This window comes from Tetrao urogallus (assembly GCF_951394365.1).
Source record: "Tetrao urogallus genome assembly, chromosome: 15".
NCBI classification, from domain to species: Eukaryota; Metazoa; Chordata; class Aves; order Galliformes; family Phasianidae; genus Tetrao; species Tetrao urogallus.
In genome coordinates this window covers 10,783,163-10,849,965 of record NC_136828.1, presented here as the reverse complement: position 1 = coordinate 10,849,965, position 66,803 = coordinate 10,783,163, and the positions used below count along the sequence as shown (strand labels likewise).

The 66,803-nt window shown below is 51.9% G+C and overlaps 2 protein-coding genes across 2 annotated transcripts; one reads left to right on the top strand and one right to left on the bottom strand.

Annotated features, from left to right (window-relative positions):
- Positions 1-1,182: 1,182 nt before the first annotated feature.
- FSCN1 (fascin actin-bundling protein 1) lies at positions 1,183-6,974 on the top strand (the record flags this gene model as incomplete). The annotated part of the gene is made up of 5 exons (XM_079542947.1): positions 1,183-2,005; positions 5,643-5,799; positions 6,284-6,405; positions 6,494-6,661; positions 6,772-6,974. The coding sequence occupies 5 exons, from the start codon at positions 1,183-1,185 to the stop codon at positions 6,972-6,974; spliced, it is 1,473 nt and encodes a 490-aa protein (XP_079399073.1).
- Positions 6,975-11,428: 4,454 nt separating this feature from the next.
- Positions 11,429-63,981, bottom strand: RNF216 (ring finger protein 216; the record flags this gene model as incomplete). Its single annotated transcript, XM_079542812.1, has 16 exons — positions 11,429-11,748; positions 12,167-12,236; positions 18,503-18,725; positions 21,176-21,273; positions 50,003-50,081; positions 50,520-50,668; positions 51,672-51,809; positions 52,838-52,888; positions 53,570-53,709; positions 53,987-54,101; positions 55,159-55,323; positions 55,947-56,049; positions 59,559-59,635; positions 60,936-61,790; positions 62,718-62,851; positions 63,915-63,981. The coding sequence occupies 16 exons, from the start codon at positions 63,979-63,981 to the stop codon at positions 11,429-11,431; spliced, it is 2,784 nt and encodes a 927-aa protein (XP_079398938.1).
- Between the last annotated feature and the right edge of the window lie 2,822 nt (positions 63,982-66,803).

Here is a 66,803-nt window from a genome sequence, read left to right as displayed (position 1 = left end):
CACAACCCATGGGTGCAGCCGGGGGGGGCAGCTGGAAGCAGTGCTCCTGGGGCAGAACCAGTGCTCCCAGTGCAGAACCAGTGTGGGCTGAGGAGGCTGGGAGGTGGCTGGGGGTGTGCCCCCCTGCAGCCCATCCCCTGTTCCCCTTCAGGCAGCTCAGCTCCCTGATCCAACCTTTGGTTTTCCATTGCCGGTGCTGCCCCACTCGCCCTGCAATACCCCCATGCTTTGCTTCAGCATGGATGCTGGGGATCTGGGGACCAGCTAGCACGTGGCTGACTGTGGAGGGGGTTGATTTGGGTCCCCCCACTCCAGTGGTGCCTGGCACGGGGCATTGGGGTGGCTCTGGGTGTTCAGAGCTCACGCTTCTCTGCTTCAGCCCTGTGGCATGGCTGGGGGGTGCAGAGATGTGGAAGGGGGGCTTGCAATGTAGCAGGAGTCCTGCAAGGGGAGGAGGGCTTGCAATTCAACAGGGAGTCTTGCACTGCAGGGTTCTGTGTTAATAGAGTGGAGCTTGCAATATGCTGTGGGCTGGTCCCACAATTCAAGGAGAGCCTTGCTTTGCAAGGAGGGGTCTCACAATGCCAGGGGGTCCTTGCAGTGCAGAGAGGGCCTTGCTTTGCAAAAAGGGGGTCACACACTGCAGGACAGGGGGCAGGGGGGCCTTGAAAGTACTGTGGCCATAGGATGCCGAGGGGTCCTTGTGATGCTGAGGGGTCCTTGCAGCATAGAAATGAGTCTGGAGATGAGCAGAGGGTCACACACCGCAGGAGAGGGCAACCTTAAAATGCACGGGGAGGGGATGCAGTGCCGAGGAATCCTTGCCACGCAGGGTGGGCACTGCCGCGCAGGGGGGAGTCCGCCAGCGTGGGGGTGTACTGCGATCTGAGCGGGCTCCTGCTCTAACAGCGGGGGGGCCGCTGCGAGGAAGGGGGTAACGCAGCAAAAGGCCGTCGCAGTCGGGGGGCGTCGCGACGGAGGCACTGCGGGGGGTGTATCGCGGTGCGGGGCTATCGCGGCGACGGGTATCGCGACGGGGTACCGCGGGGGGGCTCCGGCGGCGCCGGGGACCGCGCGGGGCGGGGAGGGGTCGCGGGGGGCGGCGCCGCGCGGTGCTATAAAGGCGGCGGAGGGGGCGGGCGCGGCGGCGGCGGCAGCGCGGAGCGGAGCCGAAGTGCCACGATGACGGCGAACGGAACGGCGGAGCCGGTGCAGATCCAGTTCGGACTGATCAACTGCGGCAACAAGTACCTGACGGCGGAGGCGTTCGGCTTCAAGGTGAACGCGTCGGCCGCCAGCATGAAGAAGAAGCAGATCTGGACCCTGGAGCAGGACGGGGAGGATTCCAGCGCGGTGCTGCTCAAGAGCCACCTGGGCCGCTACCTGGCAGCCGACAAAGACGGCCGCGTGAGCTGCGACAGCGAGGAGCCGGGCCCCGACTGCCGCTTCCTGGTGGTGGCCCACGGCGACGGGCGGTGGTCGCTGCAGTCCGAACCGCACCGCCGCTTCTTCGGCGGCACCGAGGACCGCCTGTCGTGCTTCGCCCCGTCCGTGTCCCCCGCCGAGAAGTGGAGCGTGCACCTGGCCATGCACCCGCAGGCCAACCTCTACAGCCTGGCCCGCAAGCGCTACGCGCACCTGGGGCCGCGCCGCGACGAGCTGGCCGTGGACCGCGACGTGCCGTGGGGAGTGGACGCGCTCATCACGCTGCTCTTCGTGGAGCAGCGCTACAGCCTGCAGAGCTGCGACCACCGCCTTCTGCGGGCCGACGGCCGCCTGGTGCCCTCCGCCGAGCCCGGCACCGCCTTCACGCTGGAGTTCCGCTGCGGGAAAGTGGCGTTCCGCGACGGGGAGGGCCGCTACCTGGCGCCGTCGGGGCCCAGCGGGACGCTGAAGGCGGGGAAGAGCAGTAAGGTGGGGAAGGATGAGCTGTTCGCGCTGGAGCAGAGCTGCCCGCAGGTCGTGCTGCGCGCTGGGAACGACCGGAACGTGTCCACCCGGCAAGGTGAGGGCCGTGGGGGGAGCGGGACGCGCGCGGGTGACCCGGGGACGAGGAGCGTCGCGGCTCCGCGGTGCTCTCGGCTGCGCCCGCATCCGTCGGGCATCGCCGCCCCGCGGACATCGCTGCTCCCGGTGCCCCCCCGCATCCCCGCGGCACGGCGGCCTCCCCCGCTCCTCTCCCGCAGGATCCCCGCTTCTCTCCACAGACACCTCCTTTGGATCTCTGCTCCCTCCGAAGCCCCCGTCTCTCCATGACTCCCCCCCTTTCCCCATTCACTTCCAGTATGGCTCTCTGGTTTTCACCCTCCCCCCGCCCCCCGCATTTCGCGGCCCCCATCCTTACAGCACAGCACCTCGGACGGGTCGAGAGGCGCGGGGAGGGCGCTCCTGAGGGTATGGGGGGGTCTCTGTGGAGTCTCCCATCGTCGTGGCGGAGGCAGAGCCGCTCATTGTTCATTCACTAACAAAGCCTCTCCCAAGCCGCCGCTCCCCCCCCCCCCCCGAGCATCGTTCGTCCCGTAGAGCTGCAGGGGGCTGAGCTCCCCCATAAATGCGGGCCGCAGTGCCATCCCCATCCCCAGCGCTGGCGTCGTTACACGGGGGAAGGAAAGGCTCTGCCCGAGCGCCAGCGCTGAGCTGGGAGCGCCGCGTAGGAACCCCCGCACAAAGGCGCGGTGCCACCGCTGTCACCTCCGTCCCCTCGAGGCCACCGCCATGTGCTCAGCGCCCCACGGCCGCGTGGCAGCACCGCTCCCCGGGCACTGAGCCACAAGCATGGAGTTGGGGGGTGGGGGGGGGGGACAGCGCCGGGAGCCGCGGGGCACAGCGGGCTGGGATGGGTGCGGGCACGCTGCTGCTGCACAGCCTGCGCCTGAGCAGAGCGGGAATTTTCTTATATATATCCTTAATTATGTAATATTTCGAGCTTGCAGCTTAACCCTTGTCTGCACGCGGGGAGCTCGGCGCTTTGCTGCGGGAGAGCGAATGCTGAGTGCAGAGCAGCCCCTGAGATAAAGGGGTTTGGCTGCGGGGAGACCGATCCCGGGATTGGGGGTTAGAGGATGGGGGATGGGGGGTGGAAATGGCGGGAGGTTGAGGGGGGAGGGGGTATAGAGGAAGGAGGTGAAGGACGGGGGGAGGATGGAGGCAGGATGGGGAGGGGGAGGATGGGGAGGATGGAGGGAGGATGGCGGTGATGGGAGGCTGAGCTGGAGGAGGTTGGAGGAAGGAGGGGGGATGGAGGCAGGAGGAGGATGGCGGTGACCGGAGGAAGAGGAGGGTGGAAGGAGAGGAGGATGGTGGAAGGCTGAGCGGGAGGAGGAGGATGGATGGAGGAGGTTGAGGATGGCGGCGGTGGGGGGCTGAGCTGGATGGATGGATGGATGGAGGACGGGGGAGATGATGGAGGCAGGCGGGCGCTGCCGCAGCGCAGGGGGAAGGGCCGCCGCAGCCCTTTGTCACGGAGATGGGAAAACCAGATGTGGGGCGAGGTGTGGGCTGGGGGCCCCGCGCTGGGATGCAGGGAGGGGGGGGGGAGCAACCCGGCCCCATGGCTTTGTGCTGGGCGATGGGGGCGGGGAGGAGAAGGGGGGTGCAGATCTCCCCAGCAACGGGGGGGGGGGGTGGGGGGGGGTCCCTGCAGCGCGAGGGGAAAGTGCTGAGAAAAATACTGCAGGGAGGGATCTGTGACAGAATGGGGCTCAGCGTGCCCGGCCACGGAGCTGCAGCCATCCCTTATGGGGTCCTGCTCGGCGCTGGGGCCGGGGGCTGCTGGGGGTCTCTCCCTGTGTCCGGATTGATGCAGAACCCCTGGCCGTGCCCAGAGTGGTGCTGAGCTCCACACCGGCCCCACTGCCTTCATAAAAGCAGCGGAGCAGCGTGCGGCTTCCTTCCCTGCTGAATGGCTGCTGGTGGCTGCGGCAACAAAGAGCCCTTTGTGGGATGGAGGGTCCCCGAGGGCAGAGCTCTGCCATCCTCCTGCCCTGCCCCCCTCCCCCACCCCAGAGGTGTGCATAGGGTTGGGGAGGGGATGGAATGTTTCCCTGGCTGCTTTCCCATCACCCCTCACAGGGCTGCATCCCCCCCCAGTGCTGCTTTCTCCTGGATGAACATTGGTTGGGTTTTGGGATTTGTTTCCTGGTGCTGTGTATTTCTGCTGAAAGGATGGGGAGGGGACGCGCAGGGCTCTGCAGGGGGATCTGAGTCATCCCACCAGTATCCCAGGGCATCCCCTAAGCAAATGTAGCTTCATCCAGAAGGGAGAACCCTGTGTGTGCTGCCCTTCCTTGCAGCGTGGGGTGCCATGCTGTGCTGTTCTTCCCATGGGGCAGCACTGGGATTTGGGTTGCTTTGGGAGATGCCAGGAAGGTGGTTGGGTGAGGGCTTGGGCATCAGTCCTGAGGTGCTGGAACCATCCAGGCCCTTCCCAGCTGCCTTTGCTGGGGACTTAACAGAACGCGCTCTGCCTTTGCCTCCAGCCTGGCTCCATCCATGGTCATACACGCAGGGGCCCTGCAGCCACCCCTCGGGTTCCTCCCCAGCCATCGGGTGCCCACGCAGGGAATTTTTCGGGGCCCGCCCCCCTCTTTGCCTCCAGCTGTAATTAGCAGCTTCGTCAAGGTCAGGGAGCGTCGTGCTGGCTCCAGACTCTGCATTTACCAACAGCAGTAATTAAAGGACGCCCGCAGCGGGGAGCAGAGCAGTTCTGCTGGGGGGCAGCAAATGGGGACACGTGGCTGGGGCGGAGGGGGGGGAAACAGAGGGACACGGCCGGGTGGCCTCCAACCCCTGCAGCCCCGACCCCAGCCCTCCTGCTCCCTCTCAGCCCTTTGAAGCCTCCCTCCCTGCAGCCCTAATTGCATTCCTTTCCGCTGACGCGCAGTAACCCAACCCCACGGTTGGGCTGGGGGTGGTGGGAGATACCCCCCCCCCAAAGCTTCTCTGCGGGCCCTGCGGCTGCTCCCCCGCCTGGCAGCGGATAAAGCAAAAACCCTCCCCAAACCCAGCCCAGGTGGGAGCTCGGGGGCACCTCCTGCTCCTCCCTTGCAGTGCAAAGCAGCTCCGGGCTGTGCACTGCGTCTGCAGGCCCAGGAGCCAGCAAAATGCACGGCACGGATGGAGCACGGAGGTGTGCAGAGCAGAGGGTTGTGCAGGGGGATGGCGCTGTCCCAGCGTCCTGCTGTGGGCTGGGGGGGCAGCGAGGTTTTGCTCTCGGTGCAGAACAAAGGCAGTGGGTTTGGCGCTGTTTTCCCAGCACGGAAAGCAAATGTTCCCTTCCAACAGGCAGCTCCTGCACGCAGTGTCCGCAAGGCACAAGGCCCGTCCTGCGGCAGACACGCAGAGCAGCTGTTCCATCTCCTGCCCCAGTCTGAAGGATTTGGTGGAAAAAATTGTCCTTAAACACAGCCCTGGGATGGGGATTCATGGGTGGCACTGCGTTAATGGATTGAGTCACCCCGCTGTCGCCTCCCACAAAAAAAAAACACGGCCCATTTGCATTGTGAGATAGCCAAGTTTGTCTCCATTGGATGGGTGATGGAGCCCTGAGCTGGGGGCTGGCCCTGTGCTTGAGCATCTGAATGGAAAGTTGGGGTTGGACCCAAATGCCAGAGGGAGACCAACCTGTGTGCGTGTGCCTGCAGGGATGGACCTGTCGGCCAACCAGGACGAGGAGGGCGACCAGGAGACCTACCAGCTGGAGATCAACAAGGACACCAAGAAATGCGCCTTCCGCACCTACACGGGCAAGTACTGGACCCTCACCTCCAACGGGGGCATCCAGTCCACCGCCTCTACGAAGTGAGTCCTCACCTCTTCCCCCCCCCCCGCTGCTTTGGGACCCCTTTGCCTTCTCCATGGGTGCAGAGATTCGGGCAGCAGGGAGGAACCCAGGCGCTCAGCCCAAAATGAGAATTCCCAGCTCCCTGGGAAGACAGGCGCTGCCAAAAACATAAAATCATTCAGGTTGGAAAAGGGCTCTAAGATCATCAAGTCCAACCCCAACCCACCCCCACCATGACACCATTTGTCTCCATGTCCCTGGAGCTGTCAGGGCATGCAGTGCCAGCTCCCGACTGCTCTTTGGGAGAACAAACCTTGCCTAATACCCCACCTGAGCCTCCCCTGGTGCAGCTGAAGGCCATCGCGTCTCATATTGCTGTTATTACCTGTGGTCCTTGGGGGGGGGGTCTTTACCCTTATGGCTTCCTTCATCCACCAAAATCCCAGCCAACCTGGGCTGTCCCCAGCCCCTGGGGGTCACAGAGCCGCGCTCTGCCCATAGGAACGCCAGCTGCTACTTCGACATCGAGTGGTGTGACAAGCGCATCACCCTGCGGGCTGCCAACGGCAAATACGTGACAGCAAAGAAGAACGGGCAGCTGGCAGCCTCCATGGAGACGGCAGGTAAGGGATCCGGGGCTGTGAGGCGCCCTGGGGGCAGGCGGGTGCCAAACGGGGTCCCCACGCTCACGGCCGCCGTCCCCTGGTGCAGGTGAGACGGAGCACTTTGTGATGAAGCTGATCAACAGACCCATCATCGTGCTGCGCGGCGAGCACGGCTTCATCGGCTGCCGGAAGGTGACCGGCACCCTGGACTCCAACCGCTCCTCCTATGACGTCTTCCAGTTGGAGTTCAACGACGGAGCCTACAACATCAAGGGTGAGCCTGCGGCTTGGGGTGATGCGTGTGACCTGCTTTGGGGGGGGTTTGAGGGGTCGGATGTCCCATCTGGGCCCTCGTGGCGGCTCACGGGTCCCCTGTGCCCACAGATACCACTGGGAAGTACTGGATGGTGGGCAGCGAGTCGTCCGTCACCAGCAGCAGCGATACGCCCGTGGACTTCTTTTTTGAGTTCTGCGACTATAACAAAGTGGCCATCAAAATCAATGGCAAATACCTGAAGGGTGACCACGCCGGGGTCCTCAAGGCATCCGCCGACACCATCGACGCCTCCACCCTCTGGGAATATTGATGCACTTTAGCGAGCCTCCCATTGCCAACCTCTCTTTCCCCTGTCCGTGTTTGGTTTTTTTTTTTCTTTTGTTTTTTGTTTTTTTTTTCGGTTTAATTTCTCCTCTCTGTACAAGGATTTCCAGCCTGGCTTGCCTTCCCCTTAGAGCCCAGTGCGTGGTGTTGGAGGTGGTCTCCCTTCATCTCATTAGAAACTGGATCAGTCGCCCAGCGGTGCGGTGCAGCCTATCATTCCAAAGGGGTTTTTTTCCCCCCCATCTCTGCTCGGGGGCTGCCGTGCCCACCCTGGCCCCGAGCATCACCTCAGCCCTTCTATTTTCCCTTCCCCCCCAAAAGAAACAAAAAAAAAGAAGGAATAGGGTCGCCTCTGAGCTCCCCTCTGCCATACCCTCACTCTGTGCCCCGAGGTCCCCGTGGGGCTGTGCCCCTGTTCCTGTCCCCAGCAGCAGGTCTGTGCCCCACATTGGTGACAGGAGGACAGGGTGGGGGCACGCAGCCCCCCTTCCTCCCCCATTGCTGGGCGTGGGCACCAGCTGGCAGCAAACCTGCAGCCGTGGGTTTGCAGAGCGGACAAATTCCTTCGCAAACTTTGCACAGTGAGATTTGCTCAGTACTTTTTTGTTTTTGTTTTTGTTTTTTTGGGATTTTGGTGGTTTGGTTTATTTTTTCTTTCCTCATTGAATACTGGAACGGTGATGCCAATCACTGAGCGCCCATTGCTGGGCTGGGGGGGCTCCTGTGGGCTCCTCCTGAGCTGCGGCCGCGTGCCACCTCCTGACTGGAAACAGAAAACAAATAATGACCAAAACAGTATTTTTGTGAGCCTCTATTTATGTATGCTGTGGGCAGCACTGTGTTCTGTACTCGGTGCAACGATGCTGGTGATGCCCGGCTGTTCCTCGTGGCGTTGGGCCGCTTTATCCTTCGGCCTCCCTGCGGACACCGCAGCGCCTTTCACCCCCCAGCCCCAACCTGAGGCTGCTGGCGGTGCCACCGCCGTGCCATAAGCCGGGGCTCCGCAGCCTTAAAGCTCTGCCATCCCTCCAGCAGGGCTCGGTGCTACGCTCCCACCGCCCCGTCCCCAGCACCCGCTGCCTCCCAAGGAAGAAGTGTCCTGGTGGAGCCCCAGTGGCCCCGTGCCCTGGCGCACACTGCTGCCTTCGCACCCGCCGTGTCTCCTTCGTGTCCCCCCGCCCCCCTCCGGCTCTGTGTGACTTTAGGTCCTCGCCTCCTGTCTCCTCTCCTCGGGTGTTGTGACCCTCCGTAAGCATCTCACTCTGAAATTTAAGTCTGGGGGGGTTTTGTTCGTTTCGGGGTGTTGGTTTTAGTACCTTTTTTTTTTTTTTTTTTTTTCCTAATTATTATTATTATTATTTTTTTTTGTAAGTGCCATTTGTATAACTTAAACAACGACAGAAATAGCTTCAAACTGGAGAAAGATGAATAATAAAAAAAAAAACCAAGACCTGCATTCGGATACGAGTGGCGACGCGTGGTCTGTTGGGGCTCAGGGGGTCCTCGCCCCGTTGGCATCCATGGGGCACAGCCTGGCAGCTGCAGCTGTGGGTTTGGGGTCAGGCAGCGCAGCCCAGGGCTCTGGGGGGAGAACGGCACCCATTGGCTCCTTCCTCCCACCTCAAAGCCATCGCTGGATGGAGGCTGGGGCTCGTTCTGCGATGCCCAGCAGCCCCCAGGATGCTCCAGAGCCAGCGTGGCTCAGAGCTGCTCCTCCTGGCTGATGGGGAGATAAAAAAGGGGGGGGAAAAAAAAGCAGATCTCTGTGCGCAGCACATCGCAGAGCGGGGGTGGGACCCCATCCTGCAAACAAGGGCCGAGCAGAGGAAGGATGCCATTCCGCTGCTATAAACAAAGCAAAAATTAAAGCTGTGCAGGAAACGTCAGCACTTGTCGCCTTCGGCCCCGCGCCCCACCGAGCCGCGCTCACACCTCCTGGTTTCCATTTACAGGAGCGACTGGAAACCATTTTCTATTCCATTTCTCCCGGCGGCGTTTGGAGAGCGTAAAGCTGGGGGAGGACGCGTCTGCTGCCCCCATCCCATAAGCACAGCCTGGAGCTGGAAGCCAGAGTGCACAGATTTATTTACAAAAACGACACCGAAAAAGAAAAAAGAATTCAAAAATTACAATATGATACAGGGAAACTCTGTACACACGGAATAGGAGAACGGTTTTACTACCGGAAGGTAAAGAAAAATATTTATTTATTTTATTTCAATAAACCAACCTATTTCTTTTCGGCTATCGTTATACAAAGTTGCAGAACATGCACATCTTTACAGGGTTTCTTTCTTTTAATAGGACGTTTTTGCTAAGTGCAAATACTAAGTTTTCTCTCCCCACCTTTAAGGCAAGTTAAACGGGACACCGCAATTAACCGTAATGAGTACCTGGTAGAGGATGCAGCCACGGCTCCTCCAGGACATGAGGGGACACAGCCAGTGGCTCTGCTGGCTGTGCAGAGCTTTGCTTTTGTAACAGAACGACCCAAACCAGCAATGGACTCAAACATGACCAGGAACCACTGCTGGGCATCTCCCAGGCCAGAGGGAAGGAGCAGCCCAGGCACACAGCAAACCACGGTTGTGAGGGAGAACAGCCCTATCCCTGCCCCTCTCTTGAATCCTCCAGGCCTCCTCTGCAGTGTGACGTGGCTGTGGGGCAGCAGGATGAGCCCCGTGCCCCAGGGAGGTGCTGGTGCTGACCCACAGACACGGGGTCAGACCCCCGGCACCACCCACCCCATGCCATCTCCAATGCCACCTCACCACTTCTGTCCCTTTTTCTCCATCCCCAAACTTCTCTCTGCCCACGCTGAGATCCCAATACGGCCGAGCATCTTTGCAAAGCATCAAAAGAGGGAACGGGAGCCCGACTTCTGCTATCACAGCACTGCCTGTGCCGAGCACACGGCTGCTGCAGGAGGGCAGCAAAGGGTGCAGCTGTGCCTGCGAGAGATCCTGCACTGCTGCACCAAGGCAGAGCAAATGCAGCCAGATGAGAGCTGCAGCACAGCACTGAGTGCCACCTCCATCCCCAGGACGGGCCCTGAGCACCCATCACCCACCTGTCAGAGAGGTGGGCAGATCTCAGCAACTCAAGCACATTGGCCCCGGGGCTGTCTTCAGGTACAGACTAAGGAGGAAAAATAATAATTAAAAAAAAAAACAGCATTAAAAAGAAAAAATAATGAGTAATAGCAGCAAGTGAATGCCACTGGGTTATTAATGCTAGAGACCACGGCACTGAGGGGTGGGAACGCTTGGTAGGATGCATCCAACCCACAGGAAATGTCTGAGAGCAGAGAATGGACTCTGAAAGGCAAGGAAGTGCTACCTGAAAAACAAACACGGCCCAAGGACACCTGGATGCTGGAACATGGGGGAAAGCAGGATGCAGCACAGCCCAAACAACCTGGGATCCACTGCACAGGGGGTGGGTAAGAGCCAGCCCAGAGCTCCTGCTGGGTTTGCCCCTCCAAATGCTTTGCTGCTTTTGGGGAGGCTGTCCCAGACACAAAGCACAGCCCCTGAGTGCAGAACTCGCTGGTGGTAACCAGCACTGACACCACAGCACCCAGCACACACAGCTGCCCATTACCTACCCCTGACTGCTGGTGGGGATTTGGGAGGCCCGCATGAGAACAGCAAAAGAAAGGCCATGTGCTGGAAGCTGGAGGGCAGCTTCCTGCTGGGAATGAACACCTGAGCCTGTAGAAGGGGCAAACTGTGCTCTCAAGGATCGAGATGGCCGAGTTTTCTGCTTCCTGGAGCCCTGAGATGGGATGTGGCTCTGGGCTGCTGAACAAGAACTGAGCAATGAGGTGGCTGCTGCATCCCCTCACTCCGTGCAGAGCGAGAAATGCTAAATACACTACATTAACTTGGTTTGGAACAATTTATTTCTGCTGGGAGGTGTTAGCAGGTTACAGGGATGCTGGAGAACATGGGAACCCCAAACCTTGGGCTTAGGGCAGCCGAGTCCCATTACCTTGTTCCTGAAGGTCTTACTCAGGTGCCAAGTCCCTCCTCCCTTCCCACAGGACTCAGGCTGTTGCAGCTGCTCTGGCCAGCAGGAAGGTTGGAGTTTTGGAAGACTCCCAAGGATCTTTTGCATCCCCTGCGCTCCACAAGTCTCATTTTCCCTCTCAGCAGCTGTCTGAATAGTCTTTGCCAAATAAAAATTAAAAAAAAAAAAACAACAAAAAAAGGACTCCCAACATAGGAAGAGACCTTGGAAATGCAGCACCAAGCCCTGTTGCAGCACAGGTTGAAATGTTTGATTGTAAAGGTCCGGAGAAGCTATAGATAAGGGTGTAGTGCAGGCGTGTGCCAGGCACAGCAGCTCCCCTGCAGCTGGCTGTGTGGGGGCTGCAGCAGGACGGGGTGATGCTACCAGGGGCTTCGTCCTGCAGGGACCGACGCCATCCGAACGGCGTCAGAAGCGGTGCCGAGGCTGAGGGCCGAAGTGCATAGGCAAGTTGTGCTCCAGCTGAACGTTGATCTGGGGAAAATCATAGTTCACCCTCATGTTAGGCAGCGGGGGCACGTAGGGGGCGGGGATGGGGCCGATGTTGAGGGGGATGTTATTGTAGATGGGGCGGACGGGGGGCAGCGGGAAGGGAGGGTGCACGAAGGGGTAAGGAGGCATCCGTGGCTGATGGAGGTTCTGAGGAACGGGTCTGGGGATGACTTCAATTCTCTGCATTTTCTCCATGGGCTTTTCCACCGGAGGGCCGATCCGCTTGAAGCTGTTCTCTGCAGAGGGAGGAAGGGGAGGAACCAGTCATGCCGCTCACCAAGCTTGGTCTGCAATGTGGCACCCACCATCCCCAGCACGCTCCTTAAGCGCCCTTGCCCCTTCTCCTCCCAGAACCTCCTTGCTCCCACTCCCTGCTTGGAGCACAGGCACGAGGTTGGAAGGTTGGCTCCTTCCATCAGCAGCGCAGCACAAGCACACTCTGCTTGCAGATGTGTGGGGCTGCCCCTTGCATGCCTCTGTTCCCTTTCCTCCCCACTGTCCCACCAACAGCTGCAGCCAACACCGCTTCAAAGCTAGGCAGGTTCCCAGCAGGAACAGCATGATGGCAGCATGGAAAGAAGGCAGCAAACCCAGAGCTGGGAGCTCTACGCTCTGCAGTCATTCCTGGTCTGACCTCAAAGCACAGAAACTTACCTCCGTTTTTCTTCCTCTGCTCCTCTTCAGCCTCCTTCTGAATCTCCTGAATTATCTTCTCGTCATCTTCCTAGGAATCAGAGCATAAAGAATCAGAATAATTCCTGCTGCAGCTGCTTTCTATTCTCTCAGCACAACTTTTGGCATAAGTGTGTACAGGAAAAGAGACGAATTCAGCTGTCTTGTCTTCGTCCAGGATGTCCCACGGTCAACCAAAAGCAAGGCTGTGACGGGGGATCGCCGTATGAGCAATGAGCACAGAGCCAAGCTGGTTCTATGGAGTACACCTAAGAGGCTTAGATCAGCTTTCCAGGGAGATGAGTGCTAAAATTCATTGCCTTGATGGAAACCAGAGAGCTGCAACCCAGCTCCGCCCATCCAAAGAGTTGCTGGAGAGCTGTTAATCTTCTCAATGGCAATTGCCTATTAAATATTTACACTGTGCGAGCACTTCTTGAGTTTTTGGCCCAACAGCTGGAATTAACACAACTTAAATCCTGGCTCTGGTAGCTAAACGGTGCCGTAACGAGGCCATTTAGATCTTATCTGTAACTGTGAGGAGGACATAAATCACAGTGCGTTGCTGTAATATCTATCCAGACGTCACAGCTGGAATATTCAGACCCGCTGCTCAGTGAGAAACTGGAAGCATCCCTCTGCCCCTCACCTTCCTCCCTTTATCTCAACCCAACGTTGCAGCAGTCAGACCCAGTGTCACATTCAAAACACGCTGCGGGTCCCTTTGGCACAGCCAGCTTCTCAGCCCACCCCACAGCCCCACACACGTCCAGCAGCACCAGAACCTTGCTGCCCGTGCTCTGCTCCCACCACAGACAAGGTTTCCCCAGGAGACAGAAGTTATCTTCATCTGCACAAAGCCACCCAGCTCGGCACCTCCCAGCCTTGGATTGCTCCTTGAGTCAGTGGTTAAAATGAAGCCTTTCCAGCACGTGGTATTTCATCTGAGCGGGATGCTTCCACGGCCCGTTAATTACAGCCTATCCATCTCCATAAAAAGTGCTCAAGAATGGCTCTCGTGAGCCTGCACGGAGCTTCTGATAGCCCTGAGAGCATCAGATTGCAGCTGGGAAGCAGCTGAGCTGGACAGCACAGCTCCTCGCTGTCTGGGCAGTGCAGGGGTGGCCCCAAAGCTTCAGGATCCACTCATTTTTGTCTCAAGAATATTGCTTTTCAATGCCATTGGAAACCAGATAGCTGCCTCTCCCATCCCACTGCCCTCACTGCAAACGTGCACCTGTGGGTTTGTTTGTTTCTTTAGCTATATGGTAAGAAGGTAACAAACCCAACGGAACACTATTCTCCAACTCCCTTCCCTCACACAAAGGTAAAATCTCACCTTAAAGCCTAGAAATGTTCAGGTTCCCTTCTGCTTAAAGTTTGTTAGAGTCCAGAATTAGCTTCCTAAAGTACTGCTTTCCAGATGCTGCCATCCTACTGCCATCGGACTGCTACCAGCCACGGATCCATCCCATCCCATCCCATCCCATCCCATCCCATCCCATCCCATCCCATCCCATCCCATCCCATCCCATCCCATCCCATCCCATCCCATCCCATCTCATCCCATCCCATGGCTGCTGGCCCCATCGATGCTGCAGAAATCTGGGCTCTCCCAGCAACAGCACAGCTCCCTAGGATCCTCCTGCAGCAGGGGCCACTTGACCCCGGGTTACCCTGCAGCTGACCCCTGCACTACCTCCAGCCCCACAGAGCCATCTGCCCTCCGGCTTCACGCACCCCTGGGATGCTGCTCCAATCACTGCAGCTCCCAGAGAGGAGCAAAGGCACAAAGCAGCAAACCCCCATCTGCCAGAGCTGCAAAGCGAGGCCAGTCCGCAGGGATGACATAAACCACATCACCCTAAGTGCAGAGCCCATCTGCAGAAAGGAGCAGACCTCACAGGCTGGTACCCATTAATATCAGGGGAAGAGAAATACACCGCACAACATGCACCTTCCTGCTTGAAAACAGAAGCTGACATCGGGTTTGGCACAACGCATTGGGTTCGGTAGCTGCGGTATTTTGGGAAGACCCACATTCCAGCTGGAACAAAACAGAGAGGGGGGGGCATGCAGTGAGGAAATTGGGGGCTATTTGGAAGGATTGCTGACGCCATGAGACCTGGCTGTTGCATGCTGCACTGTCAGGAGCAAGAAATCAGCCTGAGCCCACTGCAATTGCAGGGATTCATTTAGGGGCAAAGCATCCACACCAAAAATAAGGTTTTCTTTGCCACGCTCAGGCTGGTTTGGTGCTGATGTCACATGGCTTGGAGGCACTGTTTCAAAAGCCTCTTGTGTCTGTTTGCTGAGCGGGTTCCCAACCCTTCATAAGGGCTGGATTATGATTTTCATCGCCCGCTCGCAGGCTGTATGCAAGGAGGCATTGATCCCATCGAGTCAGCAGTCATCTTCCCGTCAGCTGCCTCGCCTACAGCAAAAAGAAATGGGAAAGGGAAAAAAAGCAGAGCCCCAAGCACTGAGGGGGCTGGGGTACGGTGTTGGAGCAAGGAGGGACCCCTTGGCTGTGAGGGACAACGTGCAGAGCAATGCTGCAGCATGGGAGGAGGGGAAAGGCGAGAGCTGGGAGCTGCAACTCCCTTCCTATCTGCGAGTGCTGCAGAAAGCAAGTGAGGTTATTTGCAGCACCTGCCACAGGGCTGGCAGACACAACAGGGTGAGATGTGCCCACATTGTGTGCAGCATCACACGGCAGTGAGCCGGGCACGGCCCCGTGCTGGGGCTGCACCCAGTGCAGAGCTGGGCACGGCCACAGAGCTGCTGGGAAACACGGGAGGAAGGAAATGCAGCGGTGAGAGATACTGAGAGCACTGCCAGCCATGCAGGGCCAAGCCTCAAACAGAACCGAGCCCCAAGCAGAACCCCCTGCCCAGAACAACAGCACACCTACAGAGCTTTGGAGAGCTCTGGTTTCAGCTGCCTTCTTTAGTTATTAACTGCTGGGAGAAAAGGGCTGCTGCCTCATGAGGGGAGAGACCAGGACTGGGGCTGCTGTGAGCTGCACTCCCTGCCCAGCCTTCAGCAAGGGGCTGGGGGTGTGTTTGCCACCATTACCTCCCCCTCCTTTTTGCCCTTCCACCGCTTTCTTTTTCCACATACGTGTGGCCACAGCCGTTCCCAATCAACTCGCAGTGATTTTCAGGCCAAAGGACTGCAGGGTTTTGTTTCAAATCATTCCCAGATCAGCTGCAGGACGGTGGGGGGCTGCTGGGGGCTGCTCCTGCAGTGCAGAGCAGGGATGGGAGCAGTGCTGCAGGGGAGGGGGAGCACAGAAACCTTTTAGCAACAGCCATTGCTATTGGTGTGCCTTGATGGCTTTATGGGGATGCCATGAGTTCACCATATGCTTCTGATTAAGGCATTACAGAGCATGCTGGAAAGAAACTGAGTTTGAGGGGATGTTCCCCCAACGTTGCAGACTTCCCTTCAGACACTGAACTCAGTGCATTTCATGCATTTTCTCGACACAGCTGAATTTTTGCAGTCTTTGCTCAGCAGCTCCTGGTAGCAGTGCTAGAAAGAGGGATAACTGCAAACAGCTCACAGCAATCAGCCTTCTACTTCCAACTTCAACGATGGCTGTTCAGGAGTGTTTTAAGGGTTACTGAGAAGTATATGATCAACTTTAAAGCCAAGAAAAGCTGCAACGCGGTTTTATCACGAGTTTAAGGGCAGCCTGGTCTGGTATTAAATGGGGAGGTTGGTGGCCCTGCACGTGGCAGGGGCTTTGGACATTCACGATCCTTGAGATCCCTTCCAACCTTCACCATTCCGTGAGTCTGTGATTTAAAAACGGGCATTGAATTAAAGGTGATGCACAGGAGAGCAGAACCCAGCTTACCCAAAGCAGCCAAACTGCAGCACGGGATCAGAGCACACCACCTCCAGCGGGTCATCAGCCTCGGCTTTGCTGCAGACGCTCAGCAGCCAACGCTCAGCCCTGAGCCCCAGATCTGCCGTTTGCCTGCAGAATCAGCTCTCCCTGCTTTGTCCTGCTGCACATCAGACTTCACGCAGCCTCAAGGAGCAGCCGAGCCAGGGCAGCACGTGCCGGTACCCTGCAGAGCTGCACGGCTGCAGCAGAACCCCGGTCTGGTGCGATGGAGGAGCGCTGGCCGCAGCCCGGCTGCAGCTCATCTCTGAGCCGGCAGGCATCGCCCCATGCTTGTGAACTACAGCACTGGCAGCAGCCTCTCCTCAGGAGCAGTCAGAAGGGTCTGCTTTATTCTCCCAAGATCACCGCAGACAAAGACGCACAGATGCTGCCTCTACCGAGCCTTTCATCCCGAAGCCGAGCCGTGAATAGGTCGATTTACCCTTTCTCAAGAATCGTTTCAGACTCGGAGAACGTTAAACGCCCGCTGAAGAACAAAGCTTCCCTACTTGAAAGAAACCCCAAATCTGCCTTAAATAACGAGGGATTAACCCAAGGCAGATTTTTCACCAAAGTGTGAAGCTCCCCAGGTCTAACAAAGCTGCAGTCTGTGGCCGTGAAATAAAAACAGACAGTGGCCCTATGGCTGCACCACCGGGTCTGCTGTGAGCACAGCCCTGCAGAACAAACACGTCCCATCAACCCCTAAAAGCCATATTTTGGTGGCACACGTGTGCCCTCCCCATTTTGCAGCAGTCTGTCCCAAGGACTCCTGGGCAATGGGCTGCAAAGCCCACCAGAGACAGACCTGTCTTCTCTGCTCTTGAGTGCACACAGAACAGGGCTGCAGCTACAGCAGATGCTCTCTTCCCATATGGACAGCAGTAGGCACCCACTGACCACTACAGAATGAAAGGAGTGGAAGAAAAAGAGGAAATGGAAGCAAGAAAGGCCCAAGAAGATGCCATGCCAACAGGGCTGGGGTGGAACAGCATCACCCCTGACAAAGGACAGGACACTGCAATGGCATTTTGCAGGTTCACATCTAACGTGCAGATCCACACTCACTCCCCACTGCTCAAATTTCCCACATCACCTCCTGCTCACAGAAAGCAGATCAGCAGGAAGGACCGCACTGCTGTCTCTAACAGCATCACTCGCACAGGGGGGCAATGCAAACTGGTACTCATCATTCACCCTGAGAAGCCAGCAGCGGAGTTTCACGTTATTTTCTGCACTGCAGCAAGGACAGTCACCCTGCTTCAACTCCCCACAACACCAAAAACAAAGCAGGCGGTGCCAGCTCTCTGCTGACGGTGGGAAATCTTTCTCTGCCACAGTATTGGTTAATTAGAGAGCTGGAAAGGGCCCGGTGACAGTGCTTTCTTTGTGCTGCCTGCTTATTTATTTATTTTAAAGTACAGTATGAGCTTTTTTGAGAGGCCCCGTGTTTTCTCTGGCTCGGAACAAATGCCATTACTGAGCACAATCAGCATCCTGATGGGAACAAAGGACTCAGCACCACCAGTTGTGTCCCAGTGGGAAACAGGGAGGAGGTGCAGGGCTGTGGGATGGCACAGCCATGTGTCCGAAACGGGAGAGCCTGGAAGCAAGTGCCTGTGTTTAGTGTAACATCTCTTGCTGCAGATAACAGAATACAGGCAGGCAAGCAAAGCACTAGGAAGCTTACTCTGGTAGAAGGGAGAGATGCAGTGGCTCTGCTTTTTGCACCATGTCTGTGCAGCACTGTGCACGTTCCCAGCAAGAGATGCTGGGAGCAGGCTGACAAGCTGCAGCATCCTGAGACAAAGAAGCATTGGAACAACCGAAGCTCAAAGAAGCTCTGAGAAGGCAGATCCACATTCACACCACTCTGCTACTCTGCTGAAATCAGGAAACTCAGCTCCTGCCGCTGGATCTGTGGTACGGGCAACCTCTACTCATAGAGCTGCTGCATGAAATCACTCCATCCCACAGCTACAAGAGTATAACAGAGCAAAGTTTCAAGTTACTTACTACAGCTTCCCTCACAGCACAGTGGTATTTCAGTTCTTCCTTTGCAGCTGTTGACAACAGCCGTGAGAACGGACACAACTGCAGCTTTGGCTCACAGGGATTGGCAGAGTGAGCCGAGCAGATAAGCAGAGCTGTGGGGCACCAGGAAGACAGCAGGTGCAGAGCCACAGCAAACAGCAACCTGGATGCAAAGCTAGGAACAAGCTGTGGTCAGACGGGACTCCGTGCTGATGTGGGCTTGCTTGACACTTGCTAGAGTGTTTTCTAGCTGCTTTGGGAGAGGAAAAATGTTGTACTGCCTAAAAACGCTCATTTCCCTCTATTGCAAAGCATGCATTTCAACGGCACTGAATGACAACTGAAACGAGAGTGCAAACTGCTCCCCAGCATCCTCCCTCACTTACTGTGGGATCCGTCCAGAGGGAGCACTTGGCGCAGTCCTGGCAGGGAGCGCCAGGTGAGCGGGGGTGCTGGCAGAAGTGGTCGTAGCCGTTGATGGCGGCCCGGCACAGGTAGCACATCTGCGCTCCGCAGCGGCACGACATGCGGTTGCAGCCCTCCGATTTGATCAGGCCGGTCCCACACTTGTGGCATTTTCTGATTCGGGCCGCTGTCATTTTCTCTTCTCTGCGACACGAGGGGAGAGGGAGGAGGATCAGAGAAGGGGTGTCTGCAGTACCGTCCCCGCCACACCATCCCGGCAGCCCCGCTCCCATTTCTTCCCTCCTACACCATCTCCACGGTCGGCTGCTGTTCCAAGGAGGTCTGGGCTCAGTTCCACTTGGAGCCAGCCCACGACAACTCGAGAACAAATTAAGTGAAAGAAAGTCAATGGCAGCCTGCGTGCTACAGCCCTGATTCTGGTTTCCATGCGAGCCAAAACACAGCAGTGCCGGGCTCCGGATCGGGAGGAATTCACACCATAAGTCAGGAGACCAAAGGGCACACAGATTCCTGACTCGGCTGCAAAGAAATACAGCCGAGGAGATAAAGCTGGGGAAAAGCAAACAGCTGTGGTCATCTGCTAGCTAGTTTTGTGTCCGGCTGTTGCTGCGGCTACAAAGATGCCATGACCACGTAGACTGCTTTCAGTCCTGGCTGCTGTGCTACAGATTTATTTGGCTTTTATTAAATTTCAATCAGTCGCTGAAAAATAATCACAATTTTCCCCAAAGAAACTCAGCCTTTTCAGGAAGATTCTCTGCATAAGTCTTCCAGAGGTTATTGCTTTAGGTATGGAAGACAGGGAGAAGTGGGAAGGCAAGGCAGGGCACAGTCTCTGTCCCCAGCAGGCAGCCTGGCAGGGACGTGCTCTGAGCAAAGGTTTGGCTCATGGCAATGCTGTTTTGGCACAGAAATGGAGGAAAGCACCGGTCACTTAATTAAAAGACTTAAGAATACAAGTTGTCAGCCTGAGGGCCAATTTTATGATTGCTGGGGATCACGTTACAATTTAATTCACAGTTGAGAAGTGAAATTTGATGACAGCAGAAGGAAGGGACTGCATTTGGACGGAGGGAGGCACGGCCCCTTGGCTGCACTGACCCTGCAGCACAGAACCAGCAGCCAGCATCTCCACCCAGCTGCTCCAGGGGATCTGCAAAGCCAACATGTGTTTGGGAGATGACAGGGAAGGATTTTTAAGGAGGATCCCAGCAACAGAGCAGGCCACAACACAGCCCCTCAAACTGCTCCATCTGCAAAGCCAGAGGAGCGGTGAACAGCCAAGTGGAAAAAAAGGCAGCCAGAAGTGGGAATTTCAGCTGCCTTGCAGCTACACCAAGCTCCCCTGCAGCTATATCCAGCACGATGCGTGCCCAGGCTGTTGGAAATGGGCTAAGAATAGACAGGAAGGAAAAAAATCAACTTGAGGCTCACTGCTCCGAACGGCAGCTGCTCTTCCCTCCTCTGCTCAACAGGATGCTGCTGATTCAGACTTTTTTTGGAAACTCTGAGCGAGGCAGGAAGCTCGGCCCGAGCTCCAGCTGTGCTTCCCTTTCCTTACGCAGGGCTTCAAAAGGAAGCTTTCATTGTATCATGCACTGCGACTCACCTATCTGCTGCAGTGACCTGCCAAAGGTTTTGAAACTGATATTTTTCCATATTAGGGACACGACAACTTGTTTCTCCTCCTTCTCACCCCTCTTTCCTACAGGGAAAGGAGTGGCAAGAGAAAGAAGCCATATAAAATCTGTAACATCTTGCTCTTGAGTACAGGCTGCGGGATGAGCAAGTAACAGTCATTCAGCTTCCCAGCGGTGGAGCTTTCCAAGCTCTGCTCATACCAGACAGACTGAATCAGAGAGGAAAGGATTGGGCAACACAGGCAGTTCCCCTCAGACTGCGCCAAGCATGCAGCCCCAAGGCTCAGCCCTCACTTGTTTCCTAAAGCCAGTGGATTTTGTCATGTACTGCAGCAAGGAGAGAAACAAGGCTTCCAAAGACGTTAGGGAAACATTTGAGTATTTCAGAAAGCGAGTCTATTTGGTAGAGATTCCTACCAACCAGTTAGAAACACACGAGCAAGTCCGTTTCCATAAGGCCAGAAAGCAGTGGCTGAGTAAGCCACATTTCAGCATGTTGTCACCAGTTGAGATTTTCAAATGGTCCTGAGCTACTCTGACTCAATACACATCTCTGCCTCTCACAACACCTCCCTTCTGCCCCAGGTGAATGGAAGCAAGACTCAGCAGGCTTTCTCACCTCTGTGAGGCTCTCCAGGTGCTGGCCTGTGAGACACCAGGCCAGCCAGAGCAACAGGCCAGGCTGCCAACAAGTCTCCCACATTCCCAGGTTACCACCTGGATCCGCTGCCAATTACCTTCCACAGAATGAAATCCCCTCCCAGGGGCTGCCTGCATCCTCCAGCTTGAAGTCTTCAGGACACAATGGAAGGCACAGACACCCAGCAAAGCTTCAGGGCTTCCAACATTTACAAGAACAGCTGATAAGGGTAGGATTTATCCTACCTTCCTACGTACCAGTTATCCCTTCCTACGTACCAGTTCTGTGCCTGGCATGCTGCTGTTACAATTTTATCCGCTCCTCGTTTGTGCCAGCTCGTGGGGCTTACTTACATGGATGTCCTATACTTGATGTCATCCTTCTCAGCCAGCTGCTCGCAGGTGAGGTTCATGTGCTCCTTCCACAGCCCCTGGCACTTCCGACATGTTTCCTGAAGAAGAAAGAAGAGAACAAGCATTAAAGGATGAGAAGACCCAGCACACTACTGAGAGCATTAGGGATTGGAAGAATTCCCATCTCTTTCCCCAGTACATTGCAGATTCTTGCTCGAGGATGGGGTTGGCAATTCTGTGTAGAAATATGAGGCCTCAGAGGGTCTGTCCTCCACTAGAGACCACAGTGAGCCATCAATAACAGGAGCAATGGGGTCTCCAAGGCACGAGAATCCAGGCACAAAACACAGCTGGAGCTATCTACAACATTTTAAAGAGTCCATCCATAGCAGCCCACCTAAGACTCATGGAACAGCCAACAGGTCAGCTGCAAACTTCCAGCAACAGGCTACAGAAACAAAAACACGATGCTAAAGGTCAGCAGTGGGTTTCCTGTGGGTTTCCTGACCCAAACCTTTCACCTTCACGGAGGCGGCTTTCAGTTCAGCACACTGCAAAGCTTGCCGGTGTTTCGTGGCTGCATCGAAAACTCCTTCACCTCACAGGCATGAGGGTCTATACTCAGCTTTGTGAAACCTCACTAAATAAAGTTAGAATGGCTTACGTGAGTAAACAGCTTAAAAGCAGGATGTGGACACACATCCACAGAACAGAGTGGCATATGAACAAATATTTACAAATTTAACCAGAACAGCTGAATTAAATTTAAAGCAAGTGACCAAACTCTCTTCTTCTTATAAACCTTCAGCTAGAAGGCTCAGCCCGGCTGGCAGAGCTGCACGGCGCAGGAGCTGTGGAGGCACTGCTGGCAACAGAGCTTGGACTAACACTGGGAGACAGTTGATTTTTTTCATTGGCCATCCAAAGAAAACATAATTTTGTTTTGGGTCAAACAAGAGATTTTCCTTTAATTTGAGGAAGATTAAAAAACATCCAAATCAAACTTGGAAGAAGCACATGTTTTGCGATCCAACCGTTTCATCTTCAGGATGGCTGGGACCCAGCCTTTAAATCCAACCTTCTCCCCTGGCAGGAAAACCATCTAGCTGCACAGCATCCTCCCTCCCTCTGCCACACAGCCCCACCAGCCTTGCCCTGCTCCAGTTGCACAACCAGAGCACTGAGACATCCTTTAGGGTGCATTACCTTCTTTTAACAAAGAAATGGACAATCAATGAATATACACCACAATTAGCCGCTGTCTGACTGAGTTCTCCTCAGCTCTCGGCCTTTTCTCTGCTCAGAGACACACGTAGGCAGCAGAGTGCTTTTGATCACCTATCAGACAAACAGGATGGAGACCAAAGCTTCCAAGGAAGCTGCCCCTAGGAGGGTGCCAAATGTTGACTTGTTTGTGTTTTGCTCACCGGGAGATGCCCCACAGCTTGTGCTTTCATCTCAGGAATTAAGGGCCTCTCGTGCAGCTTACCAGACAGGATACTTTTGCACGTTGCAGGGCACGGGGCTGTAGGAAGGGGAGAGCCAAGCACCCCAAAGTGTCACAGTCCCTCCCTCCCTTTTCATTCACCGCTCAGGTTGTTCCAAGATCAAAAATGCTGGATGGCTGTGCACACCAAGGGTTAAAAGCAGCTGCTGCAGCCCTGCTACAGAGCCACTTTCACATGCCAGCAACAAAGATTTAACAGCTTTTTGCCAGAAGGGTTGGCAGGCTCTCCAGCCAGGAGCCTGCAATTCTCAACTACTTAACTCCAGGAGCCTCTTTCGCTGCCGAATTAGATGTCTGCCCACAGCAGATGGTGCTGCTCGGGGTTTGGTACCAAGCCCTCCCCTTTGCCTTTTGCCATTACCACCGCTCTCCCTTCCAATGCCGTGGTTATTTAAAAACAACGCCTTCCCTCGAGCTGCTGCTGTTTGCCCAACAGTCGTCTCCTACACCTGGGAAAAAGGATTCCTTGACAGACAAGGAGGAAGGGAACAGGCACAGCACTTTGAGTCCCGACCCCAGCCGGGCACCCCCATGCCAGGTACAGCTCCCGACCCTGCTGTCTCCTCCCAGGTTGAGATGGGACAGATGTGAGGATGCACGAGTTGCTACCGGAGCTCCACACAACTCCCCTCCCTGCTGCCCAGCACAATGGCCCATTGTTTGTGGTACAGCAGATCCCATTGGATCCCTGTGCACAAAAGCCCGTGGTTCAGGCAGAGGGAGCTGCTCCAACGCCATAACCACAGTCACAGCCACAGCCGTCGCCTGAGAGCAGCAGAACAACCTCCTGCATTTTTATGCTTCCTTGAATCAAACCTGCTTGGCCGATGGAAGGTTTTGCACCTCTCACGCAATAACAATTCCGATCTCGACAGAACTTGCACAGAGGGTTCTTTTATTTCAGAAGCAGCTTTTTGCTCGATAAGGAAACGTACTCCGCCATTTCCATATTAATGAACCTAAACACACAGTAGGATGGCTGATTTTCTGCAGCCGCCCTACGTTACCTCTATTGTATAACCTTGGCACCAAGACAGGCTACCACACAACAAGACAGCTCTAAGCCTGCACAGAGGGGGAATGCATCCTTCCCAGCCCCTGCAGCTTCCACACCCACCCCAAACCCAAGAGGCCGCCCTGCTTCTCCTTCAGTGCATGGAGAGCAGCATGCAATGCTGGAAAGCCTATTTTACTTGGGTTTTAGCAGTGTTTCAGTTCAATTCCTCGTGAATCCACTGCATTTCTCCTGCAGTTCCCAGGTACAGATACACAGCCCATGCTTCAGGTTTGGAGGAGCCTTGGCACTGGGAACCATGCACGGATGCAGGAGATTAAGCATCTCCTGCCTGCTGCATCTGCCCCAGCCTGGCAGGCAGCCTGGGACGGCCCACAGGGCACTGGGCCGGGACAGCAAAGGGGGGGATGTGATGGAGAGGGTGTTCCGTGGCTCTGTAATCTCCTCACTGTGCAGCTGTTAGAGGCAGAGCTCCATTTCCTCTCGCCGGCCGCCAGGAAGCAGCCGGGATTAACACAAACACGTTTGGGTTCAGGAGCATCCTTTGTTCTCTGGGTCAGCAGCTTTCTGTGCTCGGGGCAGCACGAGCTTGGGGCATTGCAACCTTTGAAGGCCCTTCTTAATTCCCCCTGCACCTCATGAAGGCGGAAGGAAGCGCCTTGTAGGAATGGACCTTCCTCAGCACTTCCACTGCTCCTCGCACCGCAGACGCTGCAGTTTTAAAACACAGCCCAAACTTATTTTCTTTATGACTCCACTCTCCGCTAAAAATAACCCCGTGAGCTCCAGCCCACGTATGGGGGAAGAAAGCCCTGAGCCCTCAGCATCCCCCCAAACCCCAGGCTGCTGCCAACCTGGCTGTGCTGCATGGATGGAAACAGAGGATGCAAACAGATCAGGGGCTGTTTGCACGGCCCACAGCATTCCTGAGTGCCTGCTGCTCCTGGAGGAGTTCACACGAAACCATTTACTGACTGAGCAAAATGCAAAGAGGGGTGGCTAAGAAATAAAAACACGAGAACATCTCAGTGTAACCAACAGGCAGCACACGGGGCTGTCATCGCCGCCCTGCAGCTCGCAGCGGTGTCTCTGAGCAGAGCCCAGTACTTCCTTAACTCTCCATATGCTGCTAATTAAATCCTCCTGCTGCTGCCCTGCAGGGTCCCTCCCAGCCCCCATGGATGGACACAGGGGATGCTGCTGGCTGGGCTCCCTGCTGCGAGCCAAGGGGAGGCAAAGTGCATCGCAGCCCCTCGACGCTCGCTGAGACCCAGATCGATTCCCCGCTCCTTCCTTCTCTTAGAGACACAATGGAGCAGGGCTAACCTCAAACCAGCCAAGTTTTACTCCAAACCAGATGTGAATGCAATAGGCTCAGAATAGCAACTCCATACTGCGCTGGTTTAATTAAAGGGCAGCAGCTCCCAACCAGACAAGCTAATGGGAAAGCATGGAGAAGCACACAGCCTTCCTCCCCACTGAGTGCCCACTGCACTGCCCTCATCTGAAAACGGGTGCAGAAGTGGCTAAATGAGAGCACAGCAGGCACTAATAAGCTGTTGTGAGCAAGCTCCTGCAGGGCTCTTCCAAGGATTTCCTATACATTAAGCTGGGATAGAGAGGATACAACCCAGCCCAAGATGATCCATTGAGGAGAGAGCCAGCTTTATGGGTGTACAAAGAGAAGGGACCGCAGCTCTGCAGGCAGTGCTGGCACTGCTCCCAAGTGTACAAAAGCCGTGCGGTGTGGCAGGATGGGCGAGCAGTGATGAAGCAGTTGTTAGAGGAAATCAATGCGGGGTGGTTTCCTTCTCCTCCTCCTCCCCCCAAAGCACCGTTCCTCGGGCAGCGCTGCCGCTCAGCGGCTGCTGCTCACACGGCAGCACTGGGAGAAGCGCGGGGACGCAGGTCTGCCTGCCTTGCACAGCCCTGGTTTATTGCAGCATGAGAAATACAGCAGAGATGCAAGCCTTGCACTAGTCTACTAGTCTCTACGAATGTGCCAGAGGGCAGACATAAATGGAGCGCTGTGGGTGATGGGGAGTCCAAAGCTGGATAAGGAAAATCCACATTTATACCCTACACACGTCAGCTGCGTTGCATAAAGCTCTTACAGCCACATATCAAACGACGCTACCAGAAGTGACAGATCCAGCCAATATTCTTGTTAAACTGAGCATGTCAAACCCCCACCTTCGAGACACTGCAGACACGTGGTGCCTTCCTGCTTCCAGCAATGCACACGGAGGGTGAGGATGGCTGTAAGACACAGGCAGCTTCTGAGGTCGGTGCCATCCAAGTCAGTGCTTGGCAACTCCTGCCCTGCACCTGCCTGAGGCGGCGGCACAGTCACATCTGCGTTAACTACAATTTAGAATCATGATGGTTGGAAAAGATCTACCCAAGATGGCCAACCCCAACCCATCCCACGACACCAAACCAGTTCCCTTTGGAACACCTCTGGTGTGCCCCACCACTCCCTGGGCAGCAACGCCAGTGCCTGAACACTCATCCAGAAAAGAAACGTGTCCCTAACATCCAACCTGAACCTTTGTCGGTGCAACTCAAGGCCATTCCCTCTCATCCTACATTTCCCAAAACATCTATCGGAAACCCAAGCAAGCTGCAAGCTTTGTCTCCCCCAGAGCTCAGCTTCAAAGGCCAGATTAGCAGCGGTTTAGCTGTGGTGGTCAGGCACTCAGAACAGAAATATCTGCAGCTTCACACAGGACGTGCTGTTCTGCACCAGCATCACAGTGCTGGTCACAGGGGAAACTGCTACACGAGAACCTGCTTGCCTACCAGAACACACTCAGGATAAGAGGAACAGCCCTTCTGTTGGTGTTTTCATTTCATCTTTAAAAAATCTGGAAGAATTCTGTCAGTGCAGGTAGGGGAGCCAAGCCCTCGGTCGCTTTATGAAGGTGGGTTAAACACAAACCTCATGCTGAAGACGGTGTTGAAATCAGCATACCTGAACGCACATCGCTCTGTTGTAGGGCAGGAAGGTAGAGAAACTCAGCACATGTGATTGGAGCCCTGTGTGGAGCTGTTCACCACAGGTTGCAGACCTGCAGGAGTGACTGCAGATAACAGCCATACCCCCTTCCTGGCCACAGTCAATAATTAAATACCAGCGGATGGGTTCAAAGCTCTCAGTGCTGACCCTCCTGCATCGCCCCCTGCTGCAGATTGCCTCTCTCCACTTGGCAGAGGAGATCTCAGAGGTTATCTGTTTAATCCTATACACGGCCTTGCACATAATGGGATGCTGCTTCCAACAGCTTGTGCTCTAAATCACGAAATCTAGCAGGGCTAAGTAATAGCAGGGAGAGTAGCTGTGGGGTTGGTGGAACAATGGGACAGGGATGCATTCAGCTGTGCAGACAAACAGCTGGCTGAAAAGGACAACTCCAGGGGTTGCACCCAAAGATAATACCACGGTTAAGGCGTTAGGATGGTAGCACCTTATCTTACTTGCAGTGATATCTGCTAACGAAGCATTGTAATGCTGCAAGGAGGAACAATCACTGAAGTTAATTTTGAAACTTCCCTTTTCCAGCACCCCATGACAAAGCAATCCCCCACCTCGCCCCATGCACATCCCCACCCAGCGCTGCACAGACCACCTCTCCCAGCCCTGCTGCCCGTCTTCCTCGCTGCTCTCCCCCACCATGTTTCAAAATGGAGCCTCAAGAACTGCAAGGCCAGCTCGTTTTACCAGGGAAATTAACCTTGAAGGAGAGAAAGCCCCACCAGTACGGCGCTCCTAGCTTTAAGTTAGTCATAATAATAATAAGAAAAATAATAAGACGATACAGAGAACCAGCAAGGATAAAGAACTACAGGAAAACAAGAGCAAAATGCTCCCTGATGTCTCAGAAGTTTGGGTGACTTTTTTTTTTTTGCTTTCATGTCTGCATGGCACAGAGCTCTCTCTGATCCATTCCTTTCCATACAAGCTGCATGCTGGCACTAACAGAGGAGGACACACAGGCCCTGAATTTAGGCTGTACGACACACAGGGCATAACAGACAGTCCTGCAGCACTGGCAGCCATAGCACTCACAGCAGTGAAGCAGAGCAGCCTTCTGACCTGCACAACTCCATCTCCCAACTTCTTCACCATGGCAGCGAATCACCCGCAGCCCATCTGCCACGCTACAATAAGTTGGTGGTAAAAGCAAAGGCTGAACCCAGCACAGCCTGCAAGGCTTCGTAAAACCCAAAGCACAGAGCAGAGCAGCACAGGGACAGGCCATACCAGGCTGCCTCCACAGCACTATGCAAATGCCTGCTAAATGAGAAAAACAGACGTCAAGCAAATGAGCATGCACCACAACAAAGCTCAGCAAAGCATTAAGGTCTAATCAGGGAAATGGATGTGCAAGCAGCTGACCAGTTCCTCTTTCAGAGCCTTCAGATGTCATTTTCACTTGCCCTTGTGCCTAAAGCACCCACCCCAACAGCTGGGCTTGTTCCCCATTGGTGCAGAGGTGGTAAGGAAGCCCCAGAACTAAAGCCTCAGCATGGCTTTCCAGTCTCTGTGACAGCCATGTGCTGCTCCAGGGCTTTGGGAGATGCAGCATGCCTCACCTGCGGGAGCAGGGCACTGGACAGGAGCTGCTGCCAGGGATATTTAAATCTGATCATCTCTTTGGACTCACATTTTTTAATAGTCGGAGAAAAATCCCTGGGTCTGGAATAAGAGGGGGACTGCCTCGGGCCTGCATAAAGTAACGCTAAGCTGAGTTAGCTAAAACAAAAGCTGGTAATGCTTCCCCACAGCCATGTGAGACCAGGGAAGAGTTGGGAAAATGAGCCCAAGACTGAACTCTGCAACCCCGACACGTGCAGAGTTCAGTGTCACTCCGAGGAAGGCTCAGCTGAACAGAAGTGAGAAGGGAAGAGAGAGCTGCAGTGCTCCTTGTTGTGAAATCCAAAGTAAAGCACTTCCCTTTCTGTATGCTTACAAACACTGATCAGAAACACCGGTTCCCCTCTTCTCCCCTGCTTCACTGCACCACTGCAGCAGTTTAATTAAATGCACTGATTGATTATTTGCACGGCCCGACTGCTCCATGAAGCAGAGATGTTGCAAGCCTGCTTTCTGTTAAAGACAAAAAAAATGTGCAAGCTGCCTCATCTCCAGGGATCTGCTTGAGAAACAGCAGTAAATCCCGAGCAGCAGCAGTGGCAATTTCTGCCACAACCCAACCACACCAGCAAAATCAACCAGCATATTTCACATTGCTCCATCACTCTAGGTCAGGTTTCCACGGAAGGGTCCTGGCTTGTTCAGCAGGAAAGCAGCTCCCAATGCCCTGCAGATGGACTGAGCACCACTGCTGCTGCTGCTGGGATGGGCTCTGCTGTGCTGTGCCCTCAGAGGGTAACCCAGCACCGACACAACCACAGCGTGGGACACTGAGAGATGAAATCAATGCATTTGGCAGCACAAATGAAGTATTTAGAAACAGGACTGGTTGCGTCCATCTCCCTACAGCCCCAGAGCAGTTTACAGATTCTGTTCTCTTTTTCCTTGGATCCCTATTGTATAGTTAAGGGGAAAAAAAAAATGCACTCACAAACACACTATTGTTAAAGCAGAGCCAAAGAATGTACATTTGCTACTGAAAACCATTTCCAAGTTGCTTCACCATCACAGGGGGAAGCATTTAGCTCCTACAGACCAGCTGGCAACCACAAGGATGAGGTTTTCCATGTGAACAACCCTTCCTGCAGCCAGCTGGGAAGGCATCCAGCCCCGAGACACCTTCCTGGGAGCTGTTATCTGCCATTCAACGTGGGACCTGCAATGTGCTGAGATATGTGAGCCCACATCCACTGCTGCTGCCTTGGATACTCACCTCACTTGCTCAGAGATGCACACAGGGATGACACAACCTGTTGGGCCAGGTGAGAACAGCCCTCCTGCTGCCTGCTGGGGGAATGAGTTCACTTACCAGGTTCCATCTTGCTTAGGTCTGCAGCCACTGGAAGAGAAGGAGCTCATCAACAGCCCTGGGAACTGGCTCTCCCAGCCAGGTAGCCTTTTGTCTCCCGGCTTCAGAGTTCAGGGGTTGAATAAGAACTGAAACTACAGCAGCAGCCAAGGTGTTTCACTGAGAAGAAACAAGAGCTGCACCACTTTAAAATGGAGCAGTTGAAACAACTGCCAAATAAACCATTTGCATTTGAGTCGTGAAATGGGATACGAGGCACTTTGTAGCGAGAAACAGGAGATTCACTTCATTAGAGAAATACTTTCAAGGCTCAAATTTATCAAACCGTTCGTGGCCACAGATGATTTGTAAAAGACATTATTGGCTGAGAAAGTTGGCTTTTGGCTCACCAGCACCATCTGCAATTACCACCCAGAGGGACATCACCTCTCAGCTAAGGAGTGAAGCCAATGCCCACGGCCTGCACAAAGACCACATTAAATTCGGTATGAAACAGCTCCTCAGAGGCCAGGAATAAAACTATTGAGATGTCCATAGAAGGCCAAGACACCTCATTTGGTGCAAAACACTGCTTGTAACTGTCACAAAGAGGGTATTGTCTTCATATCTAGATTCAATCAGAGTTACCTAGGCTCAATCAGACCACTGTGGCTGGGCAGATAAACTTTACCCCACGAAATTGAGGGTAGTCAGGATTCCTAATTGCTGTCTTGAGCAACCAGGCCAAAGCTTAAGTGCATTCCTCAAGCAAACAAACCCAGCACCTCTGGGTAGATGTCGTAACTGGGTTTATTTTAGCCCAGAATGTGCTGTGTTGCAAATCCCATCTCCACCCAGCAGGAGCGGGCAAAGCCATCCCCTTCCCTGCCCGTATCCCCCTCTGACCCAGGATTGTACAGGGAGGGGAAACCAGCACTGCTGGCCATAAAAGGAAAAGACCCAATCTGTCACATATCTACAGAGGAGAGTCAGCGAGGAGGAACTTCAGCCACTTCCTTAAAACAACAGAAACACCACAGGCCACCGCCGTCACTGCAAGGATTGAAGGGTTTTCCCCACTTCCCACAGGGATGCACACAGACAAGGACACCTGAGAAGCACAGCTGGCTGTTGAAGGGAGACAAAAGAGAAGGAAAACAAAAGGAACAGCAGCAAAGAGGCAGTGAGGACACCTGGGATGCACAACAAGGACACTTAGGATGCACATCAGGAGGGGACTGAACACCTCCTTCCATACAGCCCTGATTGTGCATCTCTGGAAAACAACGTTGAACAAGCTGAGAATTTCATCCAAATCAGGAACGTGTTTGCCCTTTTGGTTAGGGCATGTTTGTGTTTGCTTTGCAAGCCCATGTTTCTTCCACCTGATATCAGTCTGAATTCCTGAGCTTAAAGGGGATTTGATTTAGAAATAGTTTGGGTTTTTTTTTTTTTTTTTTTTTTTTAAATAAGAAGGCAAAACAGCATCTTCTTACCTTTACGCCATGCAAGACAAGCACGTGTTATCCTGCCTACACAAAATGAAGGCTACACGGCTGGGCTTTGCACTGCATTTCAGACATACCCAGAAGCTGACGGCACAATTCCACGTTTTGTTCAGCACTGGTTTCACTTTCAGAATCGTCTCAAACAATGCAGCAGGAGTTGGGTGAAAGCCAAAAAACTGATTCTGAATCCAGAAGAAAAAAGGAGCCCAAGCTTCAGTTTGTCAAGTCCTATTAGCTGAGCTAATATAAACATGATGGCATTCGGGGAGAAAAAGCAGTGAGAAGACTCCAAGACATCCACACTTTGCGGGGGAGGCTGCCACCATCGCAAGAACAACACAGCTGAAGCTTTGTATGAGAAAGGCATTTGGAGAGAAAGGGAAAGCAGCACTGCTTCATTCTCAGTGTCTCAGAGCTTCTTCCCTACCGTGGTTCCCATGACTGAGGGGCAGCACAGCCTCCCACAGCAGGTGCTGCATCTCCTCTCATCGTCTTCTGCCCCAAAACTCCACAAAACTTTTGTCACCTAGGCCTGCTAAAAATAAGCCCTTAAAAAGCCCTGTTATTTTTACACAGTCACAAGAATCACTGGATTGCTTCTAATTATCCCATCCTTCCTCGGAATTTCTATTTGTGCTTAACAAGACACAACAGGCTGCCTCACCAGTGCAATCAGCTTCTTGATTACAGGCAGCTGGATAACTTTAGTCTCTCCTCATGAACAATCTGGGGAGAACAACAGCTACAAGCAGCCAGTGCTAACGTGTTCCTTGGGGTCCATGTTACAGAGGGACAAGCTTACAGCCAGGTGCCAAAGCTAAGTGGAAACATGCCTTATAGCAGCCATGATAAAAAATACAGCTGGAGCTGGACTCAGTGATCCTCACGGGTCCCTTCCAACTCAGGATATTCTATGATTCTTAATAAGAATGCACTCCACCTACACAGGATCAACGAGGAGATTCCTAAAGAGCCCCCAGAGCAGAACTGGGTCCGTTGGTGTTGCCTGTCCTTCCCATACATAACAGCCCAGCAGCTTCCCGCAGACACTGACTTTCCCTCCAGACAGTGGCAACATGGAGGAGCAACATGCTCCAGGCACAACAGCAGTATAAATAGCAAACCATCTGCACTGTGCTGGTGTACCAGCCTGGCAGCTGGAGCCTTGCTGGTAAACACGCTATCAGAATGTGCACATACTCACAGTATCACTGATGTTGTAAGTCAGCAGAGAATTATTACTGCAACTCATTACTACATGTCCAGAAATTTGCATGGAAAACTTGCTGGATGCTTACTCATATGATGGGTGGTTCCTGCACAATATCCCTAATGCTCCCAATGCCCCAAAGGGAAGAACATTTCCAGAACTGATCCCTGCAGCCCCACATCCTTCTCCTAAGCCTGCAGATGGAACTCACCCTATTTCCAATGCTGCCATTTCACACCACCCTTCTCCTTTGAAAACCCCGATGCTGCACTCAGGGAGCCACCCCTTGTGATGGGTGTTGTGGCAATACACACATCTGGGTGCTGGGATGATGCTGCCTCGCACCTCTCCTGGGCACCACCTGCCTGTGGCCATGCATACAGCCAGATCCCCTCCTTTCTACCATTGCAATTATGTCAAGTTTCTCCATTCAGGCAAACAAGAGAGCTTACAAAGCATTTTTGTACTATTTTCAGTGATACCTGTTGAAATAAAGAGACTGGTTTGCAACAAGTCTGAGCAATGCAAGAAAGATTACAGCAGGTGTAGGGTTATTGTTGGTGGCTAGGGTTTTTTTTGTTTTTATTTTGTTTTTTGGAAAGACAGCTTAAGAAAAAGGAAGATTTCTTGAGGAAGAGCAGATGGAAGAGCAGGGCTCTGGAGCCCTCTAATGGCAGCTTGCTGTCAGCTTCTCTGACAGAACCCCATGCACACACCCATAGCAGCCCTTTGTAGACGAGGGTGTAGTGCTGTTAGGATAGGCTGGGAAAGGATATAATCTAGCTGTGGCTGAATTTTGATAACACAAGTGTTTAAAGGAGAGCCAGAGCACGCTCCCAGCTGCCTCACTGCTCCTGATGCGTGCATGAAGGCAATCCTCGTGTCTAAGAGAGGTACAGAAAGCAAAAAAGCTACACATGAGCAGCACTGAGGCAATTCCAACACCTCCTGCTGCAGTGCTGACCACCTCGGGCTGCTTAATAGACTGGTTTTGCACCAACTCCATCTCAGCAGAGCCACAGAGCTGCCAGCAGTGGCTGGAAGCTGAGCACAGCACTGAAAGGGTTACAGCAATTCAACAGCAAGGAAATATTTATGGAGGGAAGATGCTGAGCTGTGCATGTTTCCAGGCAGGAGATGGTTTTAATTTACCTCTTGCAAAGGCTGTGATTATTCGCTGCTGCTTTTTCTTGACAGCAACGCCTGGAGGCTCACTTGCTCCCTCTGCTGTCACAGCTCAGCAGCCCATTCAGAACAAAACCAAACACAGAGCTACAAGGAACCCTCCCTTTGGGCACCCCAGCCTTGTTACCAGCTGTGCTGTCCTGGGAGAAGAAAGCCCCACCTCGTTGGTCCACTTGCATCGCTCCCTGAGGTCCAGAAACCCACAGAGCCCCAGAGAAATAAAGGAACCAGTCTTCACTACAACTAAAACCATCGCCTCCCAGCTCACGCTGCCTCCCCAGGCATTTAATGCTAAAAAGACACCTCATACATTCCTCTCCAGCCTTTCAGCCTCGACTTCTTTGCTTTGCCTTTGTATTTATTCCCCAGGTAACAATGACTGGATGATAGAATGGCCTTAAGTTGCATCGGGGAGGTTGAGGTTGGCTATCAGGAAACATTTCTTCTCAGAGAGAGCAGAGATGCACTGGCACTGCTGCCCAGGGAGCGGTGGGGTCACCGTCCCTGGAGGCGTTTGAGAGAAGTGAGGATGTGACCAGTGGGCACGGTGGGGTGGGGTGGGATTGGATCTGAGAGGGCTTTTCCAACCTCCATGATTCTATGATCCCTTTACTCACAACCAAGCTGCAGTTGGATGCTGGCACAGCACCGAAACCAACCGGCCTGGCAAGATCCCTCTGGGCCCACACGAGCCAGGTCTGCAGGCTTCACGCTCCTGGATGAACAAAGTACCTTGAAAGGAACCACAAATATCTGCCACGATTTCCTGTTAATCACGCTGTGACACAGCTATTAGGTTCACTGAAGCGCTGGTTGATAAGCAGTGGAGCGTGGTGCTGGCGTGGAGCAGGGGATGATGGTGACATTTCACTGATGTGGATGCCTTGGTGACCCCCACTAATCCGCTTGGAAAAGTTACTGGGAGGGAAAAAAGAGATTCTGAAAATACGAAGCAGAAGGTGGAGTGCTGCTACATGCACAGGCATCTGTAGGTGATGCTAAGTGGAAAGCAGCAAACAAAAGTACAGAGCAGAACCCAGCACAGGACCTCCCTGCACCAGCTCATAGCAGGAAAACAACAGACCCCAGCTAAAGCCATAACCTTTTCCCCCACGTACATACATGCAGAAATGACTACCCATGGCATGTAACAACAGCTGCTTAAAGCAACACGCTCAAAAGAAGGCTGTTCTGCAGAGTTCAAGCCCGAAGTGGAGGCACAGCCATTATCTACAGCCCTTTTCATAGAGATCTCTGATTTCTGAGCATCAACACGCTGCTGGCTTTTTAGCAGCAAAATGACTGTGACTGAGAGCACAGTGTCTTCTGCTAGGAAGCTGCTGAGACTGTATTGTTTCCAGCACAGCAAAGGACACAAGCAAGCCCCCCATGGACAGGGCAGGCATTCTGCACCACTGGTGGCACTTGGTCTCAGAGCTCCCCACACACCTTCTCCCTGAGTTTGTCCCGAAGCTCTTCCATCACACAGGTTCCAAGACCTCTCCTGTGGCAGCACTAATTAACATGCTGTAAGGTCCCCAGGAGAGCACTGCCTATGGAATCCAGGCTCCCACCTTCTGCAGTCCTTGGCTGTCACCCAGCCTCATCTGTTCACACCTAGGCTGCCTCAGCCTGGACAACCTGAGAAGCAGCTAGAAGGAGTGAGGCCACAGATTTTAATGGTGCTAAAGCCATTGGTTTCAATCCAGAACAAAACCAAGAGTGAGCATCAAACCAGGGCATCATATAACACCATTTTCTCCCTTATCAAAAGTTCCATTTACAGCTAAGTTTAACATTTCCCTTTTTCCTCCCTAACCAAGGTATCCAGCTCGATCCAAAGACAACTGGCGGGCTCCAAGCACAGGTTCACCCCAACTCAGTGCTGCCTCACTGCTACCTGCTGTGTACATCTCTGATGGTGCTCATCACACTCACCAGTGACCTCACAGTATTTCTCTTGAAACACTTGGCTTCAGCAACTTACTGGCAGGCAGGACTTCTACATCTCACAGAATACTTTCTATAGTTTAAGAGTCTTCTAGCTTCCTGTCATTCTTAACTAAGAATCTGAACAAAGAGGTGTAATTAATGCCACTACACAAAGAAAGAAAGATCTGCTTCCTCTGGCTCCATAACCCCAGCATGCAAGACCAAGGGCTCCAGCAGCTTTCCTGCTAATTAAGCTGCTTTCTTCCACTTCTCCATGGTGATGTGCTGTGCTTCAGTGTGGCTGCCCAGCTAGATTTTAAGGACAGCACCTTAAAGAGACCTTAGAAGGCAGAGCACAGGGCCTGAGGTACTCCAGGCATAACCAGGCAGGCGCTCTGAACAAAAAGCAGCCTGGAGGAAAGCAGACACACAGATCGTGGGAATTCTGCATCTTCCCAACAAATATTTGTAATGAGCCCATGTGGGAGACAAGTGAGAGAATGCGGGTCTGTTCTGGTGCATTGCACAACTTGCTGCATTCAAGCACCTCCAACCAGAGCATTGAATAAATACCTTTCAGTTCTGCATACCCAGACCAGTGAAGCCAGCCTTCCCCCCACACCCTGCAGCTCCCCAGTGCCTTTGGACTCTGTGGCACAGGGGCTGCATATCCAGCCTGAAAAACAACCAGAACATGAGGAACGGTGCAGAGCAGCAGGGCAGCACGTGGTATGGGCACACTGATAGCCACAGTCCTTGCACTGATAGTTTCTGGGCACCAACAGATACCACTGCTACAACAAAGCACAGTGAAGAATAACACTCGGTATCACAGTAACAACATCTGAACCGTGTCTGGCCACGGCAACTCCCCACGTATGACAGGATCCAGGTGAAGGACAACATCCCCTATCCAACAGCCACATCATTCAGCTTTCAGGGCTCACAGGAGGGAATGGCAGAGCTCAGAGCCCCAACTAATGCACAGCAGCTTCTGCAGCTCTGGCCATCCCACTGCTCACCCCAGCCCTATCCCAGCAGGATGCTCCAGCTGCCCTCAAGATGGATCTGAGCCAGCTGCAATTGCAAAGCACGTGTGTGCACTCACACATGGCAATGCACAGCTACTGCTGCCCAGTCGTGTTCCTCCTTTTTGAGTTGCACACACTGGGAGTGAGATATCTGATTTCACACAGCACCTTTTAATTTATCTACTTACAGAGGTAATGCATAACGAAGGCAACTCAAGTGTCACTGTGATAAGAGCTCCAAATGCAGATGAAGATGATGAACCCAATTCACACATCTGGGGAGCACCTGGGGCTCCCACCCAGCCCCAAGAGCATCACCTGCATTTCCCCATGTAATCAGTGATTGGAGCAGGAAAGGCCACCTTGAGAGCAGTTTCTGAGTGCCAGTTTCTGAGCTCTGGGTCAGTTGTGCCTCTGTGAGCAGAGCTTTGCTTTCAGAGGAGCGGCTCAGACAGCTGCACTCGGTCTCCAGCGCAGAGCAGGGTTTAGTCTGGCAGATGGAGATGCTCAGCAAAACTCATTAATCTGTTATCACTTTCACCCACCCACAAAAATCCCAGTGGTCTGAAGTCATGGTTTTCTGACACAGATCTCCAAATCTATAGCTCGTACAACAGCTGCAACCAGAACCAAGTTCCAGGAAGGAAAAAAAATAAAGCTTCATTTAATTACACAGGTCAGAGTTGATCGAGATGGGGATCTCACAGAAAGACAAAGTTACCTCTGGGAGCATCTGAACGGGTTGGCTGTGGTACTCTTTGCTCCTCACACATAAACCACACCGCAGAGGGCCCAGCAAAACACTCTCCAGGAGCCTTCCTTGAAAAACAGCCCAGGTCTCGAGTGCAGGCACAGCACAAAAACAAGTCCCATTCACATAACCTCATCTCACCGCCCTCTGCACAGCCCCAAACACGGGAAGGGTGAAAGCCAGGGCTCAAAACAACAGCAGAGCTGCAGAAGTTGGCAAGCTGCTGCTCCGAGCGAGTTGGTGTGGTGCCTATCTCCATATCTAGAAAGGTTCTATGTGCTCATTCCGGGAGGCCAAGGGAAACTAAATATAGCAGCAGGAGCCAACTGCTGGCAAACAAAGGGGCACGGGATGCAGCTACCTGAACTCCGTCCTGCTCCGACCGCAGCAACCCGTTCCCTTGTTTGGGGAGAGCTCTGGGACTGCACTCTGAGGGATAACTGCACACACAAACTTCAGGATGGAGCTATCACAGTAACACCAAAGGCTCACCAGGGGATCAGCTCTTTCAGGCCGTTTGTATTTTTTCCCCCCACTTTGACATCTGCTCGCATATAGGTGGAAGCATCCTCACTTCACATGCTGGGAGCCAAGGACAGCCTCCAGTATTCTCAGCAGAAGAGCAAAGACATGTCCAAGAGCATCTGCTTTGCTTTAACCTCCGCCCTTCGAGGAGGGCCCAGAAAGGGAACAGCTTCCAGCTGCAGCAGGATCTGCTGGTTTGTGTGGGGCTGGGCATCGCGGGGAGGCTTTCAGTACAGAAGAGGCCTTGGGGAGAGATGCTCACCTCCATGTCTGAATGGCACCTCTGCCACTAGCGGCTCACAGCGCTGCGTTTTCAGCAGCAGCCCCAAAGACAGACCCCAATTTCAACAGGGCTTTGAGATGTAGCTTCAAGACATGCACACTTCCAACAGAAAAAGGAAGTCAAAGCAGCCCCTTTTGAATAAAAATAAATAGAGCAATAAAAGCATTATCTTGTTGGCAAAAAACAGGTTACAGCATTCGGCTTTACGGGAAGTCAGTCAGTGGAGCTGGAAGGCAAACTGACTTCTCACTGTCTAGAAAAATGCTGCTCTTTACTTTCTTGGTTTTTTCTTTTTTTTTTTTTAATACAAGATTTGTTTTTAAAAGCTGTAGGATCTCAAAACGCTGCCAAGTGTGCTTTGCTTCTGACCTCTCACTGCTTCCCTGTGTGCCCTGGGAGGTCCCAGCAGCTGAAACCTGACTGATGCCATCTCCCCATTTATATCTCATCCGCCCTCCTGCCACATCCCAATGGTCAGACCCACAGACCTGTGGGGATGGCAGAGGCAGTGCCCTCCCAGCACTCAGATGAAAACCCTCCCTAAGCCTCCCACCTCCTATTTGCCCCTTTTAAAGCTGCTGTGAGGCAGCTGAGCAGCTAATGGGTGGTTGCAGGCGCAGGGCTGGCTGCAGGATGCAGCTCCCCCCACCTCGTATTTCAGCACTGATTTATGACAAGTGGACTCACGTTTCCATTAACTGCAGCTCTCTTGTTTGACCCCTCTGCTTCGAGAGGCGGACTCGGCATTAAACTCCCATCAGCTTTCAGTCCTGCTGACTTCAGCCCCAAAACACGCAGTGATGTTTTACATCAGCCCAGCACATTCCATTAATGCTCCCCCAGCTCAGGACCAGCAGCTGCTCTGCTCGCACCGGCAGGGGCACAGACACCATTAAGCATCACCTCTGCTCCAAAACCCAGCCTGCAGTTACTGGCTGTGGCTGGAGGTGTCCAAGGCCAGGCTGGATGGGCTCTGGGTAAGCCTGATCTGGTTGGGGGCATTCAGCCCACAGCAGGGGTTGGGGGCAAATGATCTTTGAGGTCCCTTCCAACCATTCTAGCATCCCAGGATTCTTACTGGGGAAGCCCAAAAGCTCTTAAATACCTCTTCATGTAGGGGCTGCTCTCTTGGCACTGCTATGTACCAGCTGCTCACAGTGAGTTCCCACCACCTCAAGGAGGTGCTGCTATAAAAATCCCAAATGTTTTTAAAGAATCACAGCATCATTAAGGTTGGAAAGCACCACTGAAATCACCGAGTCCAACTGTCAACCCATCCCCACCATGACACCAAACCACGTCCCTCAGTGCCACGTCTGGAACACCTCCAGGGAACCCCCACTCCCCAGGCAGCAGTGCCAGTGCCTGAACACCCTTTCTGAGAAGACATCTTTCCTAGCAGCCAACCTTTGGCAGCTTACACCTCCAAAAGGAGCTAAGCTGTGGCAGAACTCCCATTACACGTTACTCCCTTTGTTCCAGCATTAGATGTGCATTAAATTAACCCCAACTCAACCCCACTGGTGGTGACTGCAGCGGCAGCTATTAGGGTGGGAAGAGAAAACACTTGTATGCACTCAGCCTTCTGTAACACGCTGGGGATGAGTGACACAATTTGCAGAAACCCTCCAAGGTGGCAGCAGCTCTCAGATCAGCCAATTCCATCACCAAGTTCAAACACTGACTTAAAGCGTTTTCTCATCTAATCCCCTTTCAACCAAAGATGAGAAAAATGAGCAGAAGAGGAAGAAGCTGGCACAGAGTGAGATGATTCAAATCGCTCCTTTCCAGTTCCTCAATTCACCTGTTAGGGGGCTGCCATAGCTGGGAATTTCAGTCTCTGGAGCAATTAAAGGAAATTAAATTCAAGGAATGAGGCTTTATGCACTCAAAGCTTCATTAACCCCATCACCTTTTAATTAAATACGTGAGCATGAAATTTTGGGTAGAGGAAGCATCTGCCTTCCTGACACTGCTCAATTTTAAAGGCAAGTCAGTACTCACCTCCTACAGAAGAACACTGGGGTCGCAAACTTTGGACCTCTCCAGCTCCACAACAGTTATATTAAAAACGTGCTAGGAATTACTGGAACGGAGCGCAGCCCCACCACCTGAACCACGAACCAGGATCCAGCCCTACGTGTCGGTTCATCTGGGAGAAAAATAAAGTTGGCCAGCCCCATCAAGGGAGATGCTTCAGGTTGGGAGGGACCTTAAAGATCATCCAGCTCCAACCGTGGGCTGGCTGCCCCCCACCAGGCTGCCTACAGCCCACCCGTGGCCTCGGGCAGCTCCAGGGATGGGCATCCACTGCGCTGGGAGCAGAGCCAGCGCCTCACCGCCCTCTGAGCGAAGGATTTCTTCCTAACATCCAACCTAAATTTTCCCTCTTCCAGTCTACAGCCATGTCCAGCAGGCTGCCATGCTGGACCAGAGCCATGGAGAAGGAAGCAATATGAAATCCCCTCCCTGGTCTCCAAGTGGCTCTGAAAGGAGCTTGCCACCTTACGCTGGCTGCCTTGCCAAGCCACACACCTCATGCCCATCACCGGGTGAGCTTATACACTCCCCCCACATGTGAGCAGAGGCAACAGTAATAGATCAGACTTCAACTGTTTGTCTTTTTCCCCCTTCTCTTTTTTTTTAAAGCATCTTTTGGGGAAGAGGAACTGCCTTCTTTTGCCAGCACACACTGCTTGTATCTGCATTTTAGTGCTGACCTTCATATTTCAGCTCTTTTAACTGTTTCAGAGAGGACAGCAATGAAAGCAAGCATTTGAAGAGATTGCTTTCTTCAAAACCATCACATTCCATAACAGCCAGACATCGTGCAGCCTGTGACACTTCCCCTTCCACGTGCACCCCATGACACACAAACATTTGCAGCAATGCCTCCAAGGGATGCCACAGCCCTGAGCCGACGCTCTGCCCAATGGAGTGAAAAAGCACAGCCCCATTAACCAGCAGCAGGACGGACAGGCAATTCCTTATGCTTACAGCAGCCCGTTATTTGCAGGTTAATTGCTGCACATCCAAAATAATGTTCTCGTTCTGATTTCATAGCAGCCATATTCTTTTATATGGAGCATGGAGAGCTGCTTGCTGCTGTAGGATGCCCTTGGTACTACCAAGGACAATTTCAATGCATCGAGCGTGACAGGCTCTTGCTGAATGTGAAAATAAAACATCACTTATGCTTCCTCAGCCTTTGACACCAACAGAAGGGGCTTCATACTGCAGCCCTGCCAACAAAGAGCACACGGATGCTGTGGTGCTTGAAGCGTTCCCAGCACAACACAGCCCTGGAAATCTCAGCTCTGCAAACCCTTTGCTGTGTGCAAGATGGTCACCTCAAGTGCATGTAGCAGAGGAGTGAGGAGGATACATGGTGAGCACACACGGGTGTGCTGCAGCCAAGGGAGGCTGTTTCCAATGCAAACCTGCACACACATGGAGTTCTGCTCTGCACTCCTGATACTATCATTTTACAGTGACAGTATTTCCTAACCCAGTTTCTATCTTGTTCCACATTCCTCTGCTCCATGTAGTAATTAGTAATGCCAGCGTTCTGGCTGGATTGCTACAGCTCCATTAATAATGCAGGAGTAGTAAGGGAGAGAGAAGAAGAAAAGAGGCTTGAAGGTTAAAAGCAATAAGAGAATGCATTCTGGGGGGCAGCAGAAGGGAGGGAGGAGGAAGAAGAGGAGTGACAGCCTCCTGAGATTATCAGCTGCATACCTCCAAATCTACCATTCCTTTCAGGTGGAAACACTGGGTGAGTCAGTCATGCCTAACTAGGAGATAACATGTGAAATGCCAAATGACACACCGAGGAGATTTCTACTAAAGGAGAAGAAACCTTGTGTTTCACCTTCCCTTTCCCCTGGCAGCTATGCTGCCTCACCACTTGCTGTCTGCATTTCTCCGTTACTCACCATTCCAAAGCCAGAGGCTCTGGGCAGCCACAGATGACACGCACTGACGTTTCACCTCTCTGAGGGCGTTCTGCAGACATCAGCCCATATCTGCCCACTCACTGCCAGACCTTTAGTGCCCACAGTCGCACTGCTCGCGGTGCACCTTCACTCTGTGGCTCTGCTGAAGCTTTTTATCTCATGTGCTCCGGACCTGAAATAGGTGCTGGATAGTGGTAGACAAGCCAGCATCCCCTCCTGCTTCTAAAGCCAGGGACTCTCTTGCAACACAGGGGGCAACTCCCCCAACAGCAATGGCTCCGTCCCCGTAAGGCACCAAATGAAGCTGTCTTCCACTGGCTCAGCTGGAAGCTGCTCCCCACCTACACACAGCACAGAAATACAAGAAAGCTCTGTATCTGGTATTGATTCCTCAGCTGTTCATGCTGAGTGGAAGCGGGCCGCAGAGGCTGCATTGCCTACTGCATGCCAGGCATCCTGCAGCTCATCTGGGGCTCGTTCTGCTCCAGCTCAGAACAGCAGCCTCTTCTGCAGGGCAGTGCAAGCTGCAGTTTTCTTGAGGATTTGCACACTAACTTAAAGGTCATTCAGCACGACTGACCAGCCATGCCATTTCTCCCCCAGTGTTTGGCATTTCCACTTCCCTTTGTGCCAGGCCTCTTGTTAGTATGTCTGAAACAAAACAACAGGTGCTGCTCCCATTAGCTGAGGCTGGAATCACATCGTTCTTCCCATGCATCCACGTATATCAGTTATTGCTTCTCATCAGTACAGCTCTCTCTTTCAGCTCAGAGAATTATCTGCCAGCCCTCCAGCTCAAAGGACTGCCCAGGAGGATGGAATGCCAGCAGGCTTATTGGGATGAGCTCATGAAAGAGGGGCAAAGAAGGAAAAGGCTGAAAAGATCAGCTTCAGAGCTGCATGGCTTTGTCAAAGAGCCCATTCAAGTATCACTTCCTCTGCAGGGAGGAAGTGAGAAGGGCTGGAGGTCCTTCGACACAGCCAGCTTCCCCTCCACGACAATGATATAAAAGGGACCAGTGTTTGAAAAAAGAGGAAAGCAGGCCAGCCCTGAGCATGCTGTGACCAAATTAGGAAACAAACTCAATTGACAGCCTCCAAAATGGACATCAGCTGCAGCAGCACTGAGCTAGCCCAGGAAGTCTGATGACTGTGTCATCTGCTGAAACCTGTTTATGTGCAAACAGAAAGGAGAAGCAAAACATTTCCTCATGCTGCATAGCTCAGGCTATGGCATCTGGGTGCTCTGGCCCCAAGGAAGAGGCAATCATTCAGCCACCCTGCCACGGAGCTATGCAAAACCTCTGCTGCTGACTCATGGCCCTCCAAAGATTACTCTGCCCTGGAAGCACTACAGTACAGGACAAGGTGTGTGCAGAAAGTCTTGTTTCTGTTGGATTGGTATTTTCTTTTTTTTGTTGTTGTTTTTAGTGGTTAGCTGAAGCAGATGAAGCTGAGGTTAGAGATCAGTGATTACTATGAGAGGAATGTGAGGGGGAGGAAAGAGAGACGAAAGATGCAGCATTTCGAGTAAGGTCAGAACAATGTTTTTAAATTGGCTTTGAGAACAGCCTTTTTCCATCCCCTCCAACCTCCATTTCACCACAGCAGCAAAATGCTGACCCCACTGCGATGCTCTGCAAACACAGGTAGCACCACGCAGGTTCTCACCCCAAACTCACCCCTGCTTTTGTAAGTGGCACTGGGGAGGGCACCTCCCCAGGAGATGGACTCGATGAGCTTTGTGAGCCCCTTCCAACTCCGGATATTCTATGCCCTGTCCTAAGCTGACCCCGCAGACCCAGGGCAGCTCAGCACCACTGCTACCTGCTGTGACACAAGAGGCCAGGTTACTTCATGCTTAAAAATCAAACCAACCGAGCAACCCGAGCGCTCTGCTCCGTACAGAGGTTTAGGGTTTCTCCCTGTTAGCGATCATCTTACACTACTCCCTCTCTTCTTGTTGTTCCGCTTCGTGCCGACCTCCCTTTCTCTTTCAAAGGAACCAGGGGACAAAGGCCAAGTTCACAGCTCTGGCAGCGGGTCCCTGGGCCCTGCTCTGCCCCCAGCACAGTCTGCAGGTGGGGGCAGCCATGGGGCAGCTTGACATCTGCCATATTCTCACCTAAACGAGGGGCAAACAGGGCTGTGGGAGAGGGGTGAGATGCTGCCAGGTGCCATTATACAGCCAAGCTGAAGTTCCTAACCTACACAAAGCCAAGTCCAGCCTGTTACCTCTAGCCCTTTCCTTGGAGAAGGAATAAGGCTGTGAAGGAGAACAGCAGTGCCTCTTACGGACCTGGACGAGGTACTCACTGGCCAGGAAACAGCAGCAGAATTGTCTTTTCCCTGAATGGATATTGCTATATAAGGCAGAAATGAAGCACAGGAGTAAGCTTTGTTGCTTGAAATTGCACTGACTTACGCAGTCTATTTTTAAGAGACCACTTTGAGTTCTTGCTTTCAGCAGCTCTTTTCTTTGTCTCCTTTAAGAAATAGATATCCATTTACACTGACCTCTTTCTCAGGTCCACTTTCAAGTAGGGTTTCGCCCTCTCCTCTGTCAGACCCATTTATCACATGAAGCATTTCCAGATATTGCTGCATAAACAGACCTGACCTTGTAAAAGCAGCAGCACCTGAGCTCCCATGGTGGAACCTTCCAGGTGAACTGCTGGCACAGCACCTGCAGCCCACTGGCACGCATCCCAAAGGATGGTAGCAGGGATACAGACAAGGCAAGGACTGTCTCGGGTTCAGGAGACAACTTGGGTGCTGTTTCTTTCCCTAGAGGCTCCCTTTAGGGCAGGGGACAGCTGCTAATGCAGCAAGCAGGCATGCACCATGATGTTGGAAAGCAGCAAGAGCCCTCTGCACACAGCTTCCCCTGCGGCCCCCTACAAGGGAAGGGCACGGCCCAGCACAAGGCTTGGGATGAGGAGATCTCCTGATTCTCAGCACTCCCCATGCAACTTTGACCCTGCACACCCCGATGGGACGAAACACGTGGTCGGGCACGCGCACGCTTCCTGAGCGGGACTGTACTTTTAAGGCTTTGCTGCATCAGGAGCAGCCTCCTGTTATCTACCTTCCTTTAGGACTTGGCAACGAGGTCTGACAGGGCGTTACCTGCCGCCTGCAATCACCTCAGCACCCTCAATCACCTTCGGCCTCGGTCTCTCCCTCTTGCCCATCCCTTTGGGAAGAGATACGGAGATGACGGGCGCTCCCACCGCAGCACTGCCTCCGATAGCATCGCCGCTCGCCCTGCAGGGCTCCTGCTGATGGCTTTCAATGTCCTTTTATGGAAGAAAAATGAATCGCCTGCCCAGCCACGAGTGCCTCCGAGCCGAGATGACAGACGGAAAGTTGCCATTTGTTGTGGTTTTGGCAGTGAGCGAGCAGAGCGCGTTCCCATGCGCGGCGCTCATTTAAAAAGGGCGCAGCAGAGGCACCGAGCTGGAGGAGAAAGCTGGGAGCTGCAGAGCTGTGGGTTTCCAGGCATGCGGAGCTGAGGGGGAGGATGGAAGAGTCCTGAAAAGAGCCCTGAGCTTTCTGCTGGATCACACAAGCTGGGGATGGGCTTCCAAGCAAAGGCACACGCAGGCGTGAGCGCTCCATTCCCAAATCCCGCCAGTAAAAGCAGCAGCAACACCATGCTTCCATTTCTCCCCCATCCCCACAAATTCTGCTGAACCACATTCACACAGACAGGGGAGGAGGGGAAGTTAAACACAGGAGATGAGCCCTAAGGTCACTGCCACCAGGAAGAAGTGACAGGAGTTTGCCATAAACAAATGCCATCGTCAGCTCTGCTCTGCACTAAAGCTGCAGGGCTAAGCCATCAGCAACAAGCAAATCCAACCAACCAGGCTTCAACCAGGCACTACAGACAGTACTGATCAAAATGGCTGAACGGAGAGTGAGACAGGACCAGGGGGCCTCTGAAATGTTTGCAGCACCGTCAGGAAGCAGAATGAGACAGCAGACTCCTAACAGCAGGGAAAACATGTTGCAAAGCAAGGAGAACCAAGTAATTCTCCACATGCAAATCCTACTCTGAGGCATTTGGGACAAGCTCAGTTGCCCCATAACACACCTGTAGCTGGATCCTAGGTGGCAGGGGTTGCCTTGTTTTGTGCCTCTGGATGAGGCACAGCTGCGTGCCTCGTTATTGCAACAGGTAGAGAGATCACAGAGCCTACAGCACACCCCATTAGCTGCTTTTGTAACCTTAGATCTGTTTTGCCATGATTTCTTATTTCAGCAAGAAATGCTGCTCTCACTGAAGTCACTGAGAACCATACAATGTGACTTATTAGCATGGGCTGTGGATGCAGCGTTAGCACCCTGCTAAGAAAAGCCATGTTCAGACACAGCTTGCTAGGCAGAGCTCCATACAAGCTTAAACCTGCCTCACTCCCAGCAGAAAATGAAGGTGAAGAGCAGCTGGATGCATCTGCTCCTAGCCAGCACCTTGCACTCAATCCTGAGAAACACCAGCAGCTTGAAAATAAGTCCTTAAAACATCACTCCTCTGTTCTGCAAATTAAAAGCGCACACAAAGACTGCTGTGCTCAGAGAGCCCAAGCCAGAGACACAGAGCTGATGGCAGGGATCCATCCCACATCTCCACTGACACCCACATCTCCAGCACAGCAGTTGGGACACCCAGCAGGCAAACTCATTCCCTAAGCACTGCCTCATTAGCAGGATGCAATGCAGAGCCCTGAGAACAGGAGAGGCAGCTGCCCCATCCCAGAGCAATGCAATTTAACACTCTGCAGCCATGTGTAATCGCCTCTTTGCATCCAGTCAGCAGACAACTCGGTTCAAATTAGCAAAAATCCTAAGGCACACAAAGGAGTTTTAAGGGAAAGTGCTGGAAATGCAAGTCCTTGTGATGCAGCTGTAGGTTTCAGCTTCGGGTTTTGAGCTCTCCAGCACCCAGAGGGCCAGCACTGCTTCATGCACACACAATTTCCATGGCAACAGCAGCTCTCACCTCTCCATCTAGGCTGGCTGAAAGCCCTGCAGTGCTTTGTGCTGAGACTGCAAAGAGGGGAGAGCCCTTCCCAGGCCACAGCACTGCACTGGGATGGCAGCGAGCAGCTGGGAACAAAAGCTTTGTCTTCCTGGACAATACAGGACGTTGGGAGGAGGGAGGCAGAGCAGAAGTGAAGGGTTTCCTTTCCTGGTGGGAAACAGAACTTTTCCCATTGTGCAGAAGTGCACGCTCACTTCCCAGCGCTTCGGAAGTCAGCAAGCAACTCGTGTCCTCCGTGGTTTTACCCAACTGCCAGCTTTGCTATGTCGGAATGCAGGGAGGAGAAACACGCATGGTTAGCAATGAGAAATTCAGGGTAAGATGGAGGCTGACCAAGCTGGCCAGCAAGCCTGCTGCTGCCGGGAACCTGCTCAGCGCACAAAGCCCTTCTGGGAACAGAGGGGCACTGAGCAAAACCTCAAAGCTCCAACAGGCCCTCGTGTCAGCTTGCTGAGTGACAGCTGCCTCCCTCCCTCCCACCCCAGCTCAGACAAACACACGGTAAGTTTTATTCTCGGGTAGCTGGGGCAACAGCTCTCCTTGACTAATTAAGCTTCTCCTGCAGCCTGCAGTTAGCAATATTAAGATTCAAGCCCTGGCCACCTCAGATAGAGCCCAACTTCCCCTGGCACAGCTGGAGCCTCAGTGGCCCCAGCAGATGGCATGGGCTCATCTGCATGCATCCATGGGCACCCACTGAGCTACAGACAGCGACCAGCAGCTCTGCCCATGGCTGAGGTTCTAACAGCTGATTTCTGGTTCCTGCAAGGTGCCAGCGGGTCAGACTACAGGAGATGTAGGTGTGATGCACAACCTCTGTATGCCTACAGATCTTCCTCTGTTAAGCCCAACCCACATTCAGCCAGGAGTGCTTCCAGCTGGTTTCCATCACTTATTTTACAGTGCATCCATATCTGGCCCAAATACCCCATGCAAGATGTAAAGGAAAGCCAGAGCACGAACACAAACTCTCCAAGCAAGATGAAGGATCCAGGTGATGGAGCACAGAAACACAACAGGACCACCACCTGGTCCCCCTCTCCCCACCCTGTAAAAGCCTGGATGTTTCCAGAGGCACCTTCTGACCTTTTGCTTTCTGTACCTCCCCTCGCTGTAGGTTCAGCTGTGCAAATGCAGCCCTTCCAACCAGAGAGGGACTTCTTCCAGGATCAGTCATCACCACCCCAGAGTCTGCCAGAGGCACTGCTAGTAAAGCCAATGCATCCTCTCCAACCTCTGCAGAGTTCCCATAGAGGAAAGGGATAATCTAGCCCTTTCCTCCCTGAAGGCAATGGTTTCCTGCGAGCAAGAGCATTAACTTAAATTCCTCATAATGGAAAGAGACAAGATAGCAGGGAATGAGAAGAATCACCAAAGTTGCTGCTATGAGACAACACCACATCCTGCTGTCCCTATTCTTCATCCTTGCCTTCAAATCCTAAAGTCGTTCAGACTTCTAAGAAGAGCTCTAAGCTACTCAGCAGATTTTCAGCTAATGAATCAACACAAGCTGTCCAGGAAACCAGGAATCCAGCCCACTGGAATGCTGCAACCCCAGGGCAGGGGGAGGGGAATGGACAAGCAGCATCATTCCCAGCATAGGAAGGAAATGAAACAGCAAACCAGAAGGAAAGGAACATTTCAGCACCGACCTCTTATCACAGTTTCTGTGCCACTCTACACATTTTGGGGGGGGGGGGGGGGGAAGCCTTCAAAAAAATTTTTTTTTTTTGCACATTTGGAACATTTGTGTTTCTCGAGGCTGAATTCCGCTCTGTGCTGCTGACACACACACATTTTGAAGACAGCTTGGGTTTTGCAAAAACAGATTTAAAACAAAACAAAACAAGGAAAGCTGAGTTGACCACGAATCGACAGTGCCACCTAGTGCCCTGCACAGCTCCTCCCTGCATTTCTTCCCAAACCGGAGATGGACACTAGCAAAACCAACCCGGATATCAGACACCTGAGATGGATTTGTGCAACACTAACGAGCATTCTTCCCCTCCTCAAGAAAGCAAACTTCACTGCTGGCAACTTCAGCCTCTACAGATGACAGAATTTGACTTTCTCTTGCTTTCCCAGCACAGGCCAACAGCCATACTGCTTACAAGAGCCCAACACTACAGCAGCTACAAGCCTAAGTCCAAAGCACGCACAAACTCTGCTGCAGGAGTATGCAGCTCTGAGAGCACAGCACGTGATTTAAGCGTAGTGGTTAACAGCACACATGCTGCCTTGTAGCTTTGTGACAAACACCAATAGTGCATTGGCCACCAGATGTGTGCAGGGCTCTGCTTATGTTGAGGAGACTGAGAAGCAGTTTTTACACTTCTATTTTTCCCTAGAACAGACAGTGCAGAAGCACAGCAGCCAGTTTTCCCCCATTGGACCCTATGATTCTTCTTTTATGCCTATTAGCAAGCTTTAGGAAGAGCACAATGATTTTCTGCCCTTTGAATTGACTTATTCAGACAAGTTTCTGACCATTCCAATCAAACCTGTATTTAAGTGACAGCATAAAAGAAAAAGGTAAGATGTTAAGGATAGTTTGTATAGGCTTGTTTCAGCTCATTCTCCAGGAGTTTCATTAGACAAAGGATTACAATTTGCCTTTCAAACACCTGGCTCCCTGCTCACTTAAAACATTTCTGTATACGCAAGACAGCATCCTAAGGTTTTGTAGAAGCTTTTGTAGCCAACATCTTTCAAGCCTGCCACATGAAAGGGATTCCGTTTTCTGTATCAACTGTACCCTGAATACATCTCTCCAGACACACAGAACATCAGCAGGAGCCAACAAATACCTTGACTGCTGCTCCATGCAGCCACAAGAGACCATCAGCTCAGCTGAGGCTGCAAAGCGCGAGCTGTGCTCAGCCCTGCACCAAGCACTCCAGAAGAGACCCAGTGGCAAATGTCACTCAGTTACCTTTCTGCAGCGGGGATTAGGGCAGCTGAACCTCTTCACATCGTTGTCCAGTAGAGCTGGGAAGTTACAGAAGGGACACCTGCAGCCCAAAATAAGAGGCTATTAATGCACGGTGCCAACAGTGGGTTTAGCCAAAAAGCTCTGTGGTGCTTAACAGTACTGCCAAGCAAATGCCTGCTGCAAGGATATGCTGACTGCTGTCCTTTTCCTCATATTTCTTCGATCACTTCCCTGTTTGCAATCAAAATGTCATATACTCAGCACTACTTTAGACTGTATGATATAGAGGATCAGCAAAGAGTTTGCAAGCGAGTCTTAAGGGAGACAGCTGTATTGAGCTTTAATCTGCTCCCAGCCAAAGGCAGGCCAACCTGAGTAAAAACAGCCTGGCAGGCAGGAGCCTGAAATAGCAATGCAGCTCTGTCCCATAGCTGACACACATTTAGGGGCTTGGGGAACTCTTTTTTTTTTTTTTAACACCAGTTCGATCAGTTTGCACCTCGCACTGGGCACTGACCTGACAAGCTCATCTGCACAGGCAGCAGCCACCTCCTCCTCGGCTTTCCGCTCGTAGTATTTACACAGGATGGTTTCTGGAAGCACCTTCTCCAGCTCGCTGGTGGGGAACGAACACGTGCAACTGCCTTCCATGCAGCTGAGCTCTGACTGCGGGTGGAAAAGAGCTCAGTCTCAGTATGATGCTAGTGTCAAACCAGTCAGTGCTTGGAACATCCCACGTAAACCAGAGCAGAGCCGTGCTTAGAGATAAACAGATAATCAGCAAGCGACTGCCAGAAAGCAAGCTTACTATGGCAAGAACGTGGCTGGTTCATCAAACGGATCAGAACTCAAAACATGTATTGGACACGAAGATGCTGGCTGATAGGTTGGGTCACAGTCCACAAGCACCAAATCCACCGTGACCTCAAGGCAGCCCATTATTTCTGCACGTGTTTGTGACCAACGTGTTACATTCCTGGCAATACGGTCATAGAAAATACAGCTATGCTCACATGTAACAGAGATCCCAGAGTACCAAAGTACCCTGCAGTCCAATTATTATATCCAGCACAGTGTACACTTCAGAGCAGGTAGTAATTCACATACAGCTCAGCTAGGCATCAGGATACTGCTAACTGCTCCCTTACCAACTCTGGATCAACTCTGGCAACTGTCCCAGGAACAGCAGCATTCGTGGCACTGTTGTTGGTAGCACCATTGAGGAAACAGCCCCCAAGTTAAGCTGGGGTCACAAGGAAGTGATGAAGGACAAGTATTTTTAGCTAGGAAGGGACTGGCCAAGTCAGAGATGACACCACATCATGCAGATACCACTGGTTCATTAAGTAGTGAATCAGAACCAGATGAGTTCAAGTTATTGTTACTAGGAATGCTGTAGAAAGTTCTCCTAACGATCCATTTCAATTTGTTCAGCACAAAGCACACAAGATGGAGGTCAACAAACTAAAACCTTACAACCCAAACCCCATTGGAAAGTTGCTAATGGTGAGGTTGACTCATTGGATTGGCATTTCAAGACAGTTCTGATCAAATACTTCTCAGGGAGCGTGGCTACATCTGGTTTAAGCTACAAAACTATGCAAACAGCAACGTGATCACCAAACAGCAATTTATCCATTTTCTCTTTGTCCAGTTGGGAAATTCTTACCTTCCCAGAGCCAAAGACTGCCTCCTGAGCATATTTGATTAGGCACTCCTTGCAGAACAAGTGACCATCTGCACACTGAGTTAGCTCTTCAAAAGCAAACTCCCCATAACAACAGCGGCACTCTATCATCTGACCATCCTGCAACACAACAGAAGTATTAGCAACAGCAAGAAATAAATAGGAATCAATAGCTATAGCAACATACCAACACAGTGCTGCAAATAAACACCCCGTGACATGAGTACGTACAACTGCAAGCTACAAACAGGGACAACATTAATTATGAGGAGGAGCCACAGTTACACACCATTCCACCAGATATCCTGCTCAGCGGTCAGAATCCACTAAGCAAAACCAGAAACTCAGTTTTAAGTAACTTAATACCCACACGTCCGGTTTGGCAGATTCCAAACAGCCGAAGAACACATGGTGTTTTAGTAATTCTGAGCTCACAGGCGTACAAGCATCTTGAGCTGGGGAAGCTGTGATTGCAGAGAAGCAACAGAGCACACGCCATTCGCATGGGGAAAAGCAAGCTTCAAATCTGCTGCCCTCTAAAGGAACAGCCACCCAGCTGCCTGCAGTTACCCTGCCTCGGCCTCCTCACCACAGCTGTGAGCGTGTGCCCACTTATTGAAACCTCCAGTACCTTCTGTGAAGTCTGAAGAGAAGCGGCAATTGCGAAAGAAAAAGCAATCCAAAGCAACTGAACCTATCTCAAACTTTTCTCCATCCAAAAGGAGAAGCCCCATTTTCAGGTTTTTAAAGAGCCCATGCTGCAAAGGAGAAAGGCCTTCCTGCTGGCAGAGCTCCAAGAACAACAGCAAATCTGCTTCGAAGCCTCAAACAGCCTGACATCAGTAGCAAGAGCGAGCCTGGTACGATTCCATTGCAGTGTTTGTTCTGGCCAGTAAAGATACAAGCAGTAGCTGACTGAATTACTGCAGATCATTATGTGCATCAATACTGTCTTGCTGGACTCAGCTTGTCTACCTCATCCAAAAGCCAGCCAACACACACTGTGCAGGTTTTGCCAGCTCAGCAAAAGCAGCACAGTGCAAATGCAGTAGTTCTCCCCTCCAGAAGCCAGGAAATTCTGAAGTGCTATGTGCAGAACAGCACCTATGTGTGAGCTGACCTCAAGGGATCACGTTAGATATACTGACCTTCTGATACTGTTCCTCATTCATCTGCAGAGCAAGGAGAAAGTCTGCATGCTGTAACAGAGACGTGCATCTTTATTTACAGAATAGATAAAGCAGTTTTCCAGCCTCTACACCCATTTACATTATCTCAAGATTTACAGCCCACCACAAAAGGCACACTGTCTGCTCACAACATCACTCAGCCCATCCCTCCAGTCCATTAAGATATTTATGATTCAGCTAAAACAGACAGGGGGAAGGCAAAGGCAGCAAGAACAAAGAACCAAATTCTACATTATGAAGGGCTGCCCCTTCATGTCCCTATGGGCAGAGATCAACTCGATGGGCCTCTCCAGCAGAAGCCCCAAGGAACATTATCATTGCTTTTAAAAGGAGGCACAAACCATCTGCTTAGGAGAAGCTGATCTTTAAGAAGCTACTTCAGAAAGGACCGTATGTGCAGAAAGGTGAATTCTCTCTGGAAGACAACACAGCAGCAGGTGTTGCAGGGTTCTGCTTTGAAAGACACAGACCTCAGCAAGGGAGGAGATGTTCTGGAGCCTGGAGTGCCAAGCTCTGCAAGGCAGTGAACGAGCAGACTGCCTCGGGCCTGGCAGCAGAGAGGTCAGTGTAGTGAGTTACTCAAAGTTCTGTTCAGTGTTTGAGTTTCAGTAAGAGGCAGATTTCCACATTCAGGGCAAAGAGCTCTGCAGCCATCTGCACCACCAAGCCAAAGCAGTTCCTACCACTCACCTCTGCCATCTCTTTAACTTTTTGCTCATAGAATTCCTGCTCCAGTAGCACTGGTGGCAGAAGTGAGAGCCTGTCATAGGACCTCCAGTGCCGCCTCTTATTCTCCAGAAAGAACATCCGCTTCTCAATCTTCACATCACCTAAACCAGAGTTACAGACACCATGAAGCAGGACAGAGCAGCAAGAACAAAGCTCAAATCCTTCCTCCTCTACACACCTCCAGCTACACAACTTCAAAACCTCACTGTACCGAGCAGATGTGCTAACGAAGAACATTCCAAAACAGGTAGCAGACAGTGACAGAAACACTGCTGTTTTGGGAACATATCCCCTTTCAAGGACGGTGCTTTCTAGTGTAAGCCAGTTCTGCTTACCATAGTCATGCAGAGGGCACAATACACACTGCTTGTTATTTACCTTGCTCAAATTTGAAATCTATATATGAATACTGATTCATTTCTTTTCTCCTTTTTCGTTTCCCACTGGTTTCCGGAGACAGCTCCTGCCATTTTTTGATGGCATCTGAAAAGGCCTGAAAACAAAACAAAAAACAACATGCAGATTTAAGTCCCTTCTGTTCTCCAGGAGAAAGCAGCAGCACACAGCTCAAATCAAAGCACCGTACAAACAGTGCACAGGACTGAACTAAAACAGGAAAGCCAGGCAACACAGAGGCACGCACATCTCTTCCCTTTGTCCACTTTGCTGCTTTATGTACTCATAAAGCAATCGTTCCATTACAACAACGTAGCCACCAGGCAGAGCTGAATGGAAGCTTGCACTGCCTCAGCTATTAACACTAATACAGCTGCTGTCCACATTGACGCAGAGCTGATCTTTTTTTCTTTAAATTGAATTCCTCTTCTGAAGGTCTACAGTTAGAACCTGGTTTTGTTCAATTCAAGCACTCAGCGCTCAATCAAATGAAGAGGAACAGTGCTTTTAGCTGCAGTCAAGTACTGAAAGGGCAGAGAGAGAAGCTCAAGCAAGAGAAGCGTATCAAAAACACATCCAGTCACAAGCTTGCAACTGTATTCACATTTAGCCTGGTGATACTCCGGAACAAATTTCTTTGCAGTTCCATTACTGTGAAAACTTCTTCAAAGAATTTAATGATTCATTTCATAAGTCATAATTGTAAGAAATAGGGCAGTGAGGCTTGGCCTTCTCTTCAGTTACATGCTGTCACTTACAAACTAGTAACAGCAGTTGAGTTAAATGTTTTAAGACTTGGCTAAATGTCTTGGTTTTATTGGCAATTACACCCCACTTCCGCAAAGTACAGGAGTACCTTTGAGTTTAATGCATCACTTATCATAAACTAGCCACCGTTTCATCAATTATTCTGTCACAGAAGAGTAAAAGCTTCCTGCAGCATTCTATCTGGCTGATGAGTTTTGCAAGAGTCTACCAAGCAAAGACTTCTTGAAAGGAAAGGAGGATGATTAAAACAAAAAACCCACAGAGAAACCCCACGTAACCACACATCCAGAGGAGCAAGTGGCACAGTAAGGCTGAAAGACATCACACTGCTCCCCACAGGCAGCACAGGTAAACCTGGGAAAGACAACAGACTTGAACAGGAGAACCTTTCGTGTGATTGCATAGTGTCCCTTGAGTTCATGTAGTGCCCACTTAATGTCCTGGCTGCTCAGCATCTTGAAGTCTGCCATGAGAAGGTCAGCTGCCTGAATAAAGCACCGCTGATCGAGCGGGGCAAGCTTGGAGAAGTCAAAGTAGTCCACTTTAGGCACCTGAGGAGGAAATGCAAAAGATGAGAGAGGATATAAAAAGACTTGCTACACATACACACACATCTCAAGTACTCTCGCAGGATAGCAGCCTTCTGCAGGACCTCCCCAAACTGTGGCACCCTGTTCTGAGCACACATCTAAGCAGCAGCTGGGAGGACAACGTGGACGTGAAGGTGCATGCTGTGCTCCTGGCAGGACACAAGACAAGCAGCTTAAAGCTACTGTGTGCATCAAGTAGGGAGACTTGCACTTAAGAGGCTGAAAAGCAATGTGTCAAGGTCACACAAAACAGTCCTCAGGCCAAAGCACTTCATGTGACAGAATGACCAAGAATTCCTACAATAGATGTCACAGCGGGTGGCTGACAGGCAGGCAAGCCCAAGGGGCCTGCTGAGGGCACAAAGCAGACAAGAGGCAGCTGTGCAACAGCAAAACAAGAGTCTTGAAGTCATCTTGCAAGCAACTATTGCTATTAACCACCACCTGAATTGCACCTAGAGGCCTCCTAACAAAGCATGGCTCAACAAGGAGCTCTGCAAGTAAACACAGAACCACATTGCCCCACGCTCATTTCATGTTGGACACGCTGGAGGTGTGCTGTAGATGAGGGTATTCTCACTTGCCTTTGTCTCATCTTGGCTGGCAAGCAGGCTGCTGGTGGGATTTAAAACCATCCTGCCTTCCTTCTTTGGGTAATCTGGGTTTTCCAGAAGGAAGTTACAAAGTCTGGAAAAAAAACTATAGTTAGTTCAGGTTTGGGGAGCTCAGGCTCATTCCTCACTGGTACAATGGTTAGCATCCTCTAACAGAGGATGGGCAGGCAAGCCACAGCCTGCCCTGTGAAACCAAGAGAGGCCTGAGGCTGGAACAGATTGAAAATAAATGACTGAGAATTAAGCAAAGAATTATCAGTTGCATGAGTGCAGAAGGGAAAGCAAACAGAATGTCTTTCAGCAATTCCATGTGCCTACACAGAGCTCATACAGGTCAGCTACTCATCAACATAAAGCTCCACGCAGGGGGAAAATCAGGCTTGCCTCCCACCCACAGGCACACATGTGAGCAACACCTCCTTGGGCTACGTGACTCCATCCTGCACCACTGCAAGTGGAGGAGTGCTCATGTTCTGCTGGGAGGAAACACTGTGAGGACTGCACAAAAAGGAACAACTGCAGCACAGCAGCATTAACTGAGACAGCTGACATGCACCACGCCACACACAGCTATGGAAAAACAAGCACACAAATCCCTGTAAGAACTGCAATAGGCTGAGGTCTTCCTGGTCAGAAGATTACTGAATCAAATTTTAATTAAAGCCTCCGGTCTTTAACTACTTTCCCATAAGGGCAAAGGCAGAAACATGCTTAAAATTGCTTGCATCAGATACGTACTGCAAACACAGCTCTCATTGTCACGGAGCCTGAAATCACAGTGGCACTGTCCAAGTGACACTGCAAACTGCTATAAGTGGGAGCAGCATTCAGAAAATGATCACTAAAAATAGCTGGCAAATGACATCCCAGACAAACTGCTGCGTGCCTGAGGTCCTGCTGCAAACAATTGTAACTCTGTCAGGCAAATTTAGCTGAACTGAGCATTTCAGCTCCGGAAACCCTCCAGCAAGTGGTTTCGGAATACCCCACTGCTGAGATCCACACCCACTGCAGACAGCCCTGCCAAGGGGCTCCCAGCCTCTCCTGCTTGTCCTCAGCCCCTCTTGGCTGGGCCAAGGAACTCACCCTGGTCCTCAGTTTCCCCCGCTGCAGAACAACATCATTCTGGAAAGAGCTATGAGGAGCAATTAACATTCATAAAACTGTTTGAGTAAGAAGGTGCTAGTTTGCAGCAAAGACAAAACTGCTGCTAATTTACATTCCCAATGTCAGAAATAGTCCCTAATTAAGAAATCTGAACCGGCATCCAGAATTAACCCGCCATCAAGGCACCATTTCTTCAGCCCTGTGTTCACATTCAAAGCAGAGGCATTGCTTTCTGTTCAACCAGGTATTGACATCTTGAGCCAGGAGCCCCTGGCCAAGCTGAAGGCTTCTGCACACAAAAGCTGAATGGACGATACCCAGCTGGGAGCAGCTCTCACATCTTCCACATGAGCTGGAAGTTTGAAGACCATCCTATTGGAAAACAACAAAACATCCTGACGCTGAAGAAGTTTAATAGCTTCCATCTCCCTGCTTTTGTAAAAGATAACTGTTCTAATCCAGTGAAACAAACCACAAGGAGCTCAAACGCGAGGGCCTCAGCTGCAGCACGGTGCATTTGAGCTCTGCTGCCTTTTGGTGCTTTGAAAATCTCAAGATGTTAACCCTCAGCATCCAACAATGAGTTAAGTGGGTCCCAGCACACACACACACACACACACATTTGTGGCACTGCTCTGTAATATCTGCACCCCAGGACACAGAGCCAGCTAAAAGCCTCATCTCTGGCCAAACCCAGCCACCCCCAGTTATTATATACCTCGAGCCTGATTCAGCTTGACACGCCGTGGAGATCAAAGAGCCCCTGCCAGCAAGGCTGCCCAATGCCACGACCCATTTGTTCCGATACAAAAGACACGGTGACAATTCAAAAGACAGTTTGGTTAAAGAAATAAAAATATGGGGAAGAAATCTTTATCATCCAGTAAGTCCGCCACGCGCCGCTGAGCAGACACTGTGGGCAGCCTGCAGGGCAGGCCTGTAAGCACCTTTTCATCTCCCTGGTTCTGCAGCACACAATAGCAGAGAAGACATTCCGGGAGCAAAAAGGGAAGGAACGCATTAAGACTTACAGAAGCCGGGATTTAATTCCACCAGGCTTCACTAAATCCCTGCAGGATACAAGAACGGGTTTTGCACACAATCCCCGAGAGGGTCCTGCAGCCACACACCTAACTTCAACAGCCCAGGGATGAGTGCTGTGTGCCTCCTGCACTTCCAGCACAGCCACCCACTGCCAAGTGCCCAGCACAGGCACCTGAGAGCTTCTTGTGCTCAGCACGTCTCTGCTGCAGGGAAAGCACTTCCACAAAAGGAGAAGAGCTGCAACCTGATCATTTCCTAACCAAGCAGCGTTTCTCCCAAGGCATGATTTCATAACACAGGTAAAGGGATAAGAAATCTAAGCATGATTCCATTAACTGGGCTTAGCTCCTTGCCACTCATTTTACATCCAGTAAGCCTCACATACTTGAATACTGCTAACTATGGTTCCGATGCTAAAGGCATCAGATCCACACAAGATAGAGTGAATCCTATGGCAACCAACACCTGTTCTTCATTTTGGTCATGTAATAACTACACTGAAAGTGTTTCAGTGACAGTTACAGAGAGAAGAGTGGGGCCACCCAACGTCAGCCATCATTTACCCCACAGTGCCCTTCCCCTGAGCTTCTGGTGCCAACACACACCATCTCTCACTCTTCAGCTGCAAAGCTTTACTCACCAGGGTGGGGAGATGTTGTAACTTATCAACAAGGTAAAGGACTTGTTTTAGTCTTTTGATTCTAGCGTGACTCTCAGAGATACCAAAAACATTTCTTAACAAGGAGCCTGGAGTTGCTGGTACAAGCAGCAAACCTCGGGGTGATTTCTCATTGCTTTTACTTCCCTCCTTGGCTCGTATTTCTGCTCAATTTGACCAAAATCTGTCGATCAGCAGACACCTGGAATAAATCCTACTAGTCCTCAAATGTGTTTATCTGCAAAAGGTGGTTTGAGAGGAACTCAAATGATACCAACTGCTACTCAAGGGGATAAAAACCAACATCATGGCATCAAATGAAGAAGTCCAGACCAGTGTCAGTTTTTATCTGGAAGAAGGCAGGAAGAGGCAGGAAATTAAGTAGGAAATTGATTCATACAATTCAAAATTCACCAACTCACCTCTGAGCTATGTTCTACAGAAGCCAACCCCTATTTCTGACACTCACCTCTAACAAGTCTGGTAACAGGAACAGATGATATGTCATAGCTTTAAATCTTCAAATAACTAGTTAACAGAACATGCAAATTATCTTAAAAAGCAAAGCTGCAGCATGATGCCAGAATCATACAGGCTTTAAGAATAGCTCTATTACACACTTAAAAAAGAAATCCATGCTTTTTGGCACTACCAGCATAGTGCTGACTCCCAGCCTGGATGCACTCAACAGCATTATTAGCAGGAAGGAAATGGAAGTGTGACTGCAGCCAAGCTGCTTTATGGTACACCCCAGCTCTCTGATCCATACTTACACGTTTAAGTCATAGCAGTCCTTGATGCTGATTAGCTCTTCAATATATTCCTTCCTCACATCTGGAAATCTCGCTTCCTACAGTAGGAAAAGCTAAGGGTTATACAGGTATTGGAGGAGCTGCATAGCACAATCTTGCAACAGCACCAGAGACAGAGATAAATGCATGGGTAGTTATCTAGCATGCTCCCGAAATGAGGGCTAAAATGGGATCCAAGAGACTGATTATATTCATACAGCCTGGATACTGCAAGCTGCTGACTCTCCGGGCTCCACAGGAGAACTAATAGCTCTTTTTTATGAGAGCACAGGTAGTGGTGTGAGTGGCTGCGAGTGCCTGGCCTTATGAGTGTGCAGGGTGGATGGAAAGAGGAGAGGCACACGGGTACAAACTATAACATGAGCAAAGTTAATACATACCCCCCAGATGGAAGATAAAGGGTTCTGACCTTGTGTGCTGGAACACATTCCAAAGCAAGAGGGAAATGAAACCATACACAGACTCTCGACGAGAGCAGAGCAGACAACAAACCTTTACTGGCATCAGCCATGTAGCCAAGAGCCCTTTAGTGCTCTCTCATTGGGTTTCCACATGGTATTGCAATTGGTTGCACCAGAGGGTACTTGGCTTTGCAAAACTGAACTGGTCAGGGTTGTGAAGCAACCTGATCAATGTAACTGTAACAAGTATGTATTCATCCTTCTCTTAGAGCAGGTCAGCAGTCACCAAGGTCTTACTCTGGAAAGTGAGTGCTGATAGCGTGCTGCTTGGAGAGTAACAGTATTTTCTCAGTCTTGGTTTCCCCAAATGAAATTAACATACAGTAAGATGCAACAGAGTCGTAAAAGATTAGAAATAAAAAACATTTAAAAAAATAATCCATAAAGTATCAAAAGAGAGCCTTTCTGCCTAGCAGGCAGTGAGATGAATGTATGCCAGAGGAGAGGGGAACCACCAGACGCGAAGCACCACCAAGCACTGTTTCCTGCTGTTTTTGTAATGCTCACCGTGCTGCCCAAGCTAAACATACCACAGGGATGGAGAATGGCCCTGTGTCACTTTGCCTCACTGCACCCCAACGCACTCCATGCAGTTCTGCTCCATTTTCCTGGCCAACCAACAGCCCACCCCAAAGCAAACACCATCGGGATTCACATCCATTCATCACTGCTGCTGCAGCAATGGGGTTAATCTCTTAAAACCAAAGTTTTCCAAGACTGCTGCTCACTGCACGCTCACGTTGTGTGTCGCTGAGCCTCAGCCAGAGCGAGGAGGACCTGCAGCTGAAGTAAGCAGGAGTCGTGCTTTGAGCACACGCAACGCCGCACGCCTTGACAAAACCATCTGAAAGCAACACGAATGCAAAATGGGACTTACTGTCTCTCTGATGAGCAGGGCAGTGAAGTCCTGGTCCTCCTGCCCCGCAGCCCCTTGTTCTGGCACACTGCTGGACCCGAGTTCATGCGAGCCCTGTGCTGGGAAGGCGGGGCCGGGCCGCTCGTTGTCTGTCGCCTGCTGGCCCCTGGTCTCCTCTGGTGGATGTGCCGGCTGTGGTGAAGCAGGACCCGGAATGCCATCCTGCTGCGGCTCCGGTCTGGGAAAGGCCGGCCCTGGAGCCTCCTCTCCATAGGCCCTCAGAGATGCTGAGCCTGCCTCGGGCTGCCCCTGCTGTGGAGCACAGCCATTGAGCACAGCGCGTGGCTCCGTGTCCAGAGGCTGCAGGCAGGGGGGACCCGGCGGGCTGCTGTCCTGGATCTCCTGCTCTGTGGTGGTTGCAGCAGCTGTTCCATCGACGCTCTGCGAGAGCTCTGCCTTTAAGTCCTCCCCTTGCCAGCCCTGGGCTTCCACCTTTTCCCCTTGCGGTGGTGGAAAGTCTGCTTTCCCCAGACTAACAAATTCCCTGTTAACAAGCTGCGGACTCGTTATTACTGCTGGAAACAAACTCAGGCCAGGCTCAGGGTCGCTCGTAAGTTCAGACCTGGGGCCATTCAGCTCAGGTGGCCCCGGCTGCTGCAAGGCAAAGTTCACGCTCTCCTCCTTGCTTGGTCCAGCACTGCTCAGCGCCGCGTGGTCTTTCTGGCACAGCAGAGCTGAGATCTCATCCTGCACACACACGCTCCCCAAAGGCCCTACAGTGCTTTTAGATCCTCCTTCTCCCCCAGTGTTTGCACCCTGCCACCGAGCAGCAGGTCTGATGACGTTGGGACGCACGAGCTGCTGATGCTTGGAGGTCTAAAAAGAAGACAGAGGAGAATAAGTAGAAGTTCTTCTCTACTCATCGGAATCCTTGTTCCAAATGATCTTTTGCATCTCTCCAGATTTCTGACAGGAAACTGATGAAAAGCCAGTTCAGCAGCGAGTGTAATAAAGCATAAAACTACCACCCAGATATCTTTGTTTCACTGCACTCTATGGTCTGCCCCCAGGTGCTAGGAGCACACTAGTTATAAGAGAACACTCAGCAGAACTGGAGATACACGGGGCTCTCAGCACTGGAATAATTCCCAGAGCTCACTCCAATCCCCACTTCATTCCCAGATGGTCTGAGAAGTAAAAGCAAACTGATGGCGTTTGCACCTCAGCAAATCGTTTGTACAGGCAGCAGGAACCGAAGCTCAAAACGTTCATCTCTGGCCTCGCTCCTGCCTCTGGCAAGCTAAGACTGCTGAATACAAGTAGAGTTTGAAGATTTGTTTGAAGATTCTTTGCCACTGTTTTCAAGTAAGAAACAGAAAAGTGTCTTTGCAACCCACTTCCTCAATGCCTCTGGTTACCCTAACAGAAAAGTGGGATGTGCTCTGAACTGCACAGCTGAAGGACACAAGGTTAAGCCAGGTGCAGGTTTTGAACACATGCATTCTAAGGCACAAATTCGCTTCTCCACCTACCTGCCTGGATTAAGAAGGCTCTAGTTTCCAAAAGTTAAGTAGAACTTCAAGTACTATGCTGCTAACAATCTAGTTCTCCTCTCTTGTGCCCAAAACATGATTAAAAACTCAAACCCAGCAAAATGTTCTCATATCAACACTCATTTCAGAGATCCCAATGAAGCCACTTCAGCTAGGCAGGACTCCCACAGGACTACATTAGGTATCTGTACGTGAGTTGGTTATAAAGGCTATGAATCAAGCAGCAACACATACAAAAATGACAAATTACCTCTGCCAAGATGACCACATCTTCATCATCATCATCCTCACGCTGCTGCTCTGCTGGTGTTTCCTGCAAAGGTAATTCTTCATCCGAGGAATCTGATATTGTGATAAGACCTTCATCCCTGCGGTTCACTCGGTCTGTAGCAAGGTAAGTCATGTTAGCTGCTTGCAAATTACCAAGACATCTGCAAAAGCAATCCTCACATTTGCTTTGCAGCAACAAGAAAAAAGCACTTTGAGGTCACAGCCACTCCTATGATCCTCAGAGCAAAGCCTTGCAAAAAAACTATAGGTCAAGAGATCACACTGCCATATGCCTGAAACGCTTCTATGCAGAGATTCTTCCATCCCAAGCATTAGCATGAGTCAAGCTGCTGCAAAAATTGTCCCCAGTAATTCATGTACAGAGTAATTTTTAGAGAGATACCCTGAACTCTCAGTATCTCGGGCACCACATGTTTTCTTTTATTAATGTGCAGTACATTCTAGAGGACAGATAACGTTCTGTGTGCAATGTGACATCTTCTCAAAGAGTGACTGTGTGGGAGCACCGTATGAGAGCCTGAGACAGGGCTCCTGCCTGAGAGTGCAGATGATATCCTGCTATTAGATGACAGTCCTCAAGGTTTGTCACAAGTGTAAAGGTGCTACTGAGCAAAGCTGCTGGAACCAGGGAGGGAAGCACCAGCCAGAAGCAAAGGGTTTCTGCAGTGCCTGAGCAGCACACACCCACGCTTTCCCTATGACTTGACACAACGCTTTGGTTTACACTTCTGTAACTCTGCAGGAAATCAATACAGAACCTCCTCACCTTTCAGCCATATCGAGAAAGAGCCGTTCTGAACTGCACTCAAAGTGCTGATCTGAAAGCTCACCTCTTTCCTATCAGATTGCGAAAGGGTGGAACACCACGAGCCCCTCAGATCTGCTGGAGCTCCTCTGCAGAGCCAAGCAGTCAGCACTCTGCCTTAAGGCAGAGCAACACCAGAGAGGCAAGAGCCAAACATGTTGCATGCCAGCATAAATTGAGAGGCTTTGCAACTCTCTACAGAAAATTAAATAAAACTGCAGGGTGTGTCAAGAGGAGACAAATCACTAGCAGTTCTCTATTAACAACACCCCTGCACATTTAATACCTATTATTCCTGCTGCTGGTAAGCAGGGCTGTACAACTGTGACTCCAGGAAGTACCAATGCTCACCTTTCCCTCTGTGGCTATGGAAGCTGCTTAGGTGAACTGCTTCTTCATTCCCAGCTCTCTCTGCCATTTTCAACAGCTGTTCTTAGAAGCATCAAGGCCCACGCATGGCACTCAGGCAAGTGTGAGGAACTAGAAGACAAAAACAGAGGAGAGTAAAGCGTGTTTCAGTTTCAGTTCTGACTTTCAGTACAGCACGGCTGCAGAGCACAACCAGACCCACAGGGGAGGAGAGCATGGAGGTGCTCAGAGCTGTGCAGCTGCGGGAGGGCGATGCAGCTCTGCCCAGCCAACACTCAGACCCTCAAAGACTGTTTTCTGTTTCCAAGAAGTCAAAAACTCAGAGCAGTGTTTCTGCCACCACCTGCTGGTAAGAGGAGTGAAAGCTTCGGAGCAGAGCTGTCTGTCCCGGGCTCTGCGGCCTCCACAGCCAGCACCAGTGCAGGGAACAGACCGTGCCACAGCACGAACCCAGGAAACGTGGCCATCAGAGCCCCAGTGGGCATCAGAGCCCCAGCAGATCTGAAAGCTGGGCTGCAAAGAAGCCGAATGCAAAGCGAGGTGCTGCTGGAATGGAGACAACCACCCCAAAGCCTCAGTGCCCTGTGTGAAGGCTGAACTGGGGCTGCAGAGCAATCAGGGATGCTCATCTTATGTCATTCAGGCACTGACCCTTGGAAAGAAGCTGCACCCCAAGGGCAGCGTGTGACCAGGCCCAGGGAAGGCAGCACTTACAGGAAACACTGCGCCACCATCATCTGCTGTTCTGAAGAACAGCCCTGCCTGCTTTATGACACAGCCCCTCCTCTATTACAATCTGCTGGAGGTTCCAGAACACACCACCTGCTCCCAAACCAGAGAGACTCAGAAGGGATGAGACTCCTTCCCAGGACAGAGCTTTTGGGACTGAGCTCTGCCAGCCACCCGCTCGCAGCCCGGCACCACGCAGGGCTCCAGGATGGGATGCATCACTGCAACCTGAACAGCACGTTTCCATTCTGTGCTCTGACAGCCCACAGCTCTCAGCTCCAGTTGTTACAGACTGAAGTTGGAGCAATATTTGGTCACTGGAACACAAAAGGAGGCCTTTGTATTGAGAAGTATTCATCTCATTGTTAAAGCATTGAGGAATCTGTATTATTAAATATTTACTGCTGCATACGTTGGAAGAAAATGGTGGGTCTGCTCTAAAATCCTTTTGCTGGTACACAAAAGCAGTGTAAATCCCTCCTCATCATTCTGCTTAGCTTCCCCTGCAGGGAGCAGGATTTGCAGCTGGCACAGCATGACAAAACCTGTTCAGATGCACGCTATGAACTTAAACATACATATTCCCCCCCAGGAACTGTTCATCCCCATTCTGAAAAAACAGGAACACACATCTCCTGCAGAACCAAGACCTTGGGGTTATTTCCACAAGGTTCCTCAGCCTCTGCCTTATGTGCAAGGAGAAGCAAGCCTTGCTCTGAGTGGCACTTTGATGGTCAGAGAGGTGCAGAAGTGCTGCCCCACTCCCACATGCTATCAGTAAGCACGCCTGCTGAAAGCACTGTCCTTTTTAAAAGGTCACATCCACATTATTCCAGTTCCATTTGCCTGGCACTTGTGAATATCTATCACTTTGCCTTGCCACTTTCCCATCCTCAGCCCTCCAAGTGCTTTAGAAAAACAAGATCAATGTTGTTCTCACCACTTACAAGATAGAGAAATGGAAGCACTGAAAGGAGCAGCACAGCCAAGGTCAGCCAGCAGGCGAGAGGCAGCGTCAGGAATAGCACCCAGGCCCCTGCAGCCAGCCAGGCACAGCCATGCCCACCAGTCCTGCAGGCAGGTCCTGCACAGCACTCCTTGCAGAGCTCACCGCAGCCCCACCACGCTGGGAGCAATGCACTGCACAGGGCAAAGCCACTGCTCGAGTCATCACACAGCAAGGGATTGCTCTGAGGCTGGCTGGGGAGGGAAAAGCCACAAATCAGCCCTGCAGCATCCAATGTGCAGACAGAGGCTAGACAGGTGTCTGCTCAGATCTGCTCTGCAGAGCTCAGTGGCACAGATCCTCTCCCCATACAGCACGCAGCATCAGAGCTCAGCTCGTGGGTCGGCCAACACCGACTGCCCCGCGCTGTCCTGGCTCCAGCTGGGCTGTTATCTTCCTTCCCAGCAGCTCTGTGCTGTGGGCTGAGGCTGAGCACAGAGCTGACAACACCCATATGTTGGCTCTTGCTCCTCAGTGCTTACACTGAGCTGAGGAACCTGGGCACCAGCTGGGCACCGCTCCGCAGGTGGGGGCAGCCACGTTGTGTGCCATTTGTTCTGCACATCCCATCATTATTTTTCTCTCCTTTTTTGTTCCATTAAACTGTCTTTATCTCAACCCATGCGTTTACCCTTTTTTCCCTTCAATTCTCTCCCCCACCCCAGTGAAGGGGGAGGGAGCAAAGGACTGGGAGGTGCTGAGCTAACCCACTGCCCTTCCCACTTGGCACTCAGACACCGTTCTCCATCGGCAGCTCAGGTTCATCCAGAGAGCAACTGGTTCCTTCAGCATCAAAGAAGAGGTGCAGGAAATGCTCTGTAAAGAAGCTCAGGATCACAGGCTGAGTGCCCCCTGCACATCACCCAAAGGTCCACAGAACAGCACCAATTGGCACGGCCACTTCTGTCCAGTGACACAATCACAACTTTTTCACTTGTATGGCATCAGGCTGCAAAGAAAGTGAGCTAACAAGATCAAAGCCAACCCAGGGAGCTGCCCTACGTAAACAACACAACGAAGGCAAGCAAGGCACATGGAAAGAAGCTATCTCACACCACCTCTGTGACTTTTATGCCTGTTTATAAAGCTACCTATCACAGAGTCCCAGCACAACCATCAGCCTCACAACACAAGGG